General features: G+C 35.5%; 1 long non-coding RNA gene across 1 annotated transcript; it reads right to left on the minus strand.

The window, feature by feature from the left end:
- Positions 1-18577: 18577 nt before the first annotated feature.
- Positions 18578-39695, minus strand: LOC119157146. Its single transcript, XR_005107406.1, has 3 exons — positions 39558-39695; positions 29307-29484; positions 18578-20218 (listed from the first exon to the last, which is right to left on the minus strand). It is a non-coding gene; the product is annotated as an uncharacterized LOC119157146 (long non-coding RNA).
- Positions 39696-72089: the final 32394 nt, after the last annotated feature.

Consider the following 72089-nt stretch of genomic DNA (forward strand, 5'->3'; position numbering starts at 1 on the left):
AGACAGCTAGAGAAAAGCCTGTGTGAACAGGTGACACTGGGGAACTGCTTTGTAGTTGCAGGGGGACTCACAGAGAACACATGGCTTTTTGCCTAGAGAACGGGAAGCCCCCACTCCAAATGTCAGTGCCTGTCTCCTAGCAAGTCCTGATGGTTTAGCAGGAGTCAGTCCTCATCTTCCAAGTCCATTAATCACATTTCAGGAGGCCAACTTCCTGCAGCCAATCTCCATTTCTTCCAGGGATTCTAGACAGATTTAATTTTTCCCCTGAATGCATTAACCTGAAGGAGCAGCCTACTTAATTAAAACAGATATTGTTTCACTTTCTTTAAATATGCAAATGTCTTTATTAGACTAGGTGTCATGTGCTGTACTTTCCTGCTTAATTAATCTCAACCTCAGCTTAATTTGTCTCAAAGGGAATAAAACTCCCACTTTCTTTTGGTGGCTTCCTTCAACGCATTAACTGCAACAGGCTTGTTTTTGTGAGTAAGCTCTTTTACTACGTGGAATAGATAATCTGCATATAATTAAGTATACTTAGTGTAAACATCTAAAGAGAGTAACCTACATATGTATGTAGGTCACTTTGGCTTTTAGCTCCCCATTTGGGGTCACAGGGAGTGTGGGCAGGTGGAGGCCTCGCAGCCCAGGGTTACGGCAGCGCTGCGGGTCCATAGGCCTGTTCCTGAGGAGGGATGGAGGCTTCCGCCTTTTGGATTTACTGCGTTCCCACCCAACTGAAGATGGGAACTAAGTTCTAACTTTCTAGATTTGGGGAATATCTTTGATGTGTAGAAATAGTAATGCCTGAGAAATATCACACTGATTTCTTATATGCACAGGTATCACAGTGTCTGCTATGAGTATGACACTCGGCATAGCATTTTTTTTCCCCCTACAGGATAAATCGATTGCCTGAGGTATTATAAGACTTGAGGTTTCCATATGTTTTAACCAAAAGTATTCAGTCTTGTGCTGCCTGTTCCATTCAGAGCTGGAATACAGAAAGAAACACAGTTCCTCTAGGCCTTGCCTCTTCTTGTCTCTCTTCTGCAGTCATGGAGACATTTTTATAGTTCAATATCCATTTGTGTTTCACCGTTTATTTGATGCTTGGTCTGTTTGTGTCTTGACATTGCAGCTATTACTATTCCGACCACAACAATTGTTTTTCCTTTTTTTGTTGTTTTATTTGTATTAATATGATATACGTTAGGAAATGCTTTGGCTGGATCTATCAGCTGCTGTATTTGATGGTACCACCTTCTGACTGTTCTCCTTCAGGACACTTGAGCATCTTCTTATTTTTGGTCTTTCTTTTCTCTATGCACTTGCTTTTGCACATTTTGGTGCACTTCCGCAGCTAGCTGTGACAGCTGGAAAATTAATTAATGATCTAAAGCAGCAAGAAATTTTTAGAGTTACCAGTAGAGTGGAAGTGCAACTATTCCATTATTATTGGAATGGCAAATTTATTTTTTTGCCATATAAATGGCAAAATTAAAAAGCTATTTCTCTCCTCTGTGTAGCACTAATGTTTAAAATATGTCATACATGTAGGATCTCCAAAAATTTCACCGTACAAACCACTACTTTCATAAGTATGTCATATTGAACTGTCTGTAGTCTTCTGTCTATTGCAGTATTTGTTCAGCCACGTACGGTTTTTGGACAAATTTATTGCCTGCTGTTAACTTTGTAATAACATATAGCACTAGATGCATAAATATGACTTAGTTTACATGATAATGGTGAATATTTGCACTGAATAAATGTCTTAAATGACAATTATATTGAGTAATTACATTGCAAAGACAGATTCTGATCATGATTATATTTTAGTAAATCTGGAACATATGATAGAAGTTATTTTGGATTAACGCTGATGTAACAGATTACTTCGTGGACCATATTTCCTGCTTCATATACGTCAAAGACTCCTGGTGGTGTCAATATTATTCACAAAAAGATTTAAGTATTTGTAAAGCTTCTAGGAAATATATGTAATTAAATATCTATCAATGAATTACAACTTTAGATTGAAATAAATGGCTTCAATATACTCCTGAACTGACAAGAATTTTATATCAATAAACAGAACTCGTTTACTTTGATCTTATTTTTGAATTTAATTTTGTTGAAATTCCAATTAAACAAATCTAAATCCACATACTTTGGCTGCCTACTTTATTGGTATCCAATATGTGTAAAAATGTTCACTCTGTAGTTAATTTGTCAGAAATCAGTCACGTGGCAGACACTATTTGTTAGGTTTAAAATTAATTGGACAAACAAATCAATGAGCTACTAATAGTGGTTATTGTTTTGGGGTTGTTATTTGACCTCCTTAGTTGTCTCTCCCTCAGACTTAGTCTGCATATTAAACTGCTAATTAAAACAGCAATACTTTAGATTAGTTTATACAGCTGTTGACTCTGACCTTCTTCCGAGCTTCTCAGCCAGTTTTCCAAAAGGAATTTTCTATTTCTCTTTTGTATGGTCTAGCATTATGCCTTGTATGACAGCATCTTCAAGGCATCTGCCTAATTTTTTGGGATAGTAGGCAGTATAATACTAGAGTTAAATGCAAATGATCAATTTTTGTATGCACATGGAAATTTCTAATTAAATAGATTAAAAATATTAGAATCTGAGGCTTCCATAGCCTTTCCTTACTGTATCAGAAAATCACTAAGAGAACACAGCTAACAGTTAAGATCATTAATCTGTTTAGATTTTGTATTGTTTCTTAGTGATCTATCTCATATACAGAGCCTATCGAATGGGCTGTCCTTCTGTCCCAGAACATAACTATCACGTATGAGATATACCTGGTTTTTGCAATCTCAGAGTCACAGCTAAGCTCCCTTTCATTGTCACTTTCCTAAATTTGTTAGGAGCATCTGTAACTGGACAGTTTCTGCATAGGGGACCAGTTCATCCTTTCAGCTTTTTCTTGCACAAAAACCTGCTTGACTGCATCACTGTGGAGTGTTCCATGGCCCTAAGGAAATGCTACAAATTTCTGAAAGAGAATATGTTAACCTCTTTCTTCAGGAGTAGCGGCACGTAAATCAAGTTCTTACCGCTCGTGATACGGACGAGTTATTCTACATAAACCGATAGTAAATTCTTTCAACATTACATAAATTAATAGGGTCATTTCATTTTACAAAACACAAATCCTTTCAACAGTGGAAAATTCAGAAGCCTTGTCTCAGAAGGAGACTTCAACCTACAAGGATAAATCATTTCTAGTTCCACAAACTTTCCAAGGGCTGCAAAAGTGATGGAATATTTTTTGTTGCTGTTAATTGAAGTCTCTGAAATAATTCCACAGTATACATTTTCCCTGATAATAACTTGTATGGATTTCTTTTTTTCAGTAAAGAATAATTCTGATCCCAAGTAGTTCTTTAAGTTAAATGTTATATTGTGGTTAATACTATAATAATAATTGCCCATATTTACATTTGTGTACTTTTAGGAATCATGAAAGTATGAAGTTTTGTGTGAACTTAGAGGAAAGCAGTGGTGCTCTTTGAAAGATCCCCTTTCATCGATCCAGCTTGAAAGACAAAGGTGAGTCTGAAGTGAAAGCATCAACCAAATCCCAGGTGTACTTGGCTTTCGTGTTCCTATGGGAAAATTGTAAAAGCTTTTACCACTTAAAGACTTTTTTGCTTAAAGACTTTTAATAAGTTTTATAAGGAGTTTACACACTTCCTACACTAGATTTCTTGTTTAAATCTGTTGGATACTCTGTGTTTGTCATCTTTTTTGGTCCATGGGGGAATTCTTATCTTTATCACTGCTTGACGGATAATCTAGAGGACACTTTTCTCATGGAAATTGTGAGATTTCAGAAGTGGAACTATGTGGTGCAGTCTTCTTATTAGTAGAATTGCATTCTGTAGATGTAAATCATAGAGAAAGATGGATGTCTATGGCACTGTCTCAGCTCTCTGTTCTCGACAGATATTACACATGTAATACCAATACCAATGTCACTCCAGCCTTTAAGTAGGGCAAGAAGGAGGACCCAAGAAACTGAGGCCAGTCGGTAGAACTGAGTATGGAACTGAGAGGAGCAGCTGATGAACCAGAGGCTGCGCTGCCATTCAGCAAGACCTGCTTTAGCAGGGGGCTGGAATACATGATCTCCAGAGGTCCCTTCCAATCCCAACCACTCTGTGATTCTGTGATGTAAAATAAGCTGTGAAATGCAAAATTATGCATATGAGACAAATGTTGTAAGACAATGCTCTAAAAGCTAAGTAAACCACTTTGTTCATAAATTGTCCTTTTCTTGCTTATAGTAACTGCGGAGAGAATCTTCTCCCTTAATAAATTTCTGAGAGGGGTACAGCTATCACAAAGGAAAGGAGACCAGAGAGGTGAAGGGATTAAGGCAAGTCTGACAAGAAATTTCTACAGCTAAAATCGAGCATGGCCAAGTGTATGGAAAACAACAGAAGAACTTCCAAATAGTTTTGTGCTTCTATGGATAATGAAAGTTCGTTTGCATCTAGTTTTCAGTGTAGTCACTGTCAGGGTGCTTGCTGTGTAAATTCCTGTATACCTATATGTCGCGACGGAGGGAAGACACAGTCACTCAATATGAGTGATCAGTAGACTTCGTTTATTGTCTCTTACAGTCACCTTTTATGCCTTGTTATAATTAGCTCATACATATTACAAAAGTTAAGCTCATTATTGGTTAGTTGCCTAAATACCAAGCCCGCCCCTAGTTTCTCTTCTGTAGTTATCTGTTCCCACCTGCAACATTCTTTTCCCACCACAATCTTCCTGTTATTGTGTAACAAGAACAGCCAAGGATAGTGTATTTTTGCTTTACTTCAGATAAGCTGAAAGCGATGTGCATTTTTGTCCAGCCAGCTGGACTATGTCTATGTGAACTTTTTTAGCTAGCCAGTTATCCACACCTATAAATACCAAAACTTATACCAAAGTACTATGGCTAAAGATGATCTTATATTGTGCTGCATTATAATTAGCATACTAAAACTTGTCAATTTGCCAGATGCCTTTGATGTTTATCAAAAAGAATATATAGAAGCATTTATCAGTCTCTGTGAATCTTAAAATGAAACATATATATCTTTTTGTAGCTGTGGAAAAGATGTCTCCCTCAATACAGGAGAGAAAAAATTTAATGGCAGTTAAGTTGCCCTCCAAAACCTAATTTCTGCCTACGTTCTTTTCTGAAAATTCTTTGATCTCCCAATGAAGAAAAACCCAAAAATTACTCCAAATGAACTGACATATAACATTTTGTGGTAGTGGTAAAATATTCTATCTTCAGGAAATACAAAATTAGAAATTAAACATATCTATGGACAAGTGGAAGTTATTTATTGTATTTAATGATATACATAATGATTTATGTATATGAGTTGTAGATGACAAAGTGGGAAAGACCAAACAAAGCGTAAGTTTGGTTCCACTTTTTGTAAGTAAAAACTGAATAATAAACGTAAATGTTAGAAGAAATAGAAGTAAATAAAATCTGCTGAAAAGAGCAAAAACTTTGATAACAGTCTGTGAGCTCTGTCAGTCCCTCTGCTGGATAGCATCATCCCATTAGGGGTTAGGCTTTAAACCATACGTTATAGCAGTACCAGAAACAAAAGCCAAGGAAGCTTCAGTCCCATTTATTTTAATCTTCATTGTAAAGGGATTTATAATAACGTAACACAATTACATCAGCCTACAATATTTTAGAAGAGGACTGATATATATTTCCATTCTATATAATTTGTAGTTTTCTAATTAATTAACAATTATAAATAATTCCCTCTGGATTAATTGCTTAAATAGCATTCAGAATGTAAATCTTTTTGTGTAACATTTATATTATTCAGACTGAAAAACCTGCTTTGATTTTATCCCTGCCTGACTTTGTACCTAGGTCACTGGAGCAAAACACTATAAATTATCTATTCCTATCCAACTTTTACTCCAGTCATATGTTATTTATGCAAAGTATTTCATATTCTTTTGATTTAAACTTGATCTTATTCCTAATTATCCTGGGAAGGATTTTTTTTTTTTTTTAAATCAAAATATTGCTTTCAAATGGATAAATTAAACTTGGTTTTCCCAATGTAAAGTCAGAGATCAGTTTTCTATGAAGATAGGCTGAGGAAACTTAGGGCGCTTCTAGGCATAAGACTTCTGTATGCCTTGTCTGTTTGTCTCTTAACTCTCTATTTGTTTCTGTTTGGATTGTTTAAATTAGCTTTCATTAAACCAAAGTATACATTTTCGTAACACAAAGTTATCCTGAAGAATAACACATTATTGATGCAGCTGAATAGGAGTTTTGAAAGATTATATAGGTGACATGTTATCACAATTTGGTAAATAGAGTAACTAAATTATAGCCCATCTGCTATTTAGTAAAGAGCCTCCAACTGCCGAAAGCTGTTGCCAAGTCCTCTCCTTATAAAAAGGCCAAAAATATTCAAAAGGCAGTTTAGCAAAGGACTCAGCTAGAAACTGGACGGTACTGTTCTTTAACTTTTTGTACTAGCTCCAGAGATGTGCTTATAAAGCCTGACCTGTCTTGGCATTGGAACCGTTGGCTACTCTCCTGGCAGCACTCAGTTCATCATCGGAGAAACCATGGTCTCCGAAAGAGAATTAACACCAGGCGAGACTGGGGACCAAAGGGCTCAGAACGGCCCCGCACCGCTGCCGTGCCAGGAGGACAGTGGCGCCGCCAGCCCTGTCCTCACACAGAGTGTGCATCCACCCCTCTAACGCTCCACTGGCACGGAAGGACTACTGCACTTGTAGGAAAGATTAAGAAGGAAGCACAACACTAAATAAAAGTCTGAGTAACCCTGTTGCAAGAACAATATGCATAAAACTAGCAGTATCAGAAGAAGCAAGAGGCCACAGGAACAAGTGAGCTTCGAAGATGCCTGCGCATGACTTATTTTCTAACTTGGGTTTGTAAGCCACCCTCTTGAACCTGTTTGTGTGCTTGCGTGGAATGGATTGTGTACAAATAACTTGTGCATTTTGGGAGTCTTCCGACTTTTCTGATACCATAAATATTTCATCCTAGTCATGACAGCATGAAGTTCCTCAGACTTTAGCACACATCGCTTATAAGGAAGGGTGAGTAGGTCAGAGAAATTCTCAAGAAATGGCACGCTTCAGTCTTGCCTTTATTTTCTGGCTGCCTGTTTATTATCGGGGAAAAAATAGCAAATATTGCCGAGGCAAATGCAATTGGGGTGATGTATTTTACATATAAAGCGAGGATTGTATGGCACAATAATAAAACACTATGGGAAGTGGTGGAGGAAAATATGTAACTGCTACATAGATTAACAATATCTGCAAATTGCATAAAAGAATCCTAGGATTTTTTTCCCAAACAGTTCTATTGAGGAAAATACATTACCCAATTAAGATGAAAGTGATAACAGTCTTGGTGAATTGTTATTGTAGAAAATAAAGAATAGTACATTAATGGAACTCAATTTTATCATTATATGTATTTAAATTACCTTTTATATACAACTATATATTTATTTGAAATAGATTTAAATACAAACATAAACATGTTGTAACAGTTCCCAAAGCTTTATAATGAGAAAGAAAACAACGTTAATGAAATATTTGATTCCTTTTACTGTTAGGAAAAACTGAAAATGATCTATCATTTCTATGTTGCAATTTCTGTTGCCTCCAGCCTAATTCAGCCCTCTATAACCCAAATGTCTTACTGGCGTATGGTAGGCTCCGGAGGGCAAGCAAAAAGTCATTCTTGAAACGGGGAGGGGGAGGAGTGTGCATGCACGTAATGCGTAGGTACACAATTCTCATTTAAGCAAAATACAAGTGAACTTTCAGGTCACCACTATGGCTGAAACAGAGGGACTCTCAAACGGGTCACAGATACTTTCCCCCTATTTGTAAGATTTGTTTGGGTTTGTTGTGCTTTGGTTGTAGACGATCTCGTTTCATTTTGTTTTCTCGCAGTTGTCTTTCCCAGTTGGTCCCAGCCAACACGTCAGTGAGCAGCAGCCAGGAGGCCTGCTGGGCCTGCCATTTCCCTCTACAGATCAAAGTTTAGTTTTAAAACATTAAGCGAGTGTCTTGAGTTTGCATATAAGTGTGGCAAACCCGAGAAGCAGTCTGCTTGCAAGGAAACTCTCAAGGGCTTTCAGACCAGCAGAACAGTCTCCCTTTGGTTATGTGCCATGTTTTGATGGTCTTACTCAGTTATTAGCAAAAAAATATAAAGGCCTTCACAAATCAAACTGTAGGCCCTATTTGTCAGTAATAGCAATTACTGAAGAGCAAGAAGAGTTTACATACAGCAACTGTAAACTTGTCAGCAAAGCAACTGATGGCGTTGGAGAGAAGCGTTTGCTGCATTTAGCATGATTCTGATGCACCTCGCTATGGGCACTTGGGTTTTTTTAAATGGCTTTGCAAACAATAGTCTGCCATGTGGAGAGCGGGATCCAGAGCTGATTATGCTCATGGGTGCCAGTGAACTGGCTTGTCTGGAAAATGAAGCCGCCAAAGCCAACAGGACCGAGGAAAGGAACTGATCCTGGCTCTAGACACATGGTAAGTGAGGAAAGGAGGATCTGACCCTAACGGGTGCAGAAACTACTTTTGTAAAAATTGTCACTGTTAAAGATGTCTATGCCTAAGTTCTGGGACTTGACCTTAAACTAGTTTTCAGGTTTCCTTACTGTTTTTAAATGATTGCAAGATCTTTTTGGTTTCCTTTAGGTGCTGTTTTTTGACTCAGAGCAGCTTGATTTTGTTTAAAAACACTCTGTAGCTTGCTGGGGTTGGAGTTATGATTTATGAAGAAATCGGCATGAGGTTGCAATTTATGCAGAAATTATCAAATCTAAAATAAAACAATATACAGAAATACATATACGTTGTCATATATGTATATAAAGAAATGCTGGGTTGAAGCAGATTCCTTTTTTATCTCTCGTGATTATATGTGAAAATAATGCAGTGCATGTATATTATATACATATCTATATATGCACATGTATGTAAGATCTGTTTTTCTAAAGAGCTGATAAGAACCAAAATCAGACTTACAAAATACAATTATTCTGCGTTCAAGGCAATGATCAGCTACCTACTCTTTTTTTATTTTTTATGTATTGCCATTCTTTAACATTTTGGGACACTACACAAATTATTTTTGCTGTTTAGTGGATGAAAGCAATATTGTGTTAAGAATGCAACTGCCTCTGTGTTTCATGTATTGGCATGTGGCTTTTTAATTTTAAAGTAGTATTTTTTGTAAAACATCCGTCTTTCTCTACTCAAAAGACCTATTTTCCCCAAAGCCATAATTTTCAATAACTGCTGACAGCTATCGATATTTCCAAGTATTAGAGACATTTCTGGACAAGGTCTTTCAGAGTGTGGGATATCAGTCAATTTTTTTATCTGCATACATGCTGACTTTTTCAAAGAAAGCAGAACTTTTCTTAACAAAACCTGTGATGACTCATTAGAGATATCTTATTTATTCAGGTATCTTCTAATACATGGGGGATTTATTACAAATTCTGCTAGTTTGCATGATAAGAAAGCCAGGCTTCTTTGCTGTAATTTTCCAGACGTCTGCCACAGTTGTCTGTGTGGGAAATTTGTGTCATATTTGCCCCTGGCACTGAAGTATCTTTGTCTGTTATTGAGACAGGTTTGAGTTAAATTGCAGTGAATAATTCAACTGTTTTATGCTTGAATTCTTTTAGAAATCCTGGGTAAAATACTATTCAGAGTTAGAGATTACTCTTCAAAATTCTGCTGAATTTGCTCTGTACCTCTTCTACCAGAACTCTGATAGATCTTCATTGTGTTCCCTGCTTCCATTTAATATGCTAGAGGGTTGTTTTTCCATTTTCTTCACTTAGAGATGACTTCAACTTTTTTGAAGTATACTGATTTGATTTATTGTCCCTTTCTGATCTCTTTATACACAAAAGTTTTTTAGTTGGGTGGGGGTTTTTTTGTTTGTTTTTGTTTTTTACTTATTTTGTGTGAAGGTGACTATCTCAATTTCTTTCCTGGAGGTATACACTTGCAGTGACTTGATGGGTCCTTCTTCGCTCTGTTTTCAGACACTTTGCTCAATGATTGGTGTAAGTTTTCTGTCAGAATTAGTGACTACTGCTTGCTCCAGAAAGTGTTCTTAAACATTCTCAAGAGAATTCAAATAAGCTATTTTAAATAAAATAAACTATTTTGGCAAAGGATTCTTGTTAGCCTCGCAAAGCTTGTATCTGTAGGCTGAAGAGTTGAAAAATGTTCCTGTTTCTTCTCTTTTTAGAGTAGTAATTTGATTTTGTTGCTTTGTTACAAACCTAGACCAAATTCTCATTCTTAATTTTAACTAGTAGAAAGTTTTAGCTTTGAATGCAAGTACTGGCATTGAGATCTCACTCTAAGACATAAAAATAAACTTTTCTCTTGTGTTTACATGACTTATGTGCTTAAATTTTGTGTTGCATGTTTCCTAAAATTAACATTTGAGTAGTAACCTAATAGTCACATAAAATTTCAATGAAAAATATTCATAATAAGCCATCTAGCAATATTATATCATACAAAAATACTAATTCTGCAAGGGACATTTGTCCAGGCATCTGGATGAAGATAATTCTGGGGGCATTACAGTAACACTTTAGGAGTTAATACCAACTCACTGAACTTCCTGAAAAGAAACCTATTTTTAATTGAAAATATCAAGTGAACAAAGCTTTCTGGGGCTTTTTTGGTTTATTTTGTGGTGAGGGTGGATGTCGTTTGAATGTTGTGGAGGGGGATTGAGTGGATTTGGTGGAACAAAAGCCTTATACCTTTTTTGCTTCATGTTCCTGTAGTTTTTTGGTAATGTGAATAAATTCATTATTATTATTGAGTAACTAAAATTACACTTTGATAGGAAACAGTAACTCTGTGGTTTAGCCAAAGAAACAGGAAGGGAGTTGGGGAACTTAGGTTGCTTGAGTTGGAACATCTAACCAACTCTCTACTAGTTGGTTAGATAACACTCTGAAACGCAAGGCAGAATTTATTGTATCTGATATAATGCAAGATGATGTCATTTACACTCTTTCTGTAATTAAATAGAAGGCACTTATAATTAGGGAGAACAGGATATAAGAAATAGGATGTGTCTCTAGTTAATCCAGCATTAAACTATGATACAAATAAAATATGCTTCAAGCTTAGCTAACACTAAAACAGCTTAAAGTGATAGTTTATTTGCTATTTTTCTAGATAAATAGCCTGCTTCATAGTCATATAACAGCAGCTATTTCACAGGAATAGTCTCGTCAAAATTCTGACAGCAGTAATTGTAAAAAATGCTTAAATTATTATCTCTTGGTTGCTCATCATAAAAATAATATGATACTTGTATAAGCAGAATATGAGATGTGGAACAGCACAATTTGAAGTAGGTTCCTGTGCTACTTAAGAAAATCATGCAAGGCTCCTTTTAACTGGAAATCTAAGAGAGTTGGCAGGGGTTATGGTGGTGCGATGCATACATTGGTGAATGTATCCATTTGAGGCAAAAGTAGTACAACCCAGTCCTTGCTACATAATTCCTGTCAAATACTCAGGACAAATGTTTCATAATCCTCTGTACCTATGTGATTGAATTCAAATCTGGAAAGCTTATGTATCAACATCCTAGAATAATACCACCTTTCTTCCCGTTTGCATTTGCAGATCATGCTAATATTTAACAAGAACGTATATAAAGAATTTATTTCTCTGACAGTGGTCTCAAGATTTACCCCCCTTGCAAAATGAACGTTTCTAAAATGAAAACATCCATGTCATTGTACTTCAGAAAGTAAACTTATTGTAGGACTGGTTATTTCTTTCCAAAAGGAAAATACCAATGTGGTGAGATAACTTTGAGGGAGTATTATTCCTGTATGGCACTCCATCTTTTGGCAAGAGATAAGAACCATTCTATGTGGTAGTGTTAAATCTGTTTGCCAATATTTTTAATTGTTTATTCAGATTCTTACTTAGGAAACTCCCATATTTTATACACTTTCTACATAGAAAAAAAAAGTTAAAGGCTCAACAGATTTGTTGACAAACAATTGAAAAATCAATACCCAGCAGCAATACGATCCAAATCTTTAGCTGGCTGTCATTAGCACAGAAAGTTTCTTTTTTTTTTTTACCGCTGACTTCCTTTCTTTGTACTTTGTAGTTTTGTTAGTATATGATTGGACTGCCTATGAAGTTAGTGCTCAGCATTATAAAAGACATACTTCTTTCATACTTTGAGTACAGAGACAAGGTTTTCTTTTAAGATGGTAGAAAAGATAAGTTGACCTTATAAAAATTCCTTTTCATATCTTTATCTAATCTATCTTTAAGTGTACCTCAAATAACTGTATGTGTCAGTGACCATTTGCAGTTTTACATTCATACGTGGTTATGGCATCCTGTGTTACTGAAGTATTGTGGTGGTTCTCGTGGAGTCCCCTCTCCCATTATCAGTGAACCATTTTTGAAGGAGAACATGTCTGTAGATTAAAAGTAGAAAATGAAAATTCTTCCACTGAAATAATTTCGGGGGGTTAAAATGTGTATTCTCACTATGCATCTTCTGGGAAAAGGGGTCAGCTTTCTCTGGCTCTTACATTACTTCCCAGTATTTTACATACCTTAATGCTCTCTGCTGCATGCTGTTCTCATTTCCTTCTTTCTTAACCTGTTGCATGCTAGGTGATCCACTTTCTCAGTTATTCCTTTCATTACCTCCTCCATTCTATTCTTCACTTAAACTATTTCCACTTTTGTCCTTTCTTTTTTCTGTGCCAACTTCCTATTCCAGTTTTTTCTTTCCCTTAATACATTCTCACAGTTCTTACGGGCTTCTCTGTGTAATGCTATATGTAGTTTCTTTGTAAAACACAAACAGCATTATATAGTAATGCCTTATTCATATTTGAATTGTAGATTACAAAGCACATGTGCTCACATAATGTAGATGTGTGTTAATAAGAAAGAAGGCAGTTCCAACAGGCCACAGAAAACATAAAGGTGTCGCTGTGTCTCATACATACAGTGGCTGCTGCACTTTGTTTCATTTTAAGCCCTGGTGCTGAGACAAGAGTGTTACTGAATACAGTACAGGAAAAAAAAAATGGTCACTGCTTATTAATTGGGATTTTATAACTGGAAAGAATAATGAATCCACCAATTTTCTGGCTGAACAGTGCAGTTTGTTTCATAGTGAATGTTTAATGTATGGAAATGCATTAGAAACTGGCAATGCTAATAGAAATTTCACTTGATTTCAGGTGGTTTGATGATCCAGGTCTAATTTTATCTCCTTTCAAATCATTGAGACTGGCTTGTGCAGAAGGAAAGATGTCACTTCTACACCACCCCCTGACAACCTGAAATCAAGTTAGGATCCTACATATTCTTTGAGATTCAAGGCTACCAGGCCTAGCCTTGGACTGTACCATTGTCTGATTTGAAATGTCCTTTCTCCTAAATATAAAAACTTAGACATAGGAAACCTCTAATTGTACCACCAGATTCATTTAAATCCACAGCAGCAGTGATAATGAAATCAGGTTGTCATGGGTTTTGATGGCAAAACTGTTTTCCATATCCAGCATTATGACAAATGGCCGTACTGTTACTAAACACTGGTTTAATATGCATGTAACCTGCTACATCAGTTCATTTGTATATTTGATAAAGAAAATCACCAAATTATCATCATGAATTATCATGAATATATCATCATGAATATGCATCAATATGCAGTTGTGTGTTTTTACTGGATTCAGTCATGATCATTTGTTTTTCAGAGAAGGGTAGTTTTCAAACCTATCAGCTGGTGGAACTTTAATTTAAAAACATTAAAGCAAGCCATTTATGATGTCTGCTACTTCTACATTCATTTAAAGGAGCTTTTAGCTGTATCACCGTATTATTGGTTTCCTTTTTTTATATACTTAGAATGTATTATTGCTTTAATGCACTTCATGGAGCATTGCAAAATACTTACTTAAATTATTTTACTAATGCTAAGCAAGGGTTGCTGCATTATTAAACACCAGAGGGTAGGCAAATTAATATAAACATGAATTTAAAGCACATTCTTCAGGTACCTGAATGTTTATATATCACGGCAATAGCACAGAAACATATAGTAGTGCAAGATTACCAGCAGAGTGTATTATAAATATAAGTTCAGATTTTAGTGTAGATCAAAGTCACGTTTAGTTTCAATTTCATCCTCATTTCTGATGCTTAACTTCATCCCCAAACGAGCTTAATTAAATATGTAAACTGCAGAAAGGAGTACAATGCTCTTCTAAAGCAAAGCACTAGTCACATTTATTCTACAATTGCTACGGCTGTTTTTGGCCTGCTGTTCAGAACTAATGAAAAGCTCCTCAGCTTTCTTATTATGGATGACAGGTTATCACATCTTGCATCTGATCCTTGGTGTCTTTTTCTTCCCACATAAGGAAATCCTGTATTTTTCTCTAGCTGTATTTTCTAAAATTCTTATTACCCTTTCTGCTCTTCTCCAGCTTTTTTCCACTAACCAATATCTTTCCTACAATCTGTTTTTCAAGACTGGGTAGGGTATTCTGGATCTACTAGTAGCATTGTGTTTAGCAGAGTAACTACCTCTTGTGTCCTAATTCTAACATCCCTGTGGGATAACATATCCCAGAAAAGCTTTCCCTTTTATCTGGTGTCACACCATTGAGTTGTATTTGTTTTGTGAAGAATTGATGAGTAAAATCTCCCAGTACTGTTCTGCCATACAGATAATTACTCCCCATTTTATTTTTTCATTATCACTTAGAAACAACTAAAAAACAGTCTATGGTAAAACTAAAAATGTCGTGCAGGGAAATGAAAACCATAATAAAATATAATGGTTTTAGCAACAGCAACAAAAGGAAATGCCAATAAATGGTGTACCCACATTGTATTTCACCTTTAAACAGAGGGCTTCTGCATAATTTGTTAGAAATGTATTTTTTTAAAAAAATACTTCTATGCCTTCATAGCATTTTATACATTCAATTTGATGTTGTTAAACTTTATATGCTAATAAAATTCTTAATTAGATTAAAACACAAGCTTCTAATACATATGTTAAAGACTATTTTTTCTTTAAAGGTGGTATTGTATTTTTTAAAAAGTAGTATTTTACAAAAATTAATATTCTCTAACGTTCACTTTATAATCCCACATTATAAAATGCATATTATATTCAAAAAGATAGTATTAATCATGGAGTACTCTAAAACTAATTGGCTGCACAAAGACTCTTGGTTACTATTTAGGATGTCTCTAGCCCCAAAATTTTAATCTTTCTGTTTTAGCCAGAATAGAGATCCTCTACTACACAAGATCTGTTGTACAAAGGGAAATGGGTAATAACCAGTATGCCACCTTCAAAGATGTTGAACTGTGCTGGTAAAAGGAGAAACTTACCTGAAAAGCTTATGTGAACCAGGGATTGTATCTAGCTGAAGGGGAAGAAAACCCACCTGTAAATCATATAAAGGGCAAAAAAGCTAACAAGTGATATATCTTGGATGTTATAATCACAGAATTTTTAACTGCCCAGCAAGACCTCCTGAACCAATCATTCACTTTTTTATAAAAACCATGCACAGCCATCTTTATCAAAAATTAGCCATAACTTGAATTAGCTACCTGGAAAAAACCCAAGCAGAAAATAAATTTGGAAATCGAGGGCACGATTTTCCAGGGATTCTTCATGCATAAACTTAAGGAATGGATCCCACTGTACTGTAAAACATGTGAGTGGTTCAGTAGCCAAATGTGAATTTGCACAGATGTCTACTTGTGCATTCTTTGCAGGTTGAGCCTGCAGTGAAAACACATAGCTGCAACCACTGGCTAATGAAAAACAATAGAAAATATGGTTCCTTACAGCATTAGGTTACTGAATTAGGTTTCCAAATAATTAGGTGTTATAGTTTCATATAATACTTACAAAGGATGTAATAATTAATAATATTCTCTAGCAAAGGGGTCACTAGCTTGGCCAGCCCAGGATGTGCTTTGTAGGGAGTTCAGTGGTGCAAGGCTCTGTTAAAAGATCATCGGAATCACAGAGCGTGTTGCCGCAGGGGCAGAGCCATGCTGCTGTGCGCTGGTAATGAGGTCTGTCCACAGCTGGGGAAGAGGAAGACAAAGGAGAGGCAAAGGCACTTTGCCAAGTTGCAGATGGCATTATATATGAAATAAATACAAACTCAGGACAGCACTGGAGCAAGAATGAAGACATCTGCAGAGTAACACCTGATAGTGTCTTACACGAGCAGATGAGGCCAAAGCCTATGGAAACTTGGAAGGACCACTACCAATCTGGCTAGATGAAAGTCAGGGAAAAATTAGATACATGAAATAAACATCAAGTACATTGTCACTATCAGAACAGAGGTAGTGTTATACAGGGAGAAAATATTCTTCTACCCACACAAGCAAAAAACTGGTTTGAAAATCACCAATATTAATATCACCAAGCCAGCCACAGGCAAATGAAGACTCTGTTAATCCCTTCTTCTGTCATATTATGCAGTGCAAAACAAAATAAATTGACAGAAAAAAAAAGTACAGTTTGCACGAAAACTGATGGGGAGTACCCACCTTATATAAAGAGAGAGCGAGGGAAAGAAATGGGATTTTAACTGTAAGCACTTAGTCAGCTCATGGGTTGCAGTATCTCTGAACAGCTCTCTTTGTTACAAGTTAGGTTAGTTTTAGAAAAGCATTGCCCCTTATCTCATTACTTGGTATGTAATATTGAGGGGTGTGGGGTGTGTGTGTGTTAAAAACAAAAGTAGTCTTCTCAGCGTTCATCAATCTATGGGCTCTATCAGCCTCCAGCAGTTTCTACTGTTGGCTCTGACATTTAACTCTTCAAGTTTAATATATTTCTATGACAGAGAAGCAAAAAGCATCGATTGCTTCACTAGCATGCTTTTGTCATGAAAAGAAAAGAATTAGATTGTTCTCAGAGTTGTGGAGCTGAGGTAGCATTTTTTTTCCTTCTTTCTTGTTTTGACGTTGCATTCTCTTGATGTTACATTGTTTGTCTGCTTGAAGTCTGGTATTGTCCATTCTTCGCATTAATGCTGTATATGCATACATGATGAAAGTAAAAAGGGAATTTTGCAGGGTTATTTGCAATATCCACTAGCTAAGTTCTAATGAAAAAATGCTTGGTTGTTTCTCTCCATTCCTGATTTTAATTTGTTCAACTATTTTGATACAGGTAGAAATGAATATTCCTTTTTAAACAGAATTTTCATAATACATTTTTTTTAAAAAAGCATCTCCCATATGGGTGAGCTGTGAATACTAAGGAAGAGGTTAAAATAATGAAAGCTAAGGAACAAGTTAAAAAAAAACTTTAATGTAAAACTCATCTCGTTCTTAATTAGTTTCAGGATATTCAAAGATGGTGTGCTATATCTCAAGTAAGAAAGCAGACCTGTACAGACTCAGGAAATTAAAAAAGGATTTAATCTCCATAATATCTTTTACAAACAAGAATGTCATGTCAGAGATTCCTGAAAAATGTCTTGTCGTTGCTGTATATATGGAGACTTCTAATTTGAAAATAGAGGCTGTCATAAATTGAACAGTAACAGACTGTCCTGTGATTGGATTCTGCTTGGTAGGCAGCAATACCAAAAGAGAGGCATGGTCTAAAAATCCTAATACAGTTCTTACATTTATTTGGTTATTCATGAAGCACTATATTATGATAAGTTATCTATGAATTAATCAGAAGTCAGTGAACACTAACAGCAGTGATTTAATTTTGTAAAAAAGCTCATTAACTTGTTGGCTTCTGATCTTTTCACAGCAAAGATATTGCTGTGGAGGGTGCTGGGTTTGTTGTGGGTTTTTTTGTTTGGTTGATTTTATTTTTCTTTTATAAAACAGCTAATCACAATCAAGGGTTTCTAATGTTTCTTAACCTGTCTTTAACATTGAAATTTAAGCAATGCATTTTCCTAACTTAGTCTATCATATAAAAGCTTATATGTCCAAATCACATGGCATGTGTGTTCTGTAAGGTATTAGAAAAGAGTGGCAGAGGACAGACTTGAACTGAAATTTATTCTTCAAATTGGAATCTACAGAAATACAAGTAGTATCTGCATAGATGCCAAATTTACTACCAATGATGAAAGATATTATAGTGAATCCACACTTATAAGTCACCCGGCATAAAATCTTAGTGGCTGAATAATAGAAATTTTCTGTCCATAATGCTGTGAGGTGGGCAGATGGTTGAAAAATTATATGTGATCTCATGCAGTGCATGCTGAGTTAACAAGAGAATTTCATTCAAGAAAAATAGTACATTTTAGTTCCACCATATGTGTGATTATGTTTTCTTCATACCCATGGAGAATCCCTGATGTTAGAAAGCAAACTATGATAGCCCATTAACATGTCCTTTTAAAATAATTCATTTAAATGCAAGACCCTTACATTTTTGCAAAGATAATTTATGCATACAACAAAGATAATAGCTGCAGTTGGTTATTCTTGGGTTTTGTTTTTCCATAGGATTGTGAGCAGAAAACCAAAATAGAAATACTACTAATTTCTCTCCTGCAAACAGTCTTTGGGTCCAGACACTGTTCCTAGATAAAACAGAATGCTGTCTGAGTAAGAAGTATAGGGCAGAAACAGGTAGGAGTCATTTCTTGCCTTCTTCCCAGTCTTCTTCACCAGAAAACCTGCCACACTGGCTTCCTTTAACATTGCTGTCAGAACCAAATTGCAACCGTTACATTGACAGTATTTCATATTATATGGTACCCTCAGTCTTCTAGAGCTTCAGTCCCATCTTTTAAATTTAAATATTTATAGTTGTACAAGTACTTTCGTTTGTATCTTGTACAATAATGGATATGCTACCCCTTAAAATTACAGAGCTCAGATTTATTTGCATACAAAAGTATGTGTTTTGGTTACAGTGACAAAAGGATCCTTTGACAAATTAAAATGACTTTTAAATATATTGAAACAGTTTTGTTATAATCAATAAAAACATAAGTTTCCTTTGGTAAGTACTAAAATATTATTTTTATCAAGGCTTTATGAAAATTTGAAAGATATTTTCCCCTTCACTTTCCAAGTTTGGAAAGTGGATATTATATAATATATAAAACTCATTAAATAATACGTTAGTTCAAATGTAAATGCTACTCTGGAGAGTAGAAAGCAACTGTTTAATTAGTGTAGTTTCAAACTTTAGGCTATGTCAAAACTTAGAGATATATGATCTGATGATACATTATATAATGGTGACAAATTTTCATCTGGTCTTTCCAAATGGCCCTCTCGCATTAGACAATTTAGGTGATGATGTTTCATTTGTTCATTCATGGGAAGAGATTAACCTACATGAAAGAGTTCATGCTGTTACAGAAAGCCTTGAATATTTGAGTTTCAAATTTTTCTCCTTGAAAAGGTGACAAACTGATGATGATGGAGTATTTGGCCCTGACAAAGGCCTTTGGAATCTGCCAGTCCGGAGGTCCATCTCTTAACAAGGCTGTCCTCAGAACATTCCCCCTTGTTCATCCTGCTCTTCAGCCACTGAAGTGAAGCCTGTTGGAGCCTCTGATATTGGTAACGACTTCTTTCTGTCCTCAGTAACACCAGGGGTTATCCAGGATGTTTCACTGAATTATCCTAGATACATTTGGTGTTTTCTCTTGTACTTAGATGATCATTCTAACTTCAGCTTTGGTATCTCCAAGAATAAGCAGACAACAGTCAGAAAATGCCTATGATTCCTTCCAGGTTCCAGTCACACTTTCAAAACTGCACAAGCTGCTTAGCAGTTGCTCAGTATTTTTTCCATCTGGCAAATTTATCAGCCCAGCGTTGGGGTTTTTTAAGGAATTTTTTAGAAACTTCAGATTTTCCTATTTGAAGGAATCCAGTCTCTTATTGCAGCCTCCACATAGGTCTCTTCCTAGGGCTGTCAGTTTTCTCATGAGCTCATTAGGATGTTTTCTTCTGTCAGAGATACTCCATAAATTTGACAATGGTACTGCAGTATGTTCGTACAGATCTTCTCTTTGAATCTTAAGGTACGTACTGGCATATGCTTTCAAAGAAAAGGTCATTTGAGTTATGCTCACAGAAATTAAATTCTCTAGTCTCAAGGTATAAGTAACCCTAGTCTGTCCACAATGCCTGTGAATGGAGTCTACACATCATTAAAATGTCTGGCAAAAGCCCTTTAATATTCTGAAAAACAGTGTGATGTGATGACAGAAAGTGCTTTTACTTTCAATTTCTGGAAACCTTTGTATTTATTAGTCCTATTAAACAGTCAGATTTTTTAAGGTATCATTAAGTAAGCATCCTTTCTTGGGGTAGAGTTTGGATGCTTGTTCTGGGTGTGTTATCTGTCATCATCTGTACCTTACACTTTGGAAAAACAAAAGACTGTATTTTCAGAGAACAGTCTTGTCAGAAAGATCAGAAGACTTAGTGTTTTTCAGCTAACTCAAAAGCAATGCCTTTTGACACTGTTTTGACTGAATTTTTCACTTTCTATGACCTGTATGTGTACAAGTTATAGCAATCTTTTTCTTTCAGTTACGTGACCTGCATCCAAGAAAAATCTCTGTTCTCACTTTTGAAGACAGTGGGAATTTAGAAAATGAGATGAAAGCTGGAGGCTAGGAAAGCCTACGTGCTTCGGGATAGATGGGTTCCACATCCCAGGTAGAATTGTTTTAGCCCTGATGGGAGAATGTTGCCTCTTGTATGCCAAGATGTAGTCATGAGGCAGTGAGGGATGCAGCCTCTTGCTACTATTGCCACTTAACAGAATATTGCTCTCTGTTAGAAAAGAAGTATCTTAGGCTGACCAAGGACAAGAATCAATCATTTCTTCAGACAGAATATGCTTAGGCAGGCTTTTCTGAATAACATTTTTTTTCTGTTTGTTCAGGGTTTTTTGTTTTGTTTGTTTGGGTTTTTTTGGTTTTGGGTTTTTTTTAAGTGGAGTTGCAGAAAGAAGGGAACTGCTTAAAGTGATATTTTCTTTTTCTTTGTGTATGTACTTTTTTTTGCTATTTCACAAACTTTCTTTTTTTAAGCAGAGAACTGTTTAGGGTTGGTTTGCTATAACTTAGAAAAACAAACTCTCCTACTACAATAGCTGCCAACTTAGTACACCTTAGAAGTCTCTTCAAATGTCAGCGAAATACCAGCAGAATACAAAGATACTTTTATATGTTGCTTTGAAGCAAAAGCAGTAGACTGCATTGAATGTAGATGCCATTTAATGAAGTCACTCTTCCCAACAACTTCTTTTCAGCTTGTTTTGTATAGTTTGACTTAACATCAGTAACTGTCAGCCTCAAGAGAATATAAAGATGAGAGGCAACCCGACATAGCTAAATGTGGAAACATTTTATTTAAGAGTTTCTAGTACATCTGCATCCAATTATCAGTACCTTCTGATTTTAGGAAGGATGTATTAGACTTTCAGTCTTTTCTGCAATTGGTTATTTTTGGTTTTGAGGTGGCAAGGCAGTGACGGACATGGGAGATGTACCACCCTTTCTCATCCTGCCTCTTCAGTGGGCTTTAGATTAAGCTGTAATATATTCTGGGCATCATGAATGAGGAGATCCTATAAGCAGGGATGAAATAGACAGCTTTGCATCCCAAAACATAATTTGCTTACAAATATAAATGAGATAGCCAGAAAAGAACAAAAGAAATTATTTCCTTTGAAAATAATTTTTTTAGCTCTGCCTACATAATGGAAAGTGTGGGATTCAAAAATATCCTAGAACATGGAGTTTAGCTCAAAATCTGCAATGCATCAGATAATACTGTAAAAAATGAGAATATATGTATGATGTAACAGTAATTTACATCTCCATAACAGTTCTCTCTAGATTCTCAAATTCCCTAATGCCTGTAAAATACTATGGGTTGTCCATGTCAGTGAGCTGGAAATTATCGTTATCATGATGTACTTGTGAATAAAGCAAGACATGAGGATGTAATGCAATTATTAAAAAGTGTATGGCAAGGAAAAGAACAGAATTTTTATCTACTGCTTCCAGGGTTTATGCTCTAATAACAAGGTTGTTTCTGTAAGCACACTAATAGGGTATAAGGTGCTTATGAAAGTGTACAAGCAAATATATTCTAAATTTGTTTCTGTTATCAGACTGGTTGTGTGATTATGTTGGAAGAATATGATAATAGATGTATAATTATTTGTGAAGAATCCTAAACAATTTGCACAAAGTACTGTTCCAAGGACTTTTCTATGTCTTTAGGTGTATTAGCAAAATATTTTGGTTCCTTTTTAGAATAGTTAAAAACAAGTTGTCCTGTGAACAGAACGTGTATTTAATTCTATTGCCCACAGAATTTTAATCAGCTTCACCTGAGTACGCTCCATCTGCATTAGGTTCTGAAAATTTATTCTAAGTTGGTCTTTTGCACCTTATTGATATCTGAACTTTATGTAGGTGACCACCTCTTTTATTGAAGTAGACCAATTAATCTACATTTTAGCAGACAATAAAGTAGCCTAATTTGTTTTCCTCACTTTATTAGTGACACTCCCAATTTCCTCATTTGTGTCATTTGTAAATAATTGTATTTTTAAAAGAACTTGAAAAGTTATCCAATATTTATTATCGTCTCTGATTCTAATTCAATTTATTTTCAATGAAGTTGAGTTTTGATACTGGTTCAAACTGACACCTATTCCCCTATTGCTGCAGAAGTGTACCTTCCTGTATCTCACTAAAGGAGCATAGCCTGGACCCAGAATACCAGGAAAATGTCAGCATTCTGCTTAAAAGCAATCTTCAAAACATTTTCCTGCTGTTCACAAATTCTAAGAAATGGTCCTTCAAGTAAGAAAAATTTCGGATTACAATTTAAACTGAAACTGGTTTCCATGTTATAGAACTTGAGCACAAGTTAGAATAATAGACTATGATATGAAATCATTGAATGTGATTCTATGAAATTGGCTTCCATGTTATAGAGTTTAAGCAACAAGTTATTACAAATCAAAGGTAATAAACTCATTTGGTATCATTTGAAACAGAAGACTTTTTTTTTTTTTTTTTTTTTTTAAATGTGTATGTCCTTCACATAGCTGTTCAAATAATTTCTGTCTGGGAACAGCATCTAGTATAACACATGCCACTACTTGTCTCCTCCAGTTATTTTCCTATTTTGCATATCTGATTCTCAGAACACTAAAAATCTTTTCTTCACTTTGTATACAGAGTAGTTTCTGCCAGAACCCAAAGGAAAAACAAGTCCTCTAGAAATGAGTATCAGTAATTTTCACTCCCCTGATTAGTCTGGAAACAGACGAGTCTCAAAAATCAGTGTCACATAAAAGGTTCATTGCTCAGTGTGTAAAAAGGAATCTGGTGTGTACTGCTAATTCACAGTGATGTGTGTGATACCTTCTCTGACACACTGAACCATGATTTCCTGCTATAAGACTAACTGCTATTTTCAGTTCTTTATGGCAACTGCTAGTATGGACAAACCACTATTCACTTACAGCATCAGCAATGAGGGGTTCAAGATGCAAAGTGAGAACTGATGGAATGAATTGTTCTTCCTTCTTTAATGACTTAACATTATCTAATATGGTTTGATGCCTGCAGTACCGTTTCTTATAGGAATAACTCATTTATGTGATAACAGCAAACTAACCACTGTTTAACAAAGTGCTTTCTCCTCAACATACAAAAATAATTATTTCCTTAACTGTCAAAACCCAGCTTTTCATGTTGCAGAAGATCTTCACATGGAAATTTCCTTCTGTATTTGGCTTGAGAGGGCCAATATTTCAGAGGGAGTGAAAGGAAAATTGTAATAACTTTTTCCATTAACTTATTCTAGCCTGTGTGGGATCACAAGTCACTACTGTGATTAAAAGAAAAACTTTGTTCCCAGACTTCCCAGAAAAAACAGAAATTCTCTGCACAGGAGACTGAAATGACATGCTATAGCGAAAGGTCAATGAGCACAATGTGTTCTGACTTCTGAACTTGAAATTTTAAGAGTTCCTGTAAAGAAACAGAGAGGACAAAACATGATCTTCTATTCCATCATTGCTGTAAACAAGCCAAAGGGGAATTCTTAAACATATTTGGGTTTTGCAAGGTTGAACTAAAAAGGATTTGACATTTTCAGATATTCTGCTGTTCCTTCTTGATGGTAGATACAAAAATATATCCTGAGAGTTGGGCAAGAGTCGACACAAGTGTTGAGGAAATGTTGCTTCCTTGCCAATAGAGTTTGTATTATTTATTTAACATACTAATTGAAAAGAAAGCGTCAAAGTTGCCCATGAAGTGAGTGAAGGTACTTCCACGAAGTAAACAAGGTGAATACGCTAGGATGATTATTTTCAGAGGACTAACAATATATGACATGTGATGTGAGCCTTGACTGGTCACTGCAGTAATCTCTGAAGCTTTGTGATACTCCTTAAAGACCCTTTTAGCAATTTTAAAGAAAGCAAGATAAAAGTGCTTTTAGGCCAAAACCCGAGTCTATGCAGCTGGAAAAAACACAGTGTTTTTCTTTATTTTATAATCTGCTTGAATTTGTTCTGTTTACAGATCTGAAAAACAGTATTGAGAACAGGAAAGCAATTCTCTGCACTGAAAAAAAGGTATTTACCTGTTTGCAAACAAAGTATTTAATTGCATTCTAGGTCTTTTTTGATTTGCTCTCTTTTGACCCAGCTCCCAAAGTCAGTGTTTCTGCTTGTTTTTTCAGACATCGTTAGCCATTGACTTTTCCCACAATACTTTAACAATAAGTGATTTTGTCATCTGTCAACATATTTGTTGTTTTACAAGTGGCTAGGTTACGTTCAAGTCCTTAAGTTCTGACCAGGCTTGTTTGATTAGAATATTGTGTTAAATTTCAGTTTTGACATAAGAGTTGTTTGATTATAGGGTTTGGTGGGGATGGGGGTTACTGTTTTCACCCCGAGTCTGGAGAAATTTACAGCTGGTTATTCTTTAGTCTCATATCATAGCAGAAGTCAATGAAACAAACACTGATCTTGGTCATAATCTGATTTCTCAGTCTCATCAGAATATTTAATGTCCGAATTTCTTTCATTTTACAGTTCAAATGTGTTCTGATTAGTTCTAGAAAGAGATGTGACCTTAGATCTCAGCTGAGATGCTTTACCTTTGTGTTTAAAAATCCCATATTTTAAAAAACTCGTTTCTCACGTATAGCTGAAGGAGACATTTTAAAAGGGTTACATAATAGTACAGAAAATGTTAGTCCTCAATAGTTATTCTTTAAAGACTTGTAGAAATGGCATTTCAAGATTTTATATTCATTGTGTCATATTGATTTCCGGTGCCATTTCAGTTTGCAAAATATTACTCTTCCACTGCAGGCACTCACATTTCAGCTGCTTCTTTTCATTTGATACTAGGGCCAAATTATGACTTCATACATGCTGCCATTGAACTGTCTTGAGGCTGTGCTCACGAGAACACTAGTGAGCATTCATTTACAGTGATTGAGCAATGCTTATATGATGTTAACTGTGAATTGCTTTAATATAATACTGGACACAAAGCAGTAGCTACTGCTGGCCACTCACAATCAGCAGTTTATTTTTCTTCCCTGCAGGCAGTGGGCTTGATTGCATACCCGGTATCAAACCAGCAGTTTCAGTATACTATTTCTTGTACTGAAGTACCACTTTCTAATTACTGGTAAACAGAGAAGTGAGAGAAAGAAACTATCTCTGCATGATTTTATGTCTGGTTGTGGATTGTAGTTCTGTGGTTGAAGAAACTTTGTTACCCTCCTAGGAGTCCTGTACATCAGTTTCCTTATAGTGAACTGACTGGAAAGCTTTCACAGACATATATTTCAAGTTATACTTCAGAGGAGGAAAAAAAATGGGGACAGTGATGTTAATTATAAAAATGGGTGAGGATTGACTTGAAGAAAGGGTATATTTGATTACCACAGTAAAGGGATCCGTTTGCTAACGAGAAGCATATATCATTAGTAGAAGTTTGCCATTCAATTCATTTGTAAAGTAAAAAATAAGATTTTATTCAGAACAAACATTTTCTTTTATCTTGATAATCAAAAGACCTCTTGCCAAAGTAAAAATGACACTTGACGTCTCAAAGCAAGTGCAAAGATGAACTGGAATAAAAACATCACATACTCAATTTAAATAACAGAATTCCAAATACTCAATTAAAAAAAAAAAAGTAATTTCAAGCTAATTATTCTTAGGCATAACATTCATTTTACTTCTACAAATTATTCTACTGAAGTCACCATACCATATGTATAAAAATGGCCATTTTTGCTTGACACCAGATTTACCAATTTTGGGTATGTGAAAGCTGTTTTCAATGGTGGCTTAGTCACTCTGTATACATTCTAACACAATGGGACTTGTGTATTTCTGCAGTTTCATACCAGACTTTCAAAGTCACAGAATCTCCTAAAGACAGTGATAGATGCTGAGAAGGATTCTGAAGAGCATCCAGCTTGCTGTAGGCTAGGCACAGGGAGAAAGAGGTTGTTACTTGAGCTAGATTTGCCAGGTGACAGTTACACTGTCACGAAAAAATTATTGGCCAGATTGACCCATCTGCCTTCTGGTCTTTGTTAACTGCCAGAATAATGGGAGAGCCTGGCCCAGTAACTGTAACATATTAGTTACTTGCACTCTATCTTCTTGGCAGGCAGATGTTCTATTAATTAATTTTTTCTGTAGTAATTCATCACAGAATATTTAAGTCTTGTGGCTTGTGATTTGGAAAAGGAATACTCATTTTCCTAGTTCATGAGGCAGAAACAGAACAGGACCAGATGGTCCAATGTGGCAACGTTAGATAGCAATGAATAGCTACATCTAGATTGCTTCAATCTACCACACATTGTTCAAAAACACTCTGTGTGTACGTGTGCCTAGGTTTTCCCCGTTCTCAGAGCTTTACAATTAGACCACAATAAGAACTTTTGATACCACAAGCAGGAATGCATATAAACATTGGCAGTGTCTAAGTTTGCTTGTGATTGGCTTTGGCTCCCAATGTCATAAAGTAGCCGCTTCTAGTTCATCAAATAAAGTCACATGGTGGACATGCTGCTATTTGTTTTCCTCCTTGCAACTGAGCCATAATAGCTACTCCTATAGGTTGTCAACCACTTGGCTTTCTCAACTCAGAAAGATCTTAGAAAATTATACTATATATAGTATCATTAACTTTGTTAAACTTGTTTCTTTTTTCCCTCAGCAAATACGACAGCCACTCAGCTGTGCTATATGGGACAATGGTCTTGACAGGAAAGATTTTTGACATTCAGTCATTGCAAATTAACAAAGCACATATTTTCAGGTGATTTCACATCATCTATTACAATAATAATGAAAGTCTTGCCTTTCATCATCGTATTTGTTTATTAGCCACAGCACAGTTTTTCAACATACTGGGGTTTTTTCCTTTCTATACTAAAAAAAATGAAATGGAAATCTAAGAAACTAGCAATGAAAAACCATCATTTAGATCACAACACATCTATAAAGGAGATCTTACTTTTTATTCTCGATCAAAATTATTAAGTTAATTTTGACTTTTTTTTTTTTTCAATATTATTTATTTTCATGCTTAGGCCAGACATGTCAGATCACTCTGCCTGCTGAAGTATCTCCTGTATATTCACCCCTTCTTCTCCATCTGTCTTTCCCCTCAATGAAAGTTGTTTGAAGAAGTGGAAGCCACCAAAAACCGCCAAGGATATGTTAGCTGAATTCAGAGTTGGAAGAGAACCAGCTACACTGTAAAGTACCATCATCTTAATTATGTTTCGCTTATACTACATGAGTTTGTAGATTATTTTAAAAAGATCTTACGCTCCAGCTGTGTTTTACTCTTCCAACCTGATATTAAATCTTTTCTGTTCTAATCTGCTTTTAACATTCAAATTCCTACGTAATTTTCTACAATTTACAAATTTGAAATTGGTTATTGCTGGCACTGAAATGTAGAAGTTAATTGCTTATCTGGGAGAAAAAACAAAAGCATCAGATTAAAATGAAATCATATGATGGATTTTTCTTTGTGGAAGTTAATTCATATTCATTGTTGCTTACATCTGCATAAACAGAGGTTAGTTACTCTTAACCATTCTGCAGAACACAGGTACTTTTAACATTTCCAAACCATTATGCATCTTTCCAGTGACTTTTCTCTTTTTGTCCAGATTGAAGTAACGTAATTATTTTAAACAGAAGAAGGCACCCAAGAATGATGATATTAGATTACTGTTCCCCAATTTATATAAATGACGTACGTCTATAACCACAGCACCCATGTTCTGTTGATGTGGTGTGAGCTCAGGCTCTCTGCTACTATTCATGGTAAGTGCTTGGGGAAAGTAAATGAAAATTCATTTCATATTTGGGGATTCAATTATTATATCTTAGTTTAAGTTATTTGAAGAGCTTCACAGAAACAAGGCTTCTGCTCTGCTTTTTGAAGCTCAGGTCTTTTTGAAGTTCAGGTGCTCCATGTTACTACTTTTTGAGTGGAACCATGAAGTTTCTTCCCTTTGAGATGTTTCAAGGTGTAACAGAAGACAGATAAACTAATGGATGATGTGGTTGCTTATGCTACTTGTAAAAATCCTGCTGGATTGTAAATGTTTCCGTCATTTGACCCATTCATTCTGCCTTTCCTAAATGCAGGTGAGTTTGTGCTGTCACAGGAAAATTTCTGTGTGCAGGAAGTATAAGACCCACATTTTTAAAGTGCAGAGGGCAAGAGACTTCTCTTAGCTGTCCTGGAAAGGGTGTGTCCATTTGGATTTTAGATGCTTGCAACATTCAGAGATTGCCAGAAAGGAAGTTTGGTCTAAATAGAACAGACAATATCATTCCTGTAGCTGAAGGAGAAATATTATATATATGCATAAACATAGCATGATGTTTAAATGTGACACTATATCTGACATGATGCTTTTTCCTCCTTTGTTCTCAGTTATTATGTTCTTGTAATAAGTCTGGTTAGGTAGAAATTTCTAGAGGGAGGAAAGTTTGCTCCTATGTCTGTGGGAGCTAGGGAAAAACTCAAGGGAGAAAAAAATTAAGAGACTACAGGTTTGGGCAGGCAAATACTTACAGCAAAGAGCTGGGAAGCTGCTTACAGCTCATGCTGAGACTGAGAGTGCTTGAGGAGCTGGGAAAAGGCAGCCAGGCCACAGAAATGACGAGCAGAATTTCCTGGGGACTTTGCAGTGTTTCCTGCACCTCAGAAAGTCACAGCGTTGACTGCAGCCAAAGCTGAAAGCAATAATCACCTGCAGGGACATGAGAGACGTTGAGAGCATTGTTTATCTCCCTTCTGCTTATATGTTTTCCTAGTGTCTTTGAATTTTGCGTTTTAAAAAAATATTCTTCCTAGTTTGTTTTCTAATAAAATCTTTGTTGTTACTGTGATCAAGATTAAAAGTGGTTTCATATTCCTTGCAGACAAATTATAAATAGATCCACCTCAAAATAGATAGGAGTGTCACCAGTAGGATTTAAATCTGAAAATCATAAACATGCTTTCTTCTGTATATTGCTAGATATGCACAGACTTGAGATTTACTTTGTTACCATGGCTATAGTGGAAAAAATCATGGACTGCATAGGAAAACTGTTGAAACTGCTTTCTAAATCCATTACTTCTAGTAGTAAAGTCTTTTGGTAATTGAGACTAAAACTTTTCTTAAAGGCCAAATTTCATTTAAAGTGGAGATGCTAAATAACCCTAAGGGCAAAAAAAAGTGTGATTCAGAAAGATTACAGAACTATGCAAAAAGTAAATTTGACACGGTCTTATCCACACAAAAGTATGTTATTTTAAAAGGAGATAGACAGATGTCATGTACTCCATTATATTTTCACAATAAGGTAGTACATACAATTGAAAATATTGCAAGAAAAGGAGAATAATTTTGCAGAAGTGATTTCAGGAACTCCCTTGGATTCACAAGTTAGGATTTTGCTGTAATAAGTGATAATGCAAAATAACATTATTCTGTAGCAGCAGTACTGCTAGACCACTTCCACAAAGATGTTAATAGGATTTTCAAACTCTTTCATGTCCACAAACAATGGTTGAAAGTCCAAGATTTACTCAGCAGGTTTATAAGATGTGTGTAAAAATACCCCCTAAACCTTCCTAACACCATATCCCCAAGTGCCAGATACTCCCTTATTCTGTAATCTTCATTAATTCATTTAAAATGGTATTTAGGATTATTGTATGTCTTAAAAAAATATATGTTTGGAGATGCTTAAAACCTTATGTAAATTATATAACTCCTCAATAAGTAACTTATCCAACATGGTTGCTCATACTGGATATATTTACACAGACTTCTCTGTCTACAAACGAGGCTTTCAAATATGTGGAGTATATGGAATGCGAGCAACTCTAAAAAGACTTTTTTATTAAAATATGATATTCAGCTGACTTAAATGTAATCCATCAAATTATTCTATTTTGCCTCTTCAGGTGCTCAAATACTTAATCTTTTTCTAAGGCATTGAAATATTAAAATGTATTTTTACAAAAGTCCAACCTTAAAGTACAGTATGCTTAAACTCGCTCTAAATTAATTCAGAAAAGTCTCTCAGTCTTTTCTAATAATCTGTAAACTCAGAGCAGCTGCAGAAGAGTGAATCCTCCTGATGGAAGACGAGCCCACAGGTTGTTACCCAGTACCGATAAAAAAGACACGGACATGATTAAATTGACTGAAACGCATTTCTAAAGTGATGCTGGACGATCTAATCTGAGCAGTTTGTGCCATTTTTTCAATTTCCTTTGTAATAATTGTTTTTATTAATTTATGGTTAATCTTAAATGTTTTTAAGTGGTTATACTTGAGTTCTCAGCAGTTTCTTCAGTATGCTTACACTGCCACCTATAGGGTACATTTCTTTTTTCCCCCTATACAGTTACATGCAGTAATTCGGCACATGCAAAAGTTGTGCTATGTAACATTTATTCTGTTTCAGTTACGAACTACAGAATAATATACATCTAAAGAGTGTGGGGAGTTTAAGAAAACAGCATTTTCCTGACAGATACAAGTACTATAAGATAGATTTTCCCAAGCAAATGGATGGATACTCAACTTCATACCTTAAGAAATCAATATCAAGGCAGCTTGCTTCATTAGCCCAAATGCTGATGCACAGGCGAATATTATGTTGGTCAACTGTCTAAGTAGAAGTACATGGTAAGAATATTCCTTTATGTCCACAAAATAGTTTCTAGGTGCTGTTAAACATTGTACTTAATTCTGAAAGGCTTGATTACTCCCAGGTTAACATTTTTTCCACCATTACCAGTCTTGTGACCACCAGTGAGAAGGTGGTCAGCCATAGGGCTTTCTGCGACCAATAACTTGAGAGAGATTACATATATATGTATATGTGTATTTAAAATTATTTTTTTGTTTTCCTGGCTTTTACAACTTTTTTGATAGAATGTATTATATGTTGCATAAAGGCAAAGAAACAATATAAACATCAAAATAAAAATTTCAACACACAGTACTCTGGCTTTGATGCTATTTCTTTGGCTATTATTGCTGAATGCTTTACCTTTTGATAAGTCATGGTCCACTATCACATACATCTCTGGCAGGATTAGTCCTGGGGAAAATGGAAGAACCAGGAGATGGAAACCTTAAATAATTTGTTTGCCTGAGTTTAATTCTGTAAGTATAGACTTAAAGTTAGAGATTGTTATGTTAACCTAAGATAGTAGGCAAGCTTTTACATTTTCTGTTCTTGCTACAACATTTATTGAACAAATTTAACGCCTTGCAGTGTCCTTTAAAAATACTGGGGTTTTAAGAGTGTTCACATCTGAACATGTAGGAAAGTATCTTTAAAATTAGTATGAGCCTTATTCCTATAAAGTGATGTAATTTCTTTAAAAACAATGAAGTCTGGAGAAGGACTGATGGGCAATGAATACTGTAAGGATTATGAATGAATTGAAACCTTTTTCATAATCTGCATAAAGTTTCTGGGAAGAAGCATGTGAACATATTTATCTTCTCATCTATGAAATTAATATTTTTTGATTGTAATCAGAATTGCTTTCAATTTATCATCCAGTTCATCTCATATTAAAAAGTAATAATAAAAGACAGAAAACAAATCCTGTCCATTTTGATTACAATCTCACACTATTAAAGCACAATATTTTGTGACAAAGGAAAATAACTAGGGCTTCTAATACCATACAAATTTCAAATCAGTACACATTTGTCATCCATAAACTATTGATACCCTCATAAAGATGAACTTTATAACTCTCAGGTGCAATGCTGTACACCGTGTAGCAAGCTAGTGTGTTGAATAAACGATTCTTACAGGTTAAAAAAGCTTCTCATGATAAAATCTTGGTGCTAGTACATCATGATTGTAAGATGCTCTATGATTAGGAATTTGGGGCATGAGAACCGTAAATCTCAGTAAAAGGTGCTTATTTCAAGATGTATAATGTTGCTCAAAGTGAAGTAGTAAAATGCTGTCCCATCTTAAAAAAATCTCAACAGTCCCTAGGCCAGACAACCTGGAGTTTTTGCAACCTGAAGACCGGAGAGTCAGGTATTACTTGTTCTGAGTCTGGTTTTATCCTGTTCAATTTATTTTTCTGTGTTTCTTTCTTTGAGGTTAGCCTATTTCATTAGTTGGTCTTCCTCCGTCTCTTGCATTCCTTTTCTGCTTATGTGTTGTTTAAGGTGATTTAATTTATTCAGCAGAAGCTGTTCACCCTATTATTTGTTTTGGTTTGAGTTCAGTCTAGATTTACTTATGCTAACTTTTGCTCACACCATCTGAAGGATAGTTGGTCTACAACTTAATGCTTATATTTTAGCAAGCTCAATTATTTGAATTATTTTCTCATCACACTATTTTTTGGAGCTTTACTTTAGAATTTAAACTTATTTTCTTGTAAAAATTGAGGCTGATTTTTTTTCATATTTTGCAATTTCATCCACTTCATGATTGTAAGATATCAGGGAATGGAAAAGAAATCAATTGTCATCGTGCTGGTAAACCAGATAAGCATATTCTCATACACATAAGGAAAAAGTAAACAAAGAAGATGAAAATAAATTACAATTTACCTATGAATTTGTTATTGAGAGCTTCTCTTTGCAATTCTTTCCTTTTATAGTCAATAAAATGTAGGATTTTGCGGTTTGGATTTGTTTTGTTGAAAGTTCAAATTATTGTTCAATTTAAACAGGCTAATAAATACTACCTTCATATGTTCCAAGGTTTGAAACTCCTCTCATTCGACATGGCCAGTGAACCCATTTGGCATAAGAAAATACTATTTGTTACATTTCTCAAGCATAAAACTTGGTTTGTGTTTCTTCTGATCTGAAAGATAGGAACTTGCTCTTACAAAGTAAGCATTGAGATTTTTGTCTCTGCTAGAAAAAATTTGCAGGAATAACCCAACTGTTAATACGTTTTTACATAATATCATTCTTGTATTGACTAACCCTTAATACTGTTGTCATGTGTGTAGCAACTGAGTCCAAGTATTGAACATTTATGCATAATTGCTTGTTTCCTTTACCTTTCCCATTTTATCTTCCTTAATGTTAACTTATGTTTTTATTTTTTCCTGCTATTTCTACAAAATCCTCCCAGCATTATCACTTTCTAGAAGTTTTTTCTGGTATCAGAATTACTGCTAAATGCTTTGAGAGTGGAACTGTCTCAAAAGAATTTTGTGTATTAATTATATATTCCCTTGTATGTATATTACACAAAGAATGTAATATTAGAACAAATTTAATGTTTAATTTCAATGCACTGAAAACATAGCAAGAAATGAATGCAGGTTTGTATTATTTTCTACTTTGCATACCTTGGCATTGTTTGTTGGTTCAATCCTGCTGTTTTAAAGAAGTCTAGGTGGATCCAAAATCATAGCTATTTATAATTCAGTTTGACTTGCAGTGCATTTTTCAATTTGCCAGCTGGCAGTTGATTTCTGCAATCCAGCTAAGAAATTCTCTGTTGATGGCAATATAATTGTGCCCATGCATTTTTTTTCCACATAAAAGTTACTAATGAAAAAGTGATGCAACAGAACACCTAAGCATGTCACAGGTGTTGAAATCACAATACATACATATAGTAAAGCATACATTTCTGCTAACACATGCATTTTTCAGTGCAAAGAAGGACTTGCTTTCTGAAAAATGTTCTTTCTCCATGTCATACTGAGGTTTCTCTGCTGCTCAGCCAGCACAGTGTGCAAGCTTGTGGCTCTCTGGCCCCCTGGGGCCCCGCTGGTTTGGTCCCCGGCGGTACTCAGCAGTGCACAAATGTGCACGCTGTGTTGCCAATTGTAGGCCAACACCCCCAAGCAGAAGGGAGGGAAGGTGGCACACAGCTGCACTCCCTGGACCTGCACAGCCCGCCTGGTCCACTGGCAGCTTCAAACCATGGCATAACAATCAAGCTGAATGCTTAAGTAAATTAGATTACTTACTCAATTTGACAAGATATTTATATGCTCAAATTGTGGTAGGATTAACTGTCAATATGCTGTTCATACAGAAAATGTCAGGTCCCTGAGAGTATTTATGGGCCTCGGTGGCACAAAGCGGCCTTCCCAGGGGCCCTCCTCCCAGGCCCATGGTCCTGGAGCCCATGTCAGCCCCCCCGGGTCCTCAGTCCTGCCCCCGTGACACAATAGGTGTTGGTCTCCAGATCTGCCACCGCCAGGCCTGGCCTAGCCACAGACAACCTGCAGGTTGGCATCCTGGGTCCATCCCTGTCCCCACAGCCCTGCCTGGCTCTCCCAGGGCTGTCCCCTCCCCAGGCCTGATCCCGCCTGTCACCCACCAGCTGATAGCCCAGCAGGGCTCAGCCCCCACCCCAGGGAGCAGCCGCCCTCGCTGCACTGCCAGCAGGGCTGTAGGTGTATGGGGAGATGAAACCAGCACCATCTATAATTACACAGAAAGGGCTTCATTTAGTTTAGGTTTTGTGCTCTTTTTTAAACATTTTTATCTCATGATAACTTTTTATTAAAAAATATTTCTTTTTTGGACTGTTATATTCTGTCTGGCTTAGAGCCAAATCTCACAAAGGCCACAAGTGTTGGAGACCCGCCATGTTATGGCGCTAACACCAGTGTCTTGAGGAACAGGATTAATCATGCAGGCAATTAGCTGATTAAAGAGGTGCAATTTCCTTAGACTGTCAGTGTACCTTATTTTTCTCAGAATATCTGATTTAAGGTCTTCTGATGCTACAAGATTTAAGAACCAGCCATGGAAATAATTTGGACTATATGAAACTTATTTACTATTGTGTAAACGCAGCTGGCACCCAGGCTGTACCTTTGGTACACCACTGCCATGTCATTTAAGATAAGAAAAATGTAGTTGTAGAAAAGGGACTCTTTCCAAATATGCTTTGTCTGGTAGTTTATATTCTAGCACTGTAACAGAAAAGCTGAAAAACCTTCCAATGTTTGGTCAAATGTAATAACTGCTCCTCCCGCTAACCTTTTGAATTAAGGTAGTACAAATACTGAAGAAGTTGTTATTAAAACTGACTGGGTATGAATGTTAATTAAATATTAATTCATTTCATGAAGGTTTGTTACAATCATTGAAACCTTGTTTTAATGTAACCAATACTGCTGATGGAATGAAAACAAAATTAAATAAGTTACAGAACACATCAACTTGGCAGGAAATTTTAAAATGGGACAGAACTGGAAATGTTCTTCATAAAAGTTCTCTTCAAAACATTGGCTGTTATTGCAAAATCTATACCATGGATGTAAGAACTGTCATTTCAAACAAAAAAAAAAGGTACTTGTAGTCAAATATTCCCTTTATAAAAACGGCAAACATTTTTTTTAAAAAAAGCTAAATCACCATAGTTTTTTTTAAATTTCAGAGCTATTCAAATAATATATTTTTCTTGCATCAAGATATGATCACATTATATCTTTATTGATTCAGATAATTATTTTTTTCTTTCACTATCACCAGGGGACAAGGTGCTATTTCAATAGATGCTATTTCACTCATATATTCCTAGTTCATATTTAAAACATTATTTCTGTCCTAGTCAGATCATGTAACAGTGAGACAAGTAAAAATTGTAACTTGAATTGAATTAGGGTAAATACATTAACTTAACTTCTCAGAGCTCATTCTAAGAGAAGAGGAGAAAAATCACCCTAGCGATAAAAATACTTATATTTTATGGGGATATTGTAGCAGTACAGTAAGCTACTTCCACTTAACAGACTGTATTAACTGTATTGCAACGTTTTATTATTATTATTATCATCATCATAATTGTTATAATATTATCCACTAATAGACTGAAAGTGTCAGGTACAGCATCCCTTGTTCTCAGCTTCTGTCATTTTTAATTTATGCTGATTGATTTATTTACTGTCATTAAAAAGTATTGCACATTGCAGTTGATTGTAATTAAGATGCATGCATTCTTAATGTAGCTGCTTAACTATGACTGTTTCAAAAATCAACATGACCTCTTAAAGAATATGGGCTATTTGTTATTCACTGTAGAAATGTGTATTGCTGCAAGTGTGCATGTGTTCAGCTAAGATAGGCTTCTAAAAATATTAGATGTGCAGCTAAAATTTTATCAGAGATCTTTTGCTTTAGACGATTGTCCTTCCATCAATTGAGAATCTGTTGTTTTGCCATTACAAAAGTTTACTTGCATTTTGAGCTAACAATTACCCAAATACAGCAATATCAGGAATGGGATATCATTGCAGCGGACCATGTGTTCAATAGGAAATTCTTTCTTAGTAAAATTATCTTATCTATGAGTATCATTGCTGAAAATCTTTCAGACAGATATGTTATTGTTCATAGGCAACCTTTCCGAGACTGCAAAGGCAAATATGGACCTAACTGTAAGTATTTTTTCACATTTCATCTTTAAAGTTAGAGTCAGTTGCAGAAGTATTCGTGGAAACCTTTAGTAACAATGAATTAAATGTCAGTGTTGCAATATACTTAAACAAAACCAAGACTTTATATCATTGCAGCCTTTCTTTACCAAGTAACTTAGTGTTTTTTTTATGGTCTTTATTAAAGATAATAAACAAAACAACTAATAGTAAGTCTACAAGTCTTTGTTTTCCCTAAAACATGAGGGTTCGAGACCAACATTTTCTTAAGGAAAAAGAACGCTAGATCACTAGAGATGATCTACTCAAATTTAGAACTGTGGTTTTTTAAAAAAACAGTATATATTATATCTATATATATAGTTATACTAAGTTATACTCGTTATACTAGTTACATATACCTATATATACACACTAGTTATATATATAATATATATATATATTATATGTACTAGTTATATATATTATATACCAGTTATACTAAGAGGATATATACATATGCTTTTAGAGGAATATTTGCTTAAAATTGGGTCTGAGTAGTTAGGTCACTTAGAGGTGAAATGATCAAAGCACAGAAAGAAATGCAGTTTGTACTCCAAGAGAACAGTAACGTACTACACATCAGAATATGACAGGTGGATTTAGAATGTCTTTATCAAAGAAAAGGGAGTAAGTTCTTCACTTCCCTTTTCCACGGTCTTTCGTTTTCTCCAAAATTTGTTACTTGCCTATACAACATTACAGAATAATGACTGTTACCCACCATAAAAAAAAAGACTTGTTTCTCTTTCTTTCTGGATGAAGTAAAATGTCACAATCACTCAGTTTTGTTAAAAAGTGTTCAAAACTTAATCTGGGAAGTTTATCATGGTATACAATACTGGACTGGAAAAGACAAAGTAGTTGTCATTTCTGTTCAAATGTATGTGCATCAGCAGTGAAGTTCAAAAAGTTGTGTTCATCAGTCAGTCAGTAAGAATACTGCCACTGTAGAAAAATTGTTTAAGCATGATCATATAAGTAAATTGTGGAAACTGATGGGTTTGCTCCCTTACAAAGTTAGGAATATGCATTCAGCAAAATTTAGAGAATTTAAATATGAGGTTTAATACTTTTAATAAGAGTTTTATTATTTGCATAAGGATTGCACTGAAGAAAGAAGTTCAGCTGACCATTTCACTTATTTCATTTAATTTTTATGTTTGTGTACATAGATGCATTTTGGGTTTCCATTTAACTGGATTTTAATACATACGTAATAAAAGGTATTGATTATAATGAGAGAGAAAACGGCTTTGCAAATAAAGGATTCTTGATTCTCTTATCCCAAGAGATATACACCCATCTGTTACTACACAAATAAAGGAAAACAAGTACAGAGTTAATGCTCTGAAAAACTTGTTAATTTGTTGTACCGTGAAAAGTGGTTGTAAAAAAAGAAAAAAGAATTGTCTGCACATGATAATGTGATACTGATGATAAACAATGATAACTGATAAGGACTTTGTGTCATTTACATTATAAGTATATAGATTAGCAAAACATGTCCCTTAAATTTGTACATGTAACACATGTTTCCACACACGGTAAATATGCTTTCTATTAACAACTATGCAATTAATACATCCATCCAGACTGCTAAGGTAATGTGTTATAAGAGTTTTCCTCTAGTGGAAAATTCTGAGGTTACTTTAAGCAATTAGTCTATATTTGCTGAATCATATTTTCACACAATTTCAGTGTAGTTTCAGTATTTTCCTGGGGTTTTTACATGGCTTTCAGTTAGCCCTTGTGTCATGCAGAAAAGCAGTAAACCTAGTTGGTGTCTTTAATCCATTGTACTTTGATATTCATTCTCTTTGGCTCCTTAAGAGCTAGTATGCATGATAGAATTTCTCCATAGGTCATGGTTTTCCCACCTAAGTAGAAGAAACTCTTCCTCTGGGAGGTGTAGAGAATTAAAATGTCATATGTCAAGTGGAGTCTTTCCTGAAAGCTTTGCCTGTCTTGTTTTACAGTGCCTGTTGAGTTCCACACTAGTCAAAATTACAAGTAAAGACCAGCTTATAGTAATTAGAGATATGTCGGGAGCACTACTTCAGGTACAATTAAAACATCTAAGTCCTTCCAAACTGTATGATGTTATTACATATTCAACTCTTTATCCATTCCCTTGAGAGAAATAATACTGGAATAGCCATGATTGGCTCACCTAGTAAGTAGGACCAAATGAATTTGAGACTGCTCAGCCTGCAGACAATAATACACACTAAAGCTGTTTACAATTACCATTTCTCCACAAGGATCCAGGGACTGTAGTGGTAAAGAAGGAGTATGTAGTTAAAGCTAAAAGTAGAAGTGATTTTTCTAATTTAGTGGAGCTGTTGATATACTTAAGAATTAAATGAGTATTTGAATGCTCACCTTAGTAGGAGCCATTCCCCGGTGCAGCTGCAGAACTGTGCCATGGTGCAGAATATGTGTAGTCATTTGTGTGGTCATTTCTGTGGAGCCCTAACCCTTAGTGACGGCCATCCTTTCTGAAGTTGTATTGCGGGTAGTTCTGAGGGACAGAAAACCTCTTCAGAGAAAAATCGCATATCAGATGATAAACGCTGTATATTAATTTTTATTTTTAGTTCCTTTTTAGTCAGTTATGTAAATGATGAAGAGCTTAACTCTCCTGAATTATCAGCTTTCAGTATGCTGAACAGAGTTATAGTTTGCCCTCATTTTAAATCGTTATTAATGTGTTTATGACATTGAAAATGGGTTACTTCACTAAATGCATCATTACAATTCAGTGTAACATACTTCTGTTTTCAGTGTTATATAAAGAAAAAAAACCTGACAGAAGGGTTATAAACAGGCACTATTACTGGCAGCCTATTTTACAAATGAACAAGTTACAGTTTTAGAAGAGTAGAATTTGTGCCAGAAAAACAGATTTTGATAACTGAGCCTGTCAGGAACACCCTGAAGGTCAGCATATCTGTGGATGAGACCTGCTGTAGAGCAAACAATTTACTGGATGATTCAGCAACATTTCTCAAGGAGTGTATCATTCATCATTGTTATAACAACTGAGAGGCAAAAATATGATTAATTTCTTTTACTATTTTGAAGATTTGGGAAGCATACATCAATTTCTTTGTTGATCAGATAACTCATTTCTGAAACAGATCTAAATCCAAAACCCCAAGCATTTAATAGGAATGTAATTTTTAAATTGCCTGCCAATTTGATTTACATTTCTTGTTTGTTGTTTCATAATGCAGTGTATTTCTAACATTCCTCATGTGGCCATTGATTATATAGAAACTGAATAAATTGTATCGTGTAAACTGTATAAAAGCAGTGCGTATCTGTTAGCAACTGTACGGTTTGCAAAGCACAGCTCAATTTGCCATTTGCCCCATTTTACTGTCAACCAGTTTTTGACAGTGACATACGTACATAAATGTGGTGTTGGTAAGTCTATGGAAGACAGACTGCGCTAGGGCCAGGAGAAGCACACTACTGATAAACCCAAATGTCTTTAGGAATAAAATAACCATTTTAATGCTCTATGCTTTTATTGGGCATGTTGATGTCTTCTGATTGTCTAACTGTTGTGTGGCAGTATTTTGCTTTTCAAAAGATATGCCCCCTTTATTAACAACGTAGAGTTTTTCCTCTAAATTTTTTGTGTCCCTTTCACACAGCCCTCAGACAAGGTGGCTCTCCAGTATTATTATGAATAATACTCCAGTATCAGTAATGAGTAACTAATGCATATGTGGAGTATACATTAAACTCTTTCTTTTGTAGTCCCCCCATTTTTAATGTTTGGTCTCTGTGCATCTGTTGCTATTGTATTAGTGATGCCCAGATACTGTGTTCTCCACAATCAGCTTTTGTTCATAGTGGCAAACGTGATTAAGAGAGGCAAAGATACCTTGTCTCTTAAGGGTCATACTGAACAAAAGATGTTTACATACAATGGATTGTGTATTCTGTTTTGCTGTACTGCAATGGATTGGATGTTCACATGCTGCTGCTGTGTACAGGGAGCAAGGAATCATACCTGGGATGAGGAGCTGCTGGGTGGCACAGGTGACCACGAGCTGACAGAATGGGTCCAGGTTGCTCTATACACACCTAGACATACAATTGGCTCCCAGCATGAAGAATAGAAAGAAACACACTCAAAAGGATTTACAGAGAAAAACTTGTGAGATTTGCAGCAATAAAGATGACCATCATAATTTAAGACATGCTAAGCAAGTCTAAAAGGATGAAGAGTGCAAAAGTGGGATTTAGTTGCAAGACCCTTCTATGCTGCCATTGCCAGCAGAATTGAGCTTCCCTACTTATAAAGTCCATTGTTTTATTTTGAAATTGAATTAAACTCAGCTTTAGGATTTAGAACCCTGTTTTTTTGGTTTTGGTGTGTTCATAGAATGGAGAAAAGGTGTTAACAGGGTCAGCTGAAATGCTGGCCAATTCATGTGCAGTCTCAAGATAAATGTAGGTAATCATACAACTATGTTTTTTATGGTTTTAATAATGTGTATTATATGAAAATGTATGTTTTCTGATCTTAGATTTAAAATCTGCTTGGTTTAACAAACTTTAGCAACAAAAAGGTTTTTATTTGGAGGAGGACAAATCTAATTCCCACTTGGGCCTGTTCACAGAATGGATACACTTAATTTTTGTGATAAAATTATAGGCTATGTGCAGACAGTATCTGCAAACAAAGTTCTAACAGTATTCTTTGTTAGGTCTGTGTTCACTGCTTCAAGATCAGTTTCTAGAAGATTACTGAAGTTTTCGTTTCTTCTTTTCCTTACCTTCACTGTGTAACTTTGTAGTCTTCTTCAGAGTCTGGGCGTGGGAAGTTTTTTATTTCGTTTCTAAGAATTTGTTGCAATTTTTGTTAGTACCCCATAAGGAAGTTTTTATTATTTTTACATACCAAAACCCAACTTTAAACATCAGTTATTCAATTTATAAGGAAAAGATAATTCTAAAACCTAGGAATTTGATGAAAAAGTAATTTTGTAATTAGGCTGCAGGGGAGATTAAAACTGAGATTTGCATTAGAGCTGACAATTTGGCAAGCAGATTTGATATAACAGAAAACATGACCTGAATCCATCACAGAGAATTAAGAAACTATAAATGATTCACTTATGTCCTTCATGTTTCCAATCTAATGGCTAAACAAAATTGTATTATTAACAGACATGTCTTTATGACTCTAAATTTGTTAGGGGAAGCATAAATTATATGTAGCTACTATATGTACTATTTGTTTAATAAAAGTCTTCCAAAAGAGAAATAGAAATTAAATTGTTTCAGAATAAGTATGAGCAAATGTAATCTTAATTTTGAAACATTTATTTTGGTTATTTAGCATATTTAGATACTTACCTGTAGGACTTGCATGAACAGAAGTACTTCTGAATAGGCATACTTTCAATCATCTTTTCAGTCACGAATTCAACATATTTTCTGGTCACAATAGACTGAGGAAGTATCTTCAAAGTAGCCATAGCTACTTAACTTCAAAACACCCCAGGGCCTGAGCCATCCTCTTGTCTTTATGCACCTAGCAGTCCCCAAAAAAACAAAAAAGGAGAAGCTAAAATGCACAGTTAAGGACGTGCATAAATCTAAATCACTTCTATTTGACTATTTGTTTCTTAAATCAAAATTAAAACAACTAGGAAGAAAGTTATGTCTAAATAAAAAAAACAGCTTTCATTTTATACAGAATGTATTTCAAAGTGGCGTTCAGTGTTTCACATCTAATATCTTCTTATAAAGCACTTATGAAAATGTATAAACTCTTTTAAGTACCACTGGGTTGTAGGACAGCTGTTTATGAACTTAAAATCTATTAAAAATTCAAATCTTTCCCATGTGAATAATAAACCACATGACAATTACAGAAGTACAACATAGGCAATAAGCAATGACTCTTTGCCTCATTATTTACCATTCGTGTTGTACAAAATCAGTTACAGCTCATATAATGTCATTTAATTTCATTAAAATTAAGTATAAAACTTGGTATTACCATATCTATCCTATTAAATATTTTACCCTGAAGGTTTACAAATCTCTCTAACTAGTGGCTGGTGTCTGCTACTTCATGCATTGTGGTTTTTTGAAAGGAAAAAAGCCCAACTACTCGTTTCAACCTTTTTGTAATTAGTTTGGACATGTGGTGAATGCATGACAAAAAATACCCCATTCAGTAATTTTTATTTCTTTTTTTACAGTCTAAATGAGTGGATTAATACTGAACCACTTTTATTAATGTAAAAGTTAATGTTGGAAAAATGGCTATCAATAATTTGTGGCTGTACTTTTAAAATCTCAGACTACAGCCCAAGTTTTTGATTTTCTATAAATTTCATGGTATACTTGCAAAGATTAAGGAGATTTTAGGAGAGAATAGGTAATATAAATAAAAACATTTTCATAGGAAAAAACCAAACCAAAACAAAAAACAACCGAAAGAAAAATGGATGCCATTCAAATTTATTAACCTCTACGTAGCATACTGGCTCTACTACTGGCTGGAAATGAAATGTGCCTGTATTCTCCTTATAGGTAGGGATAATTATAAATATCAAAGGAAAATGTTTATCACCCTGAAATGGAGGGTTGTTTTCCTAATTAACTAAAAGGTGTCATTAATTGTAGCACACCAGGTATGTGTACTGCCACCAGATATAAGAAAGTAGAAGTTTCCAGCCCAAAGCATTGAACAACTAAAAGAGAATGCGCAGCTCTGTTGGCTCAGCTGTGTAAATCGAAGATAGTTCTTTATTTTATTCTTAATAAATCTAAATTTTGATCGACTCCAGGGGGTGGGGGTGGGAATTTTCCACCCATGGGTAGGTACTAAGCAGTCAAAAATTCTCTGAAAAATACTTTTTGAAGAGATACTTATTGAGAACTGACAACCTGATCTGTGGTTCAGGCATAACATTTCAGGCACAGGAATTTTTAGCACAGGCTTTTCTAATTAAGACACACATGCTTTTTGTTTGCTTTTCAGGCTCTGAGTCTTCAGTTCCTGGTGAAAGACCACCTTCTTATGGTCAGTATGATGGTAAGAGCAGAGCTCTCAGGCAGAGGAAGGGCATGAAAATGTTCAGGTTAACAGTAACAGCAAAAATAATCCAGTACTTTTAAATATTTTCAACTTTTAGTAACAGGACTCCCCTGTACTGAAATCAAATGTACTCTATGAAGTGATCCCTGGATGAAGGTATTACACCCACACAAATTATTTATGTAATCTGTGAGCCTTGAGTCAAATGTAAATTTCATAGTATTACATCTCTTTATAAGCCTTGAGATATTTATTAGAAATTATTCCTTGCTTAACAATTTTATTGCTTCTTAAAGGAAGTTTGTTCTTGATTCAGTGCATAAACCTGTTTTCCATATTGCACAAAAAATAGTGTACTCGGAACTAAAGCCTGTTGAATGACTTTTAATACATTTATATTGTTAGTTTGTCTGAAAAACCATTATTAATATGCTTTTCAGAATCTTGCAAATATTTAGGATGACAGAAAAAAAAAAAAGAAGCCAAGCTATTTGAAAATACTAACACCAAACAAAAATATAAACCCAAGATTTTTAAGGAAAATGTAGAAAATCATGCTGTAGAAATAACCACCATTTAATATTTGCTACATTATCTTATTCTATTAGTCCTGTTTTTGCAAAATATTACAAATATTGTTTTATATTTTTGTAGAAATATAAAATGGTAGAGAAATACAAATATTGTCTTAATTTTAAGTGGTTTAGCTTCATTAAGCAATCTTTTTTCAGTCATATTAAGTAATGAGAGGTTTTGCTATACCTTTTGTTATTAAAGGAGAAGCTTTCATAACTAATACTTTAAATTTTGCAACAGTTGCTGTTATCATTTTTACATCATATTAATACAATTAAATAAAATGTCCATAGTAATGTTATAATTCTCCCAAGCACTCTCCCAGAGGGCACAACCAGCCCTCCTTTAATTTCAATACTTTTACCAAGATACATATTTCCATTTCATGCACAATTATACATTGATTTTTTCTTGGAGTTTGTAGTACTGCCTAGAGTTAAAGTCGGCTAGTGTTTTCTGCTTTATGTTTCTGTCAGATGTTTATAACTTTATCATATACTAACAGTTCAGGTTGAAAATTTCTGCGCAAGCTGCTTCTATTTTGGGGGGAAGATCTGATAAAACATTTAATTATTTCTAAAGAAGAGATTAGGTGAAATCCTGGGAAGGAGCCTGAAGTCTGCCAAAAGAAATTGCACTGTAAAGGAATTATCTTTCTTTGGATTTGGAGGGTTTTTTTCCTAACCCATGGAAAGTTAACTATACCTTAGGCCAAACTTAGCTTCTGGAAAGTCTCATCCTTAGCTAACCTGGCTATCTTTTTTGACCTATGAATTCTGTAGGAATTCCAACAGATCAGTCAGACGGGGTGATGTGATGACGGCTAAACAAACTGGGAAGAAGACCCACTGTATTCTCAGACCGCTGAATAAAACTACTTTGGAAAACACTGGAGAGAATAAAGCAAAACCTGTGCAGGCAGTAAGGCAGAGTGGTGGATACAGCATCTGAGAGCAGGGCAGGTGTGGGAGCGCAGACCTGGGGAGGAGGAAGAGAGGGAAAGCAGAGTAGAAGCATGCAAAACACTGAATGGAGCCTGCGTGTGCCCTTCCAGCTACAACTGCATCACTACACTTTAGCAAAAGGGATGGACTTACAGTGAGGTGAGTTTTTATTTTCTGTAAATAATTTTAACACTCATTTTATCACGTATTTAAATTGAAGAGCCAAGGGAACTCACAAGAATAGATATGCTGAAGTGTACACATCTTTTTCAGTTCTTTTTCAGTAACAACATTTAGAAAGTAAAAAGACAAGAAGGAAAGACTGCATCACCAAATAGATATTTAGTTCTTACAACAAAAATCAAGGTTGTAAACGATCCAAATAATTTTGAAGAATGCATTGCTTTCATGCTTTCATGTGAATGTTGATATAGGTCTTCCTTTCTCTCCCTCAAGATCTCCAAAGATTAGTCAATATAAATCTGAGATTAACAGTTATAAATATGATGAATCTTAAATGGGAAAGCAACTAGATAACTAGGGAAGGCTTTTGGTGTCTAGGGAGAGAAAGGAATCTGTCTGTCAGCTTGCTAATACACTCTTGCGGGGGCCAGTCTGTACCGAGACATTTCTGGGAGCATTTCACTGCAGAACCAGTCTTTCAGTTCTTACATTTGGCCTGTTACCTCCCAGTACTGGCCAATTCTGTTTATGTGTAGGATATTTAGGTCATCTAATTTTCAGTCACAATTTATCTCTAAACTGAAACCTGAAAAGCTAATGGTGCATACAACTGAATGGCATGTTAATGATGAAATGAATTTAACTGGCAATTAAGGCACTGACATTTGTGAATAGCAACTAGTTTTCTAGAAGTACTCGGATACCATTTCCTGAAAGGGAAAAACTCCGCAGTGTTAGCTCTCTAGTTCACTTACTAGGACAAATATAAGTTTTACAGTTCTTAAGTGGAATCAGTTTATGGCGTCGCTGAAAGTCTTCTACCAAAAGTCAGCATATATCCCCTGGATAGGAAGGCTATTGATTATTACTTCTGGTCTGTGAAAGAGCTGGCCAGTTTCTTTCTTTTAGAACTTTCTTTTTGCTGTTTATCCTACCTGATCTATTCAGTGTTGAAGAGACATTACTAAGATCTATTGTTGGATTCGTGTTCTATTATAAACTGCAAGACGATATAGTAAATTCCCAAAAGACTCCTAGTAGAGTTTTTCCCTAGTAATTTTTTTATAAATATCATTCTCAGGATATTTTCAAGCAACTGTGAAGGGAGGAAGAAATTCAAAGTGAAATATGTTGATAACAAGTTTTTAAGTTGTACTGTCTCTTAAGGTACCTTAATATATTGCCCATGTTACTAAGCATATGAATGTACAGAGATCTCTTGCATTGCTCTGCTGCTATTTCTTACCATAGTATCAAAACTTTAGTACATTTGTAAGTCCCTTTCTCACTTTACTGAGCACACATACTGGTTTTACGAATTTATTTATCAGTTTATTGTTAGCCCAGCTCCCTTTTATAAAGGAACTGTCAGCTCTATCACAAGAAATGCTCCTTCAAATCAGCTTTATTTTTCAATCTGCCAGTGTTTTAGAATGCCAAGTAAGAACTTTTCATTTTTTTTTTCTTTTCCCCCTTCTCCTGACAAAACTTAAAACATGAAGGCCCTTTTGCCCATCATATATTTTATTTATCTAGGCGGCTGTATAGTATGCATCCTGTGACAAATGCACCTGTCATCTATTCAAATGATAGCAGCCCTGAGGCTAGTGGTACTTTGCAGTTCGACAAGGTGTGCATAAAAGTGTCTCTTCCATCACCACAAAGTCCATGAATATTATTCTTTTTCAGTGCGGAATATTTATTTGAATGCCATTTCCAAAAAGCTACTGAAATACAGTGGTATTTTTGGAATTTGACAACAGAGAGTTTGCTTTTTACTGGGGGTAAAAATAATAATTTTCCTTCATCCATAAAACATGGGAAACTGAGGAACAGAAATGTTAAGTCATCTGCCCTCAAAGTCAAGTGATATCAGACTAGAATACTATTCTGCTCATGTTTTTCACCCTCTAGTGACCTGACCAGACTAGTTGCAGAAGAATTATATCCTTGAGATCAAAGGTTAGCAAATTTAGTTCTTAAAGTAAAAGTCTGTTGGAGGGATTCTGCTTTTGGCTTTTACCTTGGAGAGAGATCTTGGCTTCCTTTAAATCATAATATGATACTAATTCTTTTTTATTCACAATACTTACTAGTTTATTTTTAAAAGTACGTTTTAGAATATGTACTCATCTAAGCAAGAAGAGGATATTTTAAAGGTAGAAAAGGGAATTACAAGGAATTGAAGGGCTTTGACTCTCGTATATCTTTGGTAATATTGCCTTTTATACTTCATGCATTAATCTTTTATTCTTTGGTTCAACATGACTTGTAATGATGCAATTACCTAGCAGCGTAAGGTGCAATACTTGAAAATATAGGGTTACAAAAATGGCTCCATTTAATGATTAGATTAAAGCTGATTTAAAAAAAAATATCTGTGTTTTAATATCCTGTAAGAGCAATTAAAATCTGTATTAACATTAGCCCTGGCAGACAGAGTTTCAGAATTATTTCTCGTCCACATTAATGAGCCTTTATTATAGAAACCCTGAGGTATTTTATATCTCACATGGAAGAATATAATTAGACACAAATTGATAGGCCTGTGCCTGGTACAAAATTAGAATTTATAACAGATGATTCTGAACCTGTTGTCTGCCTAGTTTTACCCCTAGCAAATGCATCTGCAAGCACTGTAACTAATCCCCTAAAATAATCTGTAACCAATCTGCACAACATTTCCCATTTCCTGATATACAAATCATTACAGAGTCATCCAGGTGCCATTCTTTCACAGCTTTACTAAACACTATTGAACACCTAATGACCTTGACAAAATTAGCTGCATTGGAGTTGTGAGTGCTAATCTACTTCATCTTAGTGATGATGCTGTGTAGCAAAGCAAGATTTTGAGTAATGAAGAACCATAAAACCCATTTGGTTGAGTATATTTTCCTAGCCCCCTTTTGTTTGGCTCCTGTTGCCTTACATATTCTTTTTTAATTGTGTAGAATTTGTCACACATCAGTTAAATCATTTTGTGCTTATTATGGTGTAGTATTCAACTCAATTTCCTTCCTGAGAATAAAAATAGTATAAGACAACAATGCATTCTCTTACATATGTCTGAGTTATAGGTAGAAGTAAAATTATGAATCTACTAAAATAAAGTTCTTGAAGTGTCTGGAAAATACAAATTGCCATTAGCTAAAAGGACTAATAGTACTCACACGAGTTTATTTTGGGAGCTGTATGGTATAACTAACAGGAAACACTGAATGCTGGTAGATACAAATCTTAACCTCTTCCTGAAACAGTAGTTCGTGGGAAAAATTATTCATGCCCGCCTTGAAAATATAACCCAGGACTGATAAATCTTCATACCTCGTTAGTTTCTGTGATACTCTGAGAACAGAGGAATGAGTATGGATAAAATGTTAGGTGCAAAAAAATGGCTTTCATCTCTTTATTCATTCTCCTTCTAAACTGTCAAATTGTGATCCAGATGAAAAGATTATGTTAAATATTTGAATGCTTTCCCTACTCTAGAAAGCAATTTGAGTGCTTGGATCTGAATTTCAAATTCTTAGTCTTATAAGGTATAGGAACAGGAATTCAAGAGAAATCACTTTCTCAAAAATTTTCCTCCAGAAACACAGTTTTCTCATAAAATTCTATTCAGTTGAATTCTCTCTAACATGGCTTTTGAGATCTCGGTACTTGCTTATAGTCTACTTGACAGCACTGTTAGCAAAAAATGCTGTTCTGAACTTCCTATAATGAATTTGACATCCTAGCAAAGGCTCCAAACGGGGGAAGCAAATGCAACTGCAGGCAGCATGGACTTTGGAGTACATTTCTCCACAGGCTTTGAGAAGGGCAAGAGAGATACAATGCTGTATGTCTGCTACAAATGGTATTTCTAGACTGAAGTATATTAAAAAAAAATATCTAATAAGCTACCTTTTTTTCAGTTGTGTACTGTATGTAGTATGTAGGCAAGCAGAGAAAGGAAGAGGCAGACATATGGCACATCTGTCAGACAGATGGGCAAATTAATGGTGATATTTCTGCTACAGTACTGCTACATGCTGAATGAACAGATAGTGCAGTATTTTGTTGACTGTTTAAATGTACTTTAAAGATAGCTCTAAGAAATGTTCATCGTTTTTGCCTAAAATTCAGAAGTTTTTCCTCACCTTACAGTTTCATAGAATCACAATATCATAGAATTGTTGAGGTTGGAAAAGACCTTTAAGGTCATCGAGTCCAACCATTAACCCAGCACTGCCAAGTCCACCACTACATTGTGTCCCTAAGTGCCACATCTACACGTCTTTTAAATACCTCCAGGGATAGTGACTCAACTAGTTCTCTGGGGAGCCTGTTCCAATGCTTGACTTTCCTTTTAAGACCGTGTAAAAAGAGCTGATGGTAATTCAGTGTGATATTTTCACATAATGCTGTAAGTGGGAAGTACTCAGAACAGGAGTGTTTATTTGAAAATAAGTTTCCCTGAAGCCTCCTCTGGTTTTTTTTTTTTTCTTCTTCTTTTCTCTTGAGACAAAAGCACACAATAGACTCAAACTTGAGATCCTGCTAGAAGAAAAGTAGCATTTTAATGGTATTATGTGCTACTCTTTCAGCAAGTCATGGGTGAAATATTATTAAGTTTAAAACCAAAAGTGTGCATTTGTAGACTAACATTATATATGTGTTTCACAGGAACAATAAAAATCCTATAAACCTTTCTCAGACTTTTTCTTCTGTTTGTTCTGGATAAAGCAGAGCTCATGCTCCACAATAATCACAGAAGATAAGGTTGTCAAACAACTAGCATGACATTTCAGTTCATGTTTAAATAATTAAATATACAGTTTTCTGTTCATTTTTACTACAATTTATTTTTATCTTAACAATATGAAAAACAGTAGATAAAATTGCAAGTTTTCAAACCTAGTTGTATATTTTTTAAAGTATTACAGAGTAGATTTTTTTTCACATATTTTCAATGTTTTTAATGTAGGGCAGCAGCAGGATAAAATCAGTCATTTGTCATTGAGCTTTAAATCTCAAACATAAAAAGCTTTTTTTTTTCCCTCACCCCAAAAGTGAGTGGGATTTAGCATCCTGATGGAAATTCTGGGACCTAATCCCAGCTATAGTCTCTAGAATATTTCAAATGAAAAATTATACTTAAACCACACATTCAGCAATCACTTGTTCTTGATCACATTCAGTTTAAAAAATAAATATTGACAGTTTAGTGTCAACGTACCTCACATGAAGAGTTTTATTGATTATTTTTCTTATTGTTATTACTGTCTCACTGATATTTGGTAGCAAAAAATAAAATACATGCAACAGCCTTCATAAAGTTTTCATCCTGATCCCAGCTATATAAACAAATATGAAGTTAGATGGAACATTCGAGTATAAGCTGATTTTCACTGACCATTAATAATTACAGTGTAATACCTACAATGTAAAAAGTGTAGTAGAAGAATTAACAGTGCTAAAAATTCATTTATTTAGCCCAGCTGATGAAATGAAGTAAAATATTTATGAGAAATAAAGTAGATTTCCTGCTTCAGTGTTTACTCTCGTTTGCCGAAATAAACTCCTATTCCCTTCAGACATAGTGACATTTCTGCCTAAACTGAAGCTATTGATTTTTGATTTAAAGTTTATGTAATGTCCAAATATTTTAAGATTGACTGGAAAGTCAATACTAAGAACAACTTAAGTCCAATATGTACCTTACAAATATCCCTATTTATTAAATCATCAAATATTAAGAGCTAGACTTAACTTTTTAAAATTTATCTGAAGATCTCTTTTGATTAGCTCTTTTAATGAATATTAACTTCATATGTGTAAACAGAAACACAGATAGATCGAAAATAATGAAAATAGGACTATCTTCTACTTGTAAGACTAGATACATCATGACCATACCTGACATTGAATCCATACCATGGAAAAAAAAAATACTGTGAGAAAATTAAAAGGTCTCATATTTATTCATACAATGCAATATGTTCCTTTTCTCTGGTTTGAATTCTACATCATTTAATTTGAATTCCTGTTCAAGGAACACAAGAGATACAAAGCACCACAAAATATAATGTAAACACATTTTTAATCACAACAACTGTAATTTCACTGGAAGGGCAAAATCATTGAGTACTCATTGAGACCATGAACCTCCTTGTTCAACACCAGCCCTGTTAGATAAGAAATATTTATGAAGATGAGAATAAATAATATGAGTAAAAGGGACTTTAGGAAAATTTTGGAACAAGTGTATATACCCTCATACATGAAATGTGAGATAACGTTAATTTTCTATTCATTACAGAGAGCTAGTGTCTTACCAGCTAAGCTGGCAACATTGAGGGGAACTTGGTTTATACAGAATTAGGATGTTTTTTCGCAGTGTCAGAAAGATCAGGAATCTTTTCCTGCCCCATGTTTGGTTACACTTTCCAATAATTCTGACTTTGATGAGGCAGTTCTGGAGGACAGGGTTGTCTTGAAGTAGGGGAGATGGGCAAATGTGATAAGCGTAGGCCTTTCAGAGTGTTGCTTGCTATGTCCTCTCCAATAGTAGGGTTTTTTAATTCATATTAATCTTTTTGTTTTTCCTTGTGCTTCTGAATTGCCATATTCTATTTAATACTCGAATATTTACAAGTCCTAAACAATGAGTCTTAAACCCCCTGGCCTACAGCTTTTAGAAAGTTTTTAGATAAAGTTTCCATTGATAATGACTACAGCTATAATACTATAATGCACATATTCTGTAAAGTATGTATTGGCTTGGTACCACATGAGATTGCAAGACACTCAAATGATATAAAATTAATGTGACACTGAGACATACTGAATGGATTGGAAAGAAGACAACTGACAAGTCTCAATATGAAAAGGGATTGCTGAGCAGGTGTGCTTCATAGGTCTCAAGGGGACTGTCTCTTCTGTAACATGTTTCTGTTATACAAAACTGAAAATCACTATTGAAATTTCCTGGTGCACGGCTTGGAAATGGTAAATAAAGAAAAGGCTTGATTGTGAATGCATGTGATCTCAGTAATAATGGACAAAGGTAGCCTGTAAATTGTTTATGTCCTAGATACAGGAAGCAGCTCCATAAAGCCCATATTTGAGTATGTCTTGTGCCCATCAAATTTCATATTCCTTCCTTAAAGCTATTTTATATGTCCCATGGTTAAGTTTCAGTTTTCCAATTTTTTCTCCATACCAGGTCTTCCCATATGACTCTTTCACACTGAGGTATGACCTTTCAGTATATCCTTTCAACAAGAATCTCCATTTCTTCTCAGCTGGCACAAGAAAAATGTCAGCTTTCAGAAAAAGCATTTTAGCTATGCAGTGTAGCTAAGTTGCATAGCTGGATTGGAACAAAGATCCTACAAGACTGGCAGTTTCTTTTCCTTCCAGCTGTTCTGTGTTCCAAAAGGGACTTAAATGTTCTAGTGATCCAGCTATCTATCAAATATTCACGTTATTTGAAAAACAATCTTTGTAAAAAAGTGAATGTATTTCTCAATCCTGACACTCAGGATAAACTCAGGACTAACGTACCTAGTACTGCAGAAATATAAATAGTTTCAAGTAAAGTAGAGAACTGAGAGATTCTATCAGCTGCTGGTGGTAGCTGAAAATTGCGGTCAACATTATTTAAGTGAAGGAATGTTTTGGCAGAAATTTTAGAGGAATAAAGATACTCAAGAGCAGGTATTTGGGTATGAAACAATTCTAGACACAGATAGGAACGTGGCCTTCTGTAGTTTTTCACAAGGTACATTGATGCCACTAGACAAAATACAGAATTGTTGCAAGGAGAGAGACTTAATTTCTTCTGTTAATATATTACCCTTCATGCGGTGCTGCTATACTTCTAGTCTTTTCATAAGAAGGAAAATTTAAAGGTAGACTTGTGTGAAGGGGTTTGAATTTGTACAGGTATGAGTCCATGATTATCAGTGGAAATAAGACAGCCAAAGCATCTCGTAACTCCATTTTGAATTCTGGAATGGAGAGAAATGGAGTCAGACTTTTGGAGGCAGAAGTAAATGTCTTGACCCTCTCCAATGCTTAATAATTCTAAGTAGGTAGTTATAATATAGTTTTATCGTTTACAGTTGTTTATCAAAATAGGACATACAACCCCCAGAGAGCCATATCTTTGTACAGTTAGATGATATTTTACAGAGGAGTTCCATATGCAAATCCAATATACTTAACCCAAAGTAAGAGGAACAGCAGTACTATAATTATATGGAGTCAGTTAAAAAATATCTAATTTCACAATAGTTCCAGAACAGCAAAAACAAGCATTGCCACTAAAACAACAAGGCAGTTAATTGGAGGAGTTCTCAGTAATTTGTTTATCACTGTAAGAGTTCAGGTACCTGGACTCAGAGTAAATTCAGTCATGGCTGTGGGAAAAATGCCTATTTATTACTGTCTCCCTATTGCTTTTGTGTGAAAAGTGGGTTTTTTCTCTCTTTCCACCTTATTAAAAGCCTTTCATCTCCTAAAATCAATGAAGTTATCAGCTGGGAATTGTTTGGCTTAACTCAGGGGTTCTTTATAAGTTTTGCACAAAGTCTTTTGTATGTTACCTTCTTAAAATTCATTTCATTTCTTTTGATCAGATAATCTTTTTGCCTGGAATAATTTTTTAACTGTTAGACAGATGGATAGACAGATACAAATACACAGACAGATAAACATGCATAAACAGCTCTCTAAACAAAACACTAGGCAATAGGTGACCTGTGCCAAAAAGATCTTGCCTTTCCCTTTCTGCCCATTGAAATATCCTCAGTTTTCCCACCTTCCCAGTACTCTCACTGGCAAAATGACAGCATGTACCATGACCAGGGTAGAGGCTGCATGCAGGCGGCTGACCAGTATTTTTATGTGGGCTGATGGCTTAAGATCCACTTATATTCCTTCACTGCAAAGACTAGTTTGTACCTCCTACTCGTTACTGCTTGTAACCACTGACTTCTATAAAACTTGTAGGACCTTTGTGCCTCTGAGATGTCTTCTTTTCTCATTTCTATTTTTTTTTTTAATATTGGTGAATATTTCAAAGTTATTTAGAGGATAGAGCCAATAAATATACTTTTGTTTTCTTAGGAAGTTAAGATAAAAATAATTAAACAAATACACAAAGCAGCAATCATTTTTTTCCCAAGGATACCATACTGTGTGCTGGGTTGAGATATTAGCAGTCTGAACAACAATTGAATTGATATGTTGAGTGTATGGTATAAGGTAAACGAAAGCAATAAATAAAGCAAAGACCAGTTTTGCTGGGGGAAGAAAAGGAGAAAGAAGAAAGAGATTTTTGTAAAATTTTGGCAAATGTTGGAGACAGGAAAGCAGTTTGTGCAGAAGATAGTAATTAAAACAATTACTAATGAAGATCAAATTAAAGATTTAGAGAGCAGTGAAGACAATCTTGCATTTGGACAATCTTAAACTGAAAAAAACCCAGACACCAATGAATGGTGACTGAATGAAAAAGGACGTTAGGCCACCAAGTCAGTGAAGAAAGAGGAATAATAGGCAATGGAAGGAAGGTAGATAATGGTTTAGAAAGAAGAAAAAGATAAGTGTATAGTAAATGTAAAAGGCTAGACAAATGTGTTTGGAGAAAACCTTATATTTCAAGCATTTTTTGGTCGTTTTTGTTTATTTTTTATATTTTTAAATGTGTATGTGCTGGACTTGAAGCTCTTATGCATCAAGACATTTTGTTTTCTCAGAGCCTCAGGATGTCCTCTTTAACTCTGGTTAGTGATTATTAACACTGACACTATTGTCATGCTAATTGGAAAGTCAGATTTTAAGCCCGAGTACTTAAAGAACCTTTGGCACTTTTTATGTAATTCTTCTCAAGCAATTTACTTGAGAAAATCAACAATGTTTAAATGTCTTTATACTAGACATGGTTTGAGTAAAGTAAGTTTCTATCTCATCTTCTGGTTTTAGAGAGGTGAGCTTTGTGGTGACTGTTTACAGAAGGCTGTTCTTTAAATAGAAAGTACACAAGTAAATATTAAGGAGAAACAGTAACTTAAACATGAGGTAACTTAAGCAAGAGCCATTCTGACTTTGATTCTGTATAGAGGCAAAAAATACTCATGTCTTGCTAGGATTTGACAGTGACATGGTGTTAGGTATTAGTTAAATCACTTGGGGGAAAAACATGTCTATATCTCATTAACAGCAAAGGTAAAGCCACAATGTCCTTCCTTACCCTCTTTTGAGCTCTATCTGTATTGGTGCTTTAGAACTCTGAATTACTGAAGGTACAGAGGAATTATTTTGTGTTTCTTCATAAAGCATGACTGAAATGCTTTACAGTATAGAAATAATATAACTGGACTTTTGCAATTCAAGAGCATGAACTGATAAACCTAAATCAACCTTACCTAATGTCATGTAGGATGTCCAGATACCAAGAACCTGGGTCAGGAACACTGAGGATGTTTGGAGACAGACACCTGTGTGTCTCATTTGCACTACTATAGTGAATACACATGCAACTGTTTTTTTTTATTAGATAATGCTATCCGCACTAATGAAAGGGGAAGAGATTGTAGATCTGTGCTGCAAACCATATCTGCAAATGCCACATAGTATATTGCGTCCTTAAGAGTGGGACAAAATGTATCAGTAATCCTTTCTATGATTCCTAAGTGCAGTACTCTGAATTCATTGTAATATTTACCATACAACCCTACAATCTGTTACATTGTCACACTCTTTGTCAAACAATAAGTATGTATTGTACACTAATGATAATACATCTTTCCTAATTTATTACCTCTCATTGCTGCTGTTCTCCCATAGCCTTTAAAATGCAATATATCAGACAGGCTATATCTCTTTCATTCTACTAAGTCGGAAAATGTAGAGTGCCTTTACCTTTTTATTTCTCATAAATTTTATTTGTTTTCTTCTTTTTTCATTCTGTTGTTATCTGGATTTTACAGTGAATATAAAAGCCGGTATGGAGTTCCACAACCAGTGCCAGACAGCTTGCAGTATTTTTTGTTTCCAGAATGTCTGGTTATTGCAAACAGGGATATTCTAGGACCTGATTAATAAAAAGTGAATGCCAACTAAGGAAACCTCTTTTTTTCATCTTACTGAAACCTCCAATTTATGAGATTTGCATACAGAGATTTTGATTGAGTAGATATTTGAGTCTTTTTCTCCTTTATATAATTTCTGTATTCAAATAAGGCAAAGCCCTGAAAGAAGAAATCATGTTTGAAGCAAAGAAGGGACTATGGTTAATGAGAGAAAGGAGCAAGCACAAGGTAGTAGTGAGCAGAATAAGTGGATTTCTGTCAGAGGTTTTACAAGCACTGAGTTTCTGTGAGCAACCAGTGATTCTTATTGCAATGGAGCTGGTATACTGTCAGTTATCATTACTAATAAAAAGCATTATAAATTACTTGGCGGAAGTACAGATTCTGTATTACTAAAGTGAATGGGAGCACATATCAATTTCTTAACATAACATATAATTCTGGATGCACAATGCAGAAAAGTTATTTTTTCTCCTGTTATTTTTGGAGAAGGACTGTGGGTACCCTATATGCCATTTAAACATTTTATATCTTTAATTTGTCATAGGCTGGTGTAGAGGTAGGATCAAAGAGGACACGTTCCTTAGTTTTTCTGCTAGTGTTCTTCCAGGCACTGTGTAAAATAGAAGAATTTCATAGTTTGTATTAATTATGAGTCCAGTTAGGCTGCTATCACCACTATGACATTCAAATAATACATAAAATTATTGCATCAATAGTATTTATAAGGTCAGGCATGTCACAGTTATATTTTTATTAAAATTAAAGACATCACTGCTGTAGGGTAATAAGTTTCTAGACTGCTTATTGAAATCTAAGGCATAGATGAATGTGGTCTATGGTACTTAAACTGGAAATAGAATCTTCACATTAGGATTAGAAGAATGCTTTTCCTGATTACCCTAAATATTACCAAATCTATCAATACAACACCATTAGTCGGAAATATTTGATTATGCCTTGTAAGATAGTTATTGCAACAGCTCTTTCATATAGTGTATGAAGACATACAAATCAGTTCTGAAGTTCCATCAGTAGTTTTGGACTGCCCAAATTAACATGCCAACGAAGTGAGTTTATGTTAATGACTTGACACAGTAAGGTATAATATGTACATGTTTTTTCTAGAAGACTTCTATGGTTCTGTACAGACGAATATTTGCCTTAACTTGAAAGTATAATTGTATTTTTAAATTTATAAATGTATTTTTAAATCTATTATAATTGGGAAAACACATTTCAGCAGAGAATGAAAATTAATTTAAGTGAGGGCTGTGAGTTTCTTTATTTTTTACTTTTCATGGGTAAAGCTGTAAGGACTTCTGTCATGACAAACAGTCAGCCTTTTTCCACTTTTTTCTTAGCATATATGTAACTCTTATAGTTCCTGGTGTAATTTACTTATACCAGTGAAATATATACAAATATTAAAATTCTATTAAATTAATAAAATATTAAAATTACTAATCCTAGTGTTGTAAAACAGCTGTATAATCTATTCCTTTATCAACAAAATTGACCTGAGGTGTATTTGTACCAATGCTTAAACCAAAGATTGCATAGCTGTAAATATACAATTTTTCCACTTTTACTAGAAAACTATCCAGCTCAATACCATGGTCCCAGTTTAGGATTTCAAGCCTAATAGTGAGAAATGCACTTGGAAGTTAATTACAAAGGTGTAAAAGCAACTGAATGCAAAATTAAGTGGTTTCTCAGAGGACAGCTGGGCTTTAAAGACTCCTATTTCCTCCTAGAACAGGATCATTGATAAATGTAGGGTTGCCTCTCTTCATTGCACCTCAGGTATGAGGTTATGATGACACTGAGTTACTCAGAGCACATATTAACTTTAATATCTGACTGTGAAACTGTTGCTGGTTTTGAGGCTAAGATAGGTCACTGAGGAAGCAGGATCTGCAAACAGAAATACTTCTGAAAATTGCAGGCTAGGTTACACTAATGCTGTCACATAGGCTACATAATAAATTGAATCCATATTTATTTGTTTATTTGCTTTGCTTTTCAACTTTTGCTACGTATTTTCCAATTTCAATTCAGTTAGTGGGCCGACATGGAAGTAGTTTAACCTTAATTGCTTGGTTTTGTTTCCATCACAGGAGTCTGTTGCTTTTCAGTGTGGCTGCTGATTTACAAGCACTAAGCAAGAAGTTGTTATACCACTAATAGTTCTCAAATGAAAAAAAAAAAAAGCCTAAAAACATACCAAATTACTTTTCAAACATACCAAATTACTTTTCAACAATGGGTTGCATTTCTACATCTTCTAATTTAATGTTTGAACAAAGTTACAATCAGAAAATGGAATTACTATCCTGAACTGAGAAAGATAAAATCAATACTTGTAACAGTTATTGCTAACCATGTAGTGCTTATAGATTTAAATATAGAAACAGTTTATTCTGTGGTATTTATCAGTGTTAGATCCAAGAGACTTCCACAAACAGGAAAACAGTGGGTGACTGACAATAAAACCACAGATATCTGATGTTTTGTAATTGTTGATGTGGTTAAACAAGTAAGTTAATTGTAAAATAGAGAAATAAAAAAATAAGTGCAAATAAAAATAAGAAGCCCCATCTAATATTTCTGTGCTTGGTTCCCTAAGGGAGCTTTAACTTATAAACACACTAAATCCATCCACTGCAGTTCAGGGTATATAATCATTGTTCAAACTTTTTATATAGTTGTATGAAACGATGACAGGAAACGTATTTCCCAAGTAGAGACTCTCTCTCTCTAAATGTATTTAGTAAAATACATTTTGCTAAAAAGAGGCTTGCTTGATTTTAAAAAGCATAAGGTTAAAAAGCAGCTATTATATTCTGCATTGTGTAAAAATGCAAATACAATGTGCTGAATACAGTAGGTAACATCCTGGCACAGCTTTCACTGACTTCATCAGTTTTGATGTTGAGAATTTTGTTAGTGGCTCTAATCAGATGATTCACATTATTGCTCTCTGTAGCAATAACACAGAGTGCAGGAGATAACCAAATCTGGCATAGAGGCAAGCTATATTTACTGTTGGTATGTCTCTGCATTTAGCACTTTGCTATAATGGCTTGATCATTAGGTCATAATGATCTGAATTAAAAAATCCCTGTAAATGGCCTTGTGCACAACTTTCAATACAGTTTAAGTGACAGTGCCTTACTTTTGGGGTTTGTCACAGAAAGAAGAAAACTTACTGTAAATAATTAAGAGAATCACAGATTAAAGGATGATTAAACTCTACTTGCAAGGTGGAGAATGACTTTCCACAGGGGCATGTAGTGATAGGACAAGGGGGAATGGCTTGGCTTTAAACTGAAAGAGGGTAGTTTTAGATTAGATGTTATGAAGAAATTCTTCCCTGTGAGGGCGGCGCTGGCAGAGGCTGCCCAGAGCAGCTGTGGGTGCCCCATCCCTGGGGGTGCTCAGGGCCAGGCTGGACGGGGCTGGGGGCAACCTGGGCTGGTGGGCTGTGTCCCTGCCCCTGGCAGGGGGTTGGGGCTAGATGGTCTTTAAGGTGCCTTCCAACCCAAATCATTCTATGATTCTCTCTCCAGAACTATTTTCCTGCAAATAAAACTCAGTATTAAAAATTCTAGGAAAGGTGCCTACAGAGAGGTGTAAGCTCTCTGTCTGTTAACCTCCACCAGCAGCCAGAGAGCACTGCCCAACTCAGCTCCCTTAGGGACCTCCCTGCTGTATGTGTTTGTGTACATGTGTGCATGCGTGTGTGTGTGTGTAGCAGTCAATTAGAAACAGGTGAAAATGCAGATTTTCCAGTAAACAGGTATCATAAGACTGCCTAACTAGAAGGTAGATCTTCAGACAAGAAGCAAATTCCTCTTTGAGTCTTAGAACATTGTCCTTTTATCATGCTCAACATTATAATATGAAAAGCTCTCTTAGGACTGAACATGTGGTACCACACTATTTAACACCATTACATCACCAGGTGAGCCCATGTATCTTTTTACTCACAAAAGACTCATGCTTTCAACTACTGTCCAGTTTATTCACTGACGTAGCTACCCTATATTTTATTTTAGAGAAATTGTCTAAGAAGGAAAAAAAAAAGAGATGTGGAAGACACAATAATATTTAGAATATTAGTGGTTTTGGTAAGAGAAATCAAGAAATTTTTACTTCCTGGAATTACTCAGGGAAAAAAATTAACAGCTACTGAATACAAACATGTTACAAACTATATCAATTGTGTAAGTACCAACAGAGTTAAAAAGAATTTCCACAAGAAAAACAAAAGAAGGCAGCTTCATTTAAAACAAAAATGTTTTATCGGCTACTGATACATATGTAAGCTGCAAAATACTGATCATGGTCCAAAACCTTCTGGCATCTTACGGGTAGAGTATTCTTTTAGGGATATAGATAATAATCTCTGTTCTTTTATCTTATTTCTGCAGTGGTGCCCCAGAGTCATATTAAAAGTTTACAGAATACTACTGGACTTTCCGATTGCATGATCGGTTTGAAATCCATCTTACGTTACCTTTGATATTTCTTTCTGTAGTGTTTGTACAAAGCACTGAAGCAAGAGATGATTGTTTTGTTTTCCAGTATTTATTCCAGTATTATTCAGCTAAGCAGTGTTCAGTGCAGTTAGCTTGAGATTATACCCTTCATGATAATAAAAGCAGTAAAATTTATCTCAGGCAGACTAGATCCTTTAAATTATTTAAATAAATAGATATGATCAATTTTCAAGCAAATCCACTGAAGTAAATAAATAAAGTGAAACTGAAATTAAAACAAAAAGTAGTAACCTTATTGTAGTTCTATTGATTATAGAGTTATATTAAGGATTTACATTAAAGTAGAATATTAAAGTGGACTGATTTTTATCATTATTGATTTTAAAAAACTGAAGAAAATATTTCATCGATGTTGGCTAGAACTCTGTATACAAGACAATAAAGGCCAACATTAAATAAAAGCTGGGGCATTGACCAGTGCATAAATATATACAAGCTTCTTTGTTCCTATGGGAATCAGTAAAGTCATCTGTATTATTTGGTATTTCTTAGATATAAATAATGTTTTAGCCATATGAAAACATAATGCTAAGACTACCAAGAAATAGTAAAACAGTAAAATACACAAGTTAAATGAGAAAATTAATATATTCCTGGATGGGTCTTTGAAATGGGAGTTAAGAATAGTGTAACATTTGACATTAAAATTGCATGATGAATTAGGTTAATTAACTGGAAAAGTTAGTAATCTCCAGAGCCCTATAGCTTTGGGAAAGGGAGACGACAAAGAACATCTGAAAAAAGTACAACTCTTTATTCATGCAGATGTCCCAATGGAGCCAATAGGGAGAGTTCCATGCTTGGGCTGATTTTCCAAGACTACCCCATATTATTGTTATTGTTATTATTGATGACGGTGATGATGATTATGTACGAAAAACCTCTCAGCTATTTTTTTTCATTCATATTTTAATTCACAGCAGTTCTAACATGAAGTTAGATTATGTGTAGGAACAGTTTTGTAGTCTATTCTTCCCAGGAACATGTAGTCAATTTTGTGTTTAACCCTACCAATATCTTTGAATACTGCTGTCTGAAGTGTGCTGATATTTTTAGCAGGTTGTTTTAATGTAATGAACAAAATGTCTTGTACATCTATTTTGATGAATAATTTTGTTTTCAAATGCCATAGGAATCTAAAAAAGAAACCCATAAAATTTTGTGACATAAACACATAACCTTCTATTTTCATTTCACTAATAGAAAGGAGAATTAGAATCGTAACTTTTCCAGCCTGGAAGATTTTTAACAAAGCATTATTGTTGAGCCATCAGAGTGTGGTTATTCGAAATGGAAACATTAGTTTTATTCTTAAAAAAAATCAATAAAATAACCATCCACATTCACTTCAGTTTTCAGTGCAACATTAGTAAGGATCATAAAAAAGGCATTTAACTTCAAATGAAGAAAGAATTTGGGCAGTGATGATGATGTGGAGTAATGTATATGAACACAGCCTGGCAAAATTATCTTAGCAGTATTTGAAGGGAATAGTTTTTCTACTTCATATTGCACTGGATCTACCTGATTTTTCTAGCCGTTTACCTGCGGCAGCTGACAAGCCAAGCCACATTTGCACAGCATTTTGGCAGAAATAAATAAATTGGACTTGCTAGCTGTTGCATAGTCTACTGGAGTCAGCCCATCCCTCTGAAGTGAGATTTATAGAACAAATCCAAATACACTGGTGGTCCTTGATCCACAGTGGCTTTGCTGCACAAGTGTGCTGTCTCTTGATGACATGGTGAATGAATGATATCTGGGAGGCACCTGCACCAGCGGCAATGGCACGTGTACCACAAAGCAAGGCTCTGCCATCCCCACTTGGTGATGGTGTAGAGGGTACTGCTGCCGTACCAGCCAGCAGGCCTTGGTCACATCATGGTAGAGAGGCTTTTGCACCATGTAGACCATGTACTCTTTTAAACTCCTGATCATGCTGCACAATGGAGCAGGCATATTGTGAATTTTTAGATTCTTCTTTCTGGTGGGTTGTCCTTGGTTGGCTGTCAAGCTCCTACCCAGCTGCTCTCGCACTTTCCCTCCTCAACAGCACAGAAGGAGAAAATACCATGAAAAAGCTTGTGGGTGAAGATAAAGACAAGGATATCACTTACCAATGGCCGCCATGGGCAAAAAGAGTCCAGGGAAATACCTGCTCTTCTGTGGTGTCTCCACAGGCTGCAAGAGAGCGGCTGCTCCAGGCACAGAACCCCTGCCTCCCCTGGCTTTGCTGTTCCCAGGGCCATTTCTCACACTTTTCCTCTCACACGTCCCTGCCAGGCAGCGTTTCATCCTCTCTCAAGTACATTTTCCCAGAGGTGCCAGCAGCCCCCTGATGCGGCCGTGGCCCGCCCGTGGAGGGCTCCTTGCACAGCCAGCTGCGGCACCTGACCTCCCCTCACAGCAGCCTGTGGCGGGGGGCAGCCTGCGGCACCCCCCTGCCCAAACCGGACCCCTGTACCCTATCAGGTCAGCATCAGACCTTGCACGTGTTCCTGACAGTGTCAGCACCCACTGCCTGGAGCTTTGCAGAAGGTCTTAGAGGTAAGTAAGGCTCTCTGGCGTGCCTGGCATTGAGAAGTGTGCCTGTGTCTTCAGCCATCAGTGGCTTCCCATCTGCCATGCCACAAACCCAGCCTCCAATAAAAAGGTCAGGAGCCTTGATAAACTAAGAAGCTCAGCCCTCGGCTCCCTGCCTGCCATGCTGCCCATAGGCACAGCGGACATTCGTCCTGACAGAGCTGCAGGACCCGTCTCTGTGTGACACGGCCGAGGCACTATGCCCTGTGTGAGCAGCTGCCAGCGGCCGCGGCCAGCATGGCTCCCCACAGCAGGCAGGGGCTCCACAGTGCCCAGCACCGCACAGAAATGCTGGGAATGACATGGGACAGCTTCACCCGGGGCCTGGGGACATGGCCAAAGCTGCGGTGTGGGAGGCATGGCTTACGGAGCCATCTGTCCCTCAGGGGGGCTCGTGGGGCAGGACCACCAGCCTGGCCTGGTTAGCAGCCATGGCCTCGCTGCCAGGGCCTGGCTGGCTGCCTCCCAGAATCAGACTCGATTACAAACCAACACGGTATGTGCAGTGAGGGATTTGGGCTGACATACAAGTTCAAAACTGAGCTAACATGACAGCATGGACTGTGGGGCTGTTGAATCGCGTTTCGAGGTGGCCAGAGAGCCTTTGGCCTGTTTCATTAAATGTAAATTGACTCAAATGCACTCTGAGTGAAGCAGTGCAATTCTTGGCAGGCCGCAGTTTGTCTCAGCTGTTATTGAATCCCTGGCCCTCAGCTAGAATAATTATCTTCTCAGGATGATTTTTTTAAAAAAGGAAGGATATAGGTACTATTACAGGAAATGTTGTATATCAGGGGCCCCGTTCTGCTGAAACTGTGGAAGAAATTAGGAAAAGAGACTTTCCTGTGCTAATAAATACTATAATTAAATAGGCTTTGTAGCTGGGAATATCCAAGTGGAAACTTTAAATTTATTTTGGTTTTACGTATGTTACATGAAAAAAGAACCACTAGTATGTATTGCAGTAGTAACACATTTTTACTTGTAATAAGTTATTTAAAAAAATCATTGAGGTTTTACAGCGACATGAGTAATACTGTTATAAAGTTCTTTGTGAAAACTAAGTACTTTTGAAAGAACAGAAGGGAGAGAGTAAGCACATATTAATATTGATGTTTTACTCAAATCTATTTTTGTTAGCAAGTCAAGAAATGAATTGCTGTGAAACATTGGAAGTTACAAACACTAGCAAGCAAGTAGGTTATTAATTGTATTTATTGGGGTGGGGAGATATTATGGGCAATAAACAACAAAGGTTTTCATCCATAAAGAATACATTGAGCTGCCTCCAAAGTGATTTAGTTAATTGATCTAAAAGAAGGTTGATTCATGATTAGCAAAAGGACAAATAAATCTCAATTTAAAGCTCTCGGAACGCATTCGCTCAATAAACTGCATCAAGAAACACAACTAAAACAGCTGTTAAGAAAGTCTGAGACCTTTCCTGCTTGATGAAAGCACAGTAATATTGAAATGCTTTGACTTTCCTTTTTTTTAATTTGAAACTGATTTTGTTTATATGAACCCTTGATTCTATCTACACAAAATATTTACCTGTTGTATTTGTGTAGTGAAAATAATCTTTATTTTTATTTTACTTTACAGCTGTGGCATTTAGAGATTGTCCAGTAAGTACAGAAGGACAGATTTCCCACTGTTGAAGCTCACGAAGGCTGCACAAGGGAGAATCTGGCTGTGAAATGGCGGGTAAAGCACTATCAGCTGTCTGATCCGCTTCTTCTGGCCTAGGTCAGGCTGGACCGTTTACATAATGGATCCAAGTCTCAGTATGGCATGGCAGATTTGGGGAAAGGTCCTTTGCAGATTTTCTAATTGCAAAAAATATCATATCACACAACTGTAATTTGATGTAAATGATCTAACAATAGGTTCTTGCTAGAGTGTCTGGGACTTGCTTGTTTCCTTCCCTGCTCCTTCAGCCACTCTCTGTGTCCTTCCTGAACAATAAGTGTGAAGGTTCCCATTGTCCTACCTTTGTTACTTTGCTCTCCTTTTCTTTGGTGGCTACTTACAAAACCAAGGAAGTGAAATGTGTAAAATGGAATCTTATTCACAGCAGCTATTGAAACAGAATTACTCACTAAGGAATGGAACCAAGGAGAAAATGGCCCCAAAGCATTGTAAACTGTAGGATACTTTCCACTGGAGCCTCTAGAATTCTAAACAACAGCAGGCAAGAGATAGACATTGAAAAAGTAGCAGACTGAGACATGTCCTTAAATGCATTTTTCAGTGTCTTTAATGAGGATCTGTGCACCTAGAGAATAGCACGTCTCCTTTAATTTCCCCTGAGGCTAACGCTCCTTTTCTTCTTCTGCTGCTGCTCTTTCTATTTATCTAATTTTGCATTTGCTGAGTGGTGTTCTTGTGACATCAAGAAGAATGCGGTTTCCTTTTGGATATTTTAAAAACACAGTTTTAAGTTTCCACTTGAAATTTGAACTGCTTAAGTTATACGTATCCACAGTCAGCCTCTATTCTGGTATGCAGAAACCTGTTTTCTTTCATGTAAACCACATATAAACACTTTGAGAAAGGAACAGAAAAACAATGGAGAGGGAAGCCTGAAGTAAAAATATTTATATTTATACACAGAAATGGTTATTTATGTTCTGAGGGTTTTGTTGCCAGAGAATAAGGATGAAGATGAAATCTCCTAGGACTTAGCTTGTCCAGTGCCTGATGGTAGAGAAATTGCCCTACCTATTTTCAAAATTACAAAATGTAGTAAATTTATTACTCATATAGATGCTGTAAGGTTTCAGCAGTAGGTTATAAAATATGTTGAGCTCTTCCACATAATGAAGATATAATTTTTGTAATACAGAATTCTTATAATGAATGGACTTTGACAATACAGGCACAGTTGTGTGGCATCTTTTATAATACAGAGAAGTTTAAAATATTATGTAACTATTATTTGTTTTGAAATGTGGATGATATTTTGACTACTTATGAGGCTAATCAATTATAATTCTACTAGTTGATAACACCTTTTACCTACCACATCTAATGAGCTGCTATATAATCTCCAGATTTGCAAGTCCCGTCTCATAGGACCATGGGTTTCTGAGTATGATATTTACATGCAAATAAATCTTTTTACATTCAGCATTGAAATGAAGGTTTCCTGACAACAGAATTCTAGAAAATGCTTTCAGGACCTTAAACATGTTGTCACATATTGCATATTTGGACTTCTACATGTAGGAGATGGTGCTCAGTCATTTAACGCACAGTATGTTTATATATAGTATTGTTCTGAGGAGGTATTTATTACTGTTCCTAAATACTGGCTGTGACTAAGACTGTGGTTTAAATTTCAGACCAAGAACATAAGGAGTGTCAAAGTTTGGGAGTCTGAGGCTGCTGTTTCCTGGAATAGGGGGACTTGTGATCACCCTGTGTCTCAAGAGTCCAGTGCTGTCACGGAGCAGTGGCAAAATAAAGGTGGGTCTGTTTCATTCACATCCTTCACATTTTGTTGCATTGCAGTGTAATTAGAAGGTCTGTTGTTAGAAGTGTGTCTCGATGTTTTCTGTTCTTATGAAGATGTAGAAGGGTTTTATAAGTAACAATAGCTTAAGCTTATCTGTTCCTCAGTAAAAAGGTGATTGTGTCGTATTTACATGCTGTTAAACAGCAAATTCATGCACAGTTCTGCAATTTTGAATTCATAGCAATTTCAAAATTAAAGGTGATTACTTGGCTTTCACTTTGTGTTGTTACCAACTGGAAATCTATACATATATTTATGATACGCGCTTGCCAGTACCATTACTAAATACATTATCAGAATTCCCTATTAGATACTTCACTACATCTGCATCTGCATGATGAGAATCAAAAAATGCTATTAAACTTCCAATTATCTTGGCTATTCAAAAGTTGGTCTGGGGTAAGAATGAATGCATACTGGAATGACCTGTGAAGACAATAGAAATATGCTGAATTTTATGCCATACCCTAAATCAAGCTACCTGCATGAACCCTTGTGTGCAATTTATTAAGTATTGTTTGCTGAATTCTACACTTTCTTGTATTTTTTAAACTAATTTTGTCAATTAAGGTTGTTAATTATTTAATTACACCTTAATCTATGTAAATCTGTTGAATATTCCTGATCTTCACATTCTTAAATTACTTGCAGTCCAAACTGAAATGGTATAGCATATACTATACTATATAGAGAGACTATATTAGGAGATTTAGACTGTATATCATACATAAGTTTAGTTTAATTACATTCCTTAGGAGATGTGTCCCTTGCATAAATTTTAGCAGTTTCGCCAGGATGTGTTGGACTCTTGATCTCACTGTGATTGTCTTTTCTCCTGAAGAGAAACAGTGCCATCTACAGACTCAATTCTTAATTTTTTAAAAAAGCAACCTATTTCATTCTAAAAAGTTACAGAAAGATTCTGGATTTGAAAATAATCCAGTATTTACATTTTTCATAAATTGTATATAAAGTAGCACTTTAAATAACAGATGACACTTACTGATAACATCTTTTAAATAAAAGGATGCCATTTGTGACAGTATAAATGCTTATTTCATTAAGTTTAATGACAGAGAAAAGCAATCAATATTTAATATCAGTTAATTTTCATTTGAGTTTACATGAAAGTAAAGGATGTCCAGCTGTAATTACTTCACAGGAAAACTGAAAAGAGCTATGTCATTTTCTTGACTTTATTTAAAAAGGGCTTTATTGAAAGAGCTACTAAAAGGAGGGTAATAGTATTTTACACTTCTTTATCCTACACCCAGGGGATAACTTCTCCTGTTCACCAGTAATTCTGATACTGTTAACAGGCTCTGTGGAAGATTATCGTATAACTTGATGTTCTGTTACAACAGTAACCTTTAGTCACTGTTGGAAATGTGTTGTACATTGACAAGTATTCAATCATAATGTATTAACAGAATGGAAAAAAAAATATACTTTCTTCACTAATTAAATATAGCTGGTAACTATGTTATATGCTGTTGAGTTCGTGTGACAGTATCTTAGGTATCAAAGTATCTAGGGTATTAATGCACTCCAGGGGCATGGAGGTAACTCCCAGTCAAGTCAGCTGAAAATGAGGACACAGGCATTTCCATTCCCTTTGCAACTTGCACGTTTTAATCAAGCTAATGCAACAATTACTTAGGCTACATCTTGACAGCACAGTAGGTAGCCTTCCTGGTGACTTACTCAGTTCTGTGCCTCCTCTGCACCTCCAGTCCAATGTACCTTGCAGAGCTCTTAGATAGGTTTACATCCGAGAGGATGGTATGTCTCTAATTCCTGTGCCAATATGGATTCAGTCTTCTGACTAGCATGCTATGTTCAAGGAAAAAAGTTTTGATCTCTTTCAATTTATGCCAAGAATTGGAAAATAATAAGTTTTTTAGAACATTTTTAATGATTAAAGAGGCAATTTTAAGAGAAGTAGCAGATACTAAAAAATTAAGATATTACATTTGGGAATGAACATTTAGATAATAAATTTATGTTGAGACTTAGCTACATGGTGGTATAAATAATGCATAAGAAATACACTTGATACAAGTGAGACTGCTCAAGTGTGCAAAATTAAGTGTTCATAGTATGTATACCAAAAAGAGATGAGAATATGTTTTCATAAATAAACTTTACCAAGTGAATTCTGGAAAAGTTTGAAGATGATTTACTGGGTTAGATGTGAGTTTCAGCAAATAATTGATTATATAAAATATTGCAAACAAAATAATTTTGCTTTTGGGAAGTGATTTAAAGCCAGTAATCAACACTGAAGAAAGGTTTCTCACGGTAGAATGTGCGGGATTATTTTCATCACTAGGATCAGATGAAACATGGCTCAAAAAAGGACATAGAAAAGGATTCCAACAGGAAGTGTCATCATTCTCATTATAATGCTATAGACTGCTATAGTACCATACCATAAAGATGAAGAGTATAATTATGGTAACTATACACTTTTTGCTTTCCACTGCCAAACAGATTCTTTCACAGCCATCTGACTTCTACTTTCTTACCCTGCATTGTTCTAGTACTGTTGATCTGCACCTGGAAAACCCCTTATGAATTGACCGTAGGTGATATCAGCAGTACACACTGCCTGGGAGACCAGAATAAGCAAGCAGATTCATGGGTCACTTAACTGCACACAGCGGTCTCTGCAGGGACTCTTTTACCAACTGTAGTAGAGTCAGAGGAGAGCACAGTCAGAAAGCAAACTTCTTGGTAACTTAGCATTAGACTTGTTACTCATCTGGGTGGTAAAACAGGAATGGGGGAAAAAAAGCAACAAACCTGCTCCTGACAAAGCTATGCATTAGAATGAGTAGAGCAGCTGATGTCTGTGTAAAACTGAAAAACTGGTGACAGAAAAAGACTTTTCCCTAGGGTTTCCTCTTGCTGCTCAGTCAAGTTCTGTTTTCTCTCCAGAGAGCAATTTGTGACCTCCTCTTATACCTATCCATTATAAATATATACAGTCCTAGAGGAACTGAATTGCTCAAAGCCACAATTAGCTTTCTGTGAGGTTCTCATAGTAGAAGACAGCAAGGTCATCACCTCAGTCCCCCCACTACCAAAATGAAAAAGTAAAAAAAAACCAACACACTCATATTGCCTAGAGTTAAAAACTTGCTTTATGTGCAGTAGCTTGAATTTTCTATGCTGATTATGTCCACATACTAAATCCACATTTCAAATGTTTATACACTATATTCTGGTTTTCTAGTGCTGCCTGATTTCTATAGTGGGAAATGCATGACCTACAAGGCAGCAGGTCAAGAGGGAATGATGAAGGGCTTAATTACTTCCCCCAGCTAGCATCAAACTGCCAATTAAAAGCAGCTGCTGTGAAAACCTAATGCCCAGAGGGCAGCAAGGGAAGAAGTTTCTTTGGAGGATTTGGATTTGCCATGGGAAAAATGTATGGAGAAAGACTGTTGATAGTGAGGTGAGCATTAAAATGCTTGGCTGTCAGAGAATAACTTTGTTAATTTAAGATGGGGATGTTGTAAGTGGCTGGTAATATTAAGAATTTTCTGTGAGGTAGTAATTGTTTGATGATTTATTGCATTTGCACTGAAGTGACTGCCAATATTTTTCCCTATTATCGATTTTTATAATCCCTATGTCTTAAATTTCCTTACACTTATATTAGGATGGGAATGAGAATAGAGAACATATGATGAAATAACTAGCTGTCTGTAAAGAACAAACCTTCATTTATACTTCAGTGAATCATTTCAGTAACTACATAACTGATTAAAAAAAAGTGAAAGTGTCTGGTTGAAAAAGAAGTAGTATAGTAGCTGAGTGCTGTTCTCTGTCCTATAACAGAACCAAAATCTTGTATCTGATGACTTACTGTTTTTGTCTTGAGACAGCAATAACTAAGGTGAGGCTGTCTGCAGCCCCATTAATGCTGTGTCAATGATTTCAAGTCCTGTGAGATGTTTCTACCTTAATCTCTGCAGCACATTACCTGTACTTTACTTGGTTTAAAATATCAAATGACTTAAAGTCACCTGACCATTAAAAATAAGGGAGGTGTATTTAATGTGATTGTTCAGCTGACAACTGTATCAAGTTGTCTTCTCGAATTCATATAGAGATTTGAGGTGCTATACTCTATCAGAAATGGCTATTAATAAACATTAGTTAGTTTGATGATTATGAATAGTGTTACCAAGCAATTAAAACTTAATTGACCATTAAATAAAGTCCACTTACTGTAAAGTATCACTATCTGAGTTTGAAAAACAACCTTAACAATATTGTTTTTACGAAGCATTATTTGGCTTGTGGTTTCTGGTTTAAAAGAACAAGAGAAGGTATCTTCTGTGGAAGCTTAGGGAGTTTATTGGCAGCTAAAACTATT

This window comes from Falco rusticolus, chromosome 14, assembly GCF_015220075.1.
Source record: "Falco rusticolus isolate bFalRus1 chromosome 14, bFalRus1.pri, whole genome shotgun sequence".
Classification (NCBI taxonomy): Eukaryota; Metazoa; Chordata; class Aves; order Falconiformes; family Falconidae; genus Falco; species Falco rusticolus.